The 72089-nt window shown below is 31.5% G+C and overlaps 2 protein-coding genes and 1 long non-coding RNA gene across 6 annotated transcripts; all 3 read left to right on the top strand.

Annotated features, from left to right (window-relative positions):
* The first annotated feature begins 10895 nt into the window (after positions 1-10895).
* On the top strand, positions 10896-11961 carry LOC111373666. Its single transcript, XM_022996231.1, has 2 exons — positions 10896-11652; positions 11749-11961. Exons 1-2 carry the CDS (start codon positions 11095-11097, stop codon positions 11959-11961), a joined length of 771 nt encoding a protein of 256 aa, XP_022851999.1. The 5' UTR covers positions 10896-11094.
* Positions 11962-15571: 3610 nt separating this feature from the next.
* Positions 15572-16335, top strand: LOC111373661. Its single transcript, XR_002698989.1, has 2 exons — positions 15572-15803; positions 15950-16335. It is a non-coding gene; the product is annotated as an uncharacterized LOC111373661 (long non-coding RNA).
* A 7920-nt stretch (positions 16336-24255) lies between these two features.
* LOC111373668 (zinc finger CCCH domain-containing protein 55-like) lies at positions 24256-28308 on the top strand. Of its 4 annotated transcripts, none has more exons than XM_022996233.1 (10): positions 24256-24474; positions 24702-25571; positions 25974-26156; positions 26245-26424; positions 26505-26602; positions 26682-26942; positions 27059-27194; positions 27475-27680; positions 27759-27823; positions 27898-28308. In XM_022996233.1, exons 2-8 carry the CDS (start codon positions 24721-24723, stop codon positions 27650-27652), a joined length of 1887 nt encoding a protein of 628 aa, XP_022852001.1. In that variant the 5' UTR covers positions 24256-24474; positions 24702-24720; the 3' UTR covers positions 27653-27680; positions 27759-27823; positions 27898-28308. The 4 variants fall into 4 exon arrangements, with proteins under 4 accessions (XP_022852001.1, XP_022852004.1, XP_022852002.1 ...); XM_022996236.1 differs by having other exon boundaries at positions 25112-25571; XM_022996234.1 differs by having other exon boundaries at positions 24256-25571; positions 27478-27680.
* Positions 28309-72089: the final 43781 nt, after the last annotated feature.

Here is a 72089-nt window from a genome sequence, read left to right on the forward strand (position 1 = left end):
TATTATATATTTTCTTTATTTTTAGAACACCATCTCTCTGAGTGGATATGTGAAAGTATGCTACAATGATTCTGAGAAATGCGTGGTTTCTTAACCATTGAGATGACTAAAGAATTTCGCTATAATGTAGAGGCAAGGTACGAAAAAGTTTTCTATGATCTGACTATTTTCAAGTACGTATCATTCATTGCGTTCTTATTCCTAAGTTCCTATCTATCTCTATCCATCAAAATTTCCCCTCTATGCTTCTTTTGTTTGATATAGGACCTATCCATGTATAATCCAGTTGTAAAGAAAGAAACCTCTGGAGCCTTTTTTGGGTCGAACATGAAAACGACGCCTGTGCCAATTGGGATCCCCTATCTGGCGAGTATCGTGATCATTTTAACTACATCAATTGAACAATGGTAAGTGAATGAGCTTGGCACCTATGAGGTTCATAATCTTGTTTTTAAAGTAGGAGTTCCTAATAGTATCAACTTCATAATAAAAGAATGAATGAGGCATGAATTGAGATCCAACACTGTTTCCATCAATTAAGCCAACTAAAAATCCGGTCTTTTAGAGTAGAATCTTTCAGAGATGTTGCTTCATATCTGGTCAATTGTGATCCATTTAATGTTAAAACTGTTTTATGAATAACTAGTTGCAAGCACGTGCCAGATTTGTACTTATAGCTTCAACATTAGTACAAGCATTGTTCATGTGTTTTACAGTAAAACCTGCTACTCTTAACATAAAAGAAGTTTTATTGAGGATGATATATAACTTCATTATACACCTAAAAAATTAGAGAATTTAACAATAGATGAAATGATATATACATATATTAGGAAACTATACAGAGGTATTCTTGATAATTAACATGTTATGGAACATGATTTTAGTTAAAAAAAAAAAAAAAAACAAACGAACATTGATATATATTTTAGAGAAGAATTATCGAACAACATATATATTGGAATTTTTCTTATACTCAAATGCTAACAAAAGGAACATATTAGGAGAAATTTTACTTATAATTATCATCTTTACACTAAATTAAATAATAATTTATTTAATTCGCAATAATTTATCAAGATTAAAAGCAAGACATGTCAATCATTTCGCTAATAGTGCTTCTTTGTTGTATTGTTGCAAACAAGAAATTAAAAATAAAAAAATAAAAAAAATACCAGAAATCTTGTATAATCTCAAAAAAATTAAAAATAAGATCCAGTGCCAACCATGGACTGTGTAAACTCTCATTCAAAGTACATTGATTTTTTAATATAAAGTTGAGAAAATCTTTCCGAAGATCGTGAAAATTCCCTAAAAAAAATGATTAATTCTATTAAGGCCCCGTTTGATTGCACGAAATTTTCCATGGAACTTGGAATTCGAATTCCAACTTTCACTTTTGGCCTGTTTGATTGACAAAATTTTCCAGGGAATTGATTTTCCATGAATTTCTAGGTACAACACCTGAAAGCGTGATTTTCCACCTTTTTTTTCCTAGGGGATAGGTGGTTTTTGGTTTTCCACCTTTTTTTATTTTTATTTTTTTTGCTTTTTTTATTTTTTTTTAATTGTTGGCAATGGAAACAAATTTTAGGAATAATTGTAAAAGAGGATATCCCTGAAATTGACAATTTCCACGTAAAACAAAGTCAAACGAACATCAAAAAATACTTTTACTTCAACATTTTCCACGTGAAAAATTTATACAATCAAACACAATAATTTACAATTTCCATGAAAACAATTTCTAGGTAATTCAATTCCCTGGAATTCATTTTCTTTCCACCTAAATTCCATCTTCGCAATCAAACAGACCCTTAAGTCATCTCAAAGATGTTCTATTAATATTTTTTCGAGGTTCCAGCACATTTAAGTAGGCCAGGGGAGGCCTGCATTCTTTGAATGACAGGATCCAATTACGGCCTGTTTGGTTAAGCTAGAAAAAATGATTAAAATTTAAGTCAAAATTTATAGTTAATTTTAATCACATATTTTATATTTTATAGCTTTGTTTCATTTATCTTATATCAAAATTTACAACATTTAATTTTTATCTAAACCAAACAAGGGATATATCACATGAGAAGTGGAATGTGTAGATAAAAACTAGAATGGACTACAGCAGTTACTTATGATTTCTCAAACAAAAGGAGTTGTTAACAACTTATTTTGTTAATCCTAAATATATATAGGGCCTATTTGATATAAATTTTTTAGAATATATTATGACCTTGTATGAGCCGTATTACTTTTTTTTTTAAAAGTACATTTTAAATATTAATTTGACATCATTTCGATCACACATTCTTCAATAAAATAATATTACACTTAATTTGAAAAATTTTCTTCATTTTTTAACCATATATTCCAGACTACTATTTCAAAATAATGTGGCTCAAAGAATGTGTGGTTTAAAGATAAAAAATTATAAAATCAACTGAACACTTTTTTATATGTAATTTTTAAACTTATTATATATTTTCTTTATTTTTAGAACACCATCTCTCTGAGTGGATATGTGAAAGTATGCTACAATGATTCTGAGAAATGCGTGGTTTCTTAACCATTGAGATGACTAAAGAATTTCGCTATAATGTAGAGGCAAGGTATGAAAAAGTTTTCTATGATCTGACTATTTTCAAGTACGTATCATTCATTGCGTTCTTATTCCTAAGTTCCTATCTATCTCTATCCATCAAAATTTCCCCTCTATGCTTCTTTTGTTTGATATAGGACCTATCCATGTATAATCCAGTTGTAAAGAAAGAAACCTCTGGAGCCTTTTTTGGGTCGAACATGAAAACGACGCCTGTGCCAATTGGGATCCCCTATCTGGCGAGTATCGTGATCATTTTAACTACATCAATTGAACAATGGTAAGTGAATGAGCTTGGCACCTATGAGGTTCATAATCTTGTTTTTAAAGTAGGAGTTCCTAATAGTATCAACTTCATAATAAAAGAATGAATGAGGCATGAATTGAGATCCAACACTGTTTCCATCAATTAAGCCAACTAAAAATCCGGTCTTTTAGAGTAGAATCTTTCAGAGATGTTGCTTCATATCTGGTCAATTGTGATCCATTTAATGTTAAAACTGTTTTATGAATAACTAGTTGCAAGCACGTGCCAGATTTGTACTTATAGCTTCAACATTAGTACAAGCATTGTTCATGTGTTTTACAGTAAAACCTGCTACTCTTAACATAAAAGAAGTTTTATTGAGGATGATATATAACTTCATTATACACCTAAAAAATTAGAGAATTTAACAATAGATGAAATGATATATACATATATTAGGAAACTATACAGAGGTATTCTTGATAATTAACATGTTATGGAACATGATTTTAGTTAAAAAAAAAAAAAAAACAAACGAACATTGATATATATTTTAGAGAAGAATTATCGAACAACATATATATTGGAATTTTTCTTATACTCAAATGCTAACAAAAGGAACATATTAGGAGAAATTTTACTTATAATTATCATCTTTACACTAAATTAAATAATAATTTATTTAATTCGCAATAATTTATCAAGATTAAAAGCAAGACATGTCAATCATTTCGCTAATAGTGCTTCTTTGTTGTATTGTTGCAAACAAGAAATTAAAAATAAAAAAATAAAAAAAATACCAGAAATCTTGTATAATCTCAAAAAAATTAAAAATAAGATCCAGTGCCAACCATGGACTGTGTAAACTCTCATTCAAAGTACATTGATTTTTTAATATAAAGTTGAGAAAATCTTTCCGAAGATCGTGAAAATTCCCTAAAAAAAATGATTAATTCTATTAAGGCCCCGTTTGATTGCACGAAATTTTCCATGGAACTTGGAATTCGAATTCCAACTTTCACTTTTGGCCTGTTTGATTGACAAAATTTTCCAGGGAATTGATTTTCCATGAATTTCTAGGTACAACACCTGAAAGCGTGATTTTCCACCTTTTTTTTTCTAGGGGATAGGTGGTTTTTGGTTTTCCACCTTTTTTTATTTTTATTTTTTTTGCTTTTTTTATTTTTTTTTAATTGTTGGCAATGAGAACAAATTTTAGGAATAATTGTAAAAGAGGATATCCCTGAAATTGACAATTTCCACGTAAAACAAAGTCAAACGAACATCAAAAAATACTTTTACTTCAACATTTTCCACGTGAAAAATTTATACAATCAAACACAATAATTTACAATTTCCATGAAAACAATTTCTAGGTAATTCAATTCCCTGGAATTCATTTTCTTTCCACCTAAATTCCATCTTCGCAATCAAACAGACCCTTAAGTTCGCAAGTTAAACAAACTGGCAGTTGAAGAAGATTAATATAACCTGTCAACCGATTAATTGGCTCATGTTTGGCAGAGATTTAAATCAGATTTTTTGTAAATTTTGATAAAAATTGATGAGATTGTATGATTAAAAAGTTGTGGATCACATGAAATATATAATTAAAATTAATTGTTGACTTTAATTTAATAATAATCTAAATTTTAATCTTTATTAAACAAGGACTCGGGATTTAATATGTCTTTTACGTGGTCGCAGAATAGCATCCATTTTCTTCGTGCTCGTGTTGTACACGTAGTATTTCAAGCAACAATTAATTAGAAAAATAATTGTATATTTAAAAATAAATTAACAAAAAAACTCTTTCAACTTCACTACCACCACCGACCTCCTATCCAACTCTCACCACAATCACCTCTTTGTCATAAACTCCCCATTTTTGAGAAACCATAAAGATGTGGATTTTATAAAATATTCGATTAAGAATAATCGTTGACCTTGACTTAAATTATTATCAATTTTTTGGCTAAACTAAATAGAAGCATAACTAAGAAAAAGAAACATCTTCAGTACCATGTTTGGCAAAGCTTATGATCACTTGAAAAATGATCAAACTCTATATATTATGTAGAATTCATAATTTATATTCTTTTTAACCACATATTCTTTGATATTCATTACTTATAAGCAGTTAAAATATATTTAATTGGACTTTCAAATTGTAAAAGAAAAATTATGGAAAGTTGTTGACCTTAAAAAATGGCCAACGAGTGTCGTTAGAAGATACGTGAACGTGTTTTGTAGTATATCTACTGTAAATATGTTTGTGAAAGAAGAAGCTAGAGACAAGATATTATGTTCTCCTTTCCATTCAAAGATATTTACAGTAGATATATTACAAAACACGTCCATATGTACATTATCTTCTAACGATACCTGTTGGCCATTTTCGAAGGTCAATAGATCGGCACTTTCTGTGGAAAACCATGCTATAACCACGAACATCCCGTGGAAGAAGCTTGCCATTAGAGAGTTGGGCATCCTCCTCAAAAAAGATTTGTTCTTGAAGAAAGAACAAGTGGAAGCCCCAAGAAAAAGCTTTGGAGTTTACATCGGTACATGAATTGTTGCGATTTGTTGAAAAAAAGAAATATGTTGAGATTGAAATCGATCTGTATGACACTCATGCCTTTGAAGAAAAGAATTATACGGAAAAATGAGTTCAAGCAGTGAGATAGTCCCACTTAACAGGGTTAGGAAGACCCCCGAAGAAGGGGTAATCTGGAGAACTTCCCTAGTAAGTTTTAACCAACCTCATCACTAGCATAGATGAGGTGGAATGAGAGTAACTGTCCAACTCACTTGGGAAGTGGCTAAATGGCTACTAACATGAAAAGCGTCATATAGAAAAAGGCCTTGTACAATAGTTCCAAATGCAAGGAAATAGGAATAAGACCCCTTAAAAAGTGAGGATGCCTCTAAAGAAGAGGCCACGAGTAAGAAGACCCACTAAAAAGTGGGATGTCATTGAAGAAGTGACCTTGAAAAACTAAGAATGGGAGGCCTCTAAAGAAAAGGCCACAAATAAGAAGACCCCCTAAAAAGAAGGAGGCCGTTGATGAAGTAGCCTTAAATAAGTAGACCCCTGACGAGGGTCTTAAAAAAAAGGTCATGAAGAAGAAGACCCTCTGAGAAACGAGATGCCTCGAAAGAACTGGCTTAGAATAAGTAGACTCCCTGAAAAATGGGAGGCCTCTGAAAAAGAGGCCAAGAATAAGTAAGACCCTTGAAAAAGAAAAGGCTGCTGAAGAAGTGACATTAAACAAGAAAATCCCCTAAAAGGAGAGGGTCTTTGGTGAAGAGGCTATTGGAAGACCCATTTTACAAATCGAAGGCCTCTAAATGAGGGGAACAACACAAAAGAAGAGAAAATGACTAAAAGCGTACAAAAATGTGAACTCGGGGACTAAGTGTAGATATTATGAAAGTTAAAGGACCATGAATGCAATATATCAAGGGTATGATTGAAATAAAAGGTTAAATATGAGGATCAAAACATACCAGATCAAAAGTTGAGCGACTTAGGCATGAAATTACTGAAGGAATTAAAGGTAATTTTAATATTTTGCCTATGTATAAGCACGAGCTTCCACAAGCTCACCATATAAGGCCTCATATTTTGCCTAAACTTTAGTACCTCAACATGCAAGGCCTCATCCTTACCTACACTTCAAGCTCACCATATATGGCCTCATTTTTGCCTAAGCTTCAACACTTCAGCATACATGGCCTCATTTTTGCCTAAACTTCAATACCTGATCATATAAGGCCTCATACTTGCCTATGCTTTAGGCTCACCATAGATGGCCTCATTTTTGCCTATGCTTCATCACCTTTGCTACGTAAGACCTCGTCATTCTGAGGTCATTGTATAAGACTCCAATAGTTTGAGAGCTATACGAGGAATGTTTATTTCCTGCCTCGCTAGATGCTTATTTTTGCCCTTCACTATCGTCAAGCCCCACCTATAAGATCTCGTCTATAAAGGCCTGCTTATAAGACTCTAATAGTTTGAATCGAGCCACCAGCTCGATATTCATTCCTTGCCTTGCGAGATGCCTCATCATACAAAATGTTGCATTACAACTACACTTATCTTTAGAGAACTCATTACACCTCTACTTTAGCTATATCATGGCTATGTTTATCTTCAGAAAGCTTATACTATTCCTTACATGGATTAACCTTTCCACCATACAGGAAGCCCTTGACACGAATGAGCCAATCTACCACACAAGGAGATTAAGAGAGAGAGAGAGAGAGAGAGAGAGAGAGAGAAGAGAAACATTTCATGGATGGATCAAACACCAAAGAGGATGCCTTTGCACAGAAGAGTAAACCCTTTGCAAAGAGGTAAAAGTAAAAAAAAAAAAAATAATAATAATAAAATATATACACACACACACATTTATAACCAGCCAAAGAGTTTCGAAAAATAGGGGCCTCAGCTCCATAAAATTCTAGAAAAAAAAATCGAAAAATAGCCTCGGGCAACAGGGACCTCGGTTCCCTTCCTCGAAAATTCGACAAAATATTTGAAGTTGACAGCTTCGACACATAACTTCAACTCCTTCATCAACACTTCAAGGCCAAAGACTTAGCTTACTTCAAGGCTTCAAACAACGTCCACGATAAGTGCTAGTGCAAATTTTTATTAAGTTATTTCACTTTTAAATCCCTATTATGTGAATATCTATGTCTGAATTTGGAGACTATTGTGATTACTGTTGGCTTGCATGTCCATTATGGCTAGCATGCTTCATGACCCAACACTATTTTACCAGCACTAGTATGCATATCACATGTCTATACTGTCATCAAGCATATGAGTTGTTGTGATACACATGACATACTCTCGCATATATATCTTGGAAAAATGTGATCTGTCATTATTCATTTTATAGTTATGAGTATTTGGAAGGGCAAAATGGACCCGTGCTTATTTAATACATGAGTAGTGGACATATTGTGTTGTGTTGCAAGACTAGTTTAGTCCACATTATAGAGAAGATGTTGCTGAAATTTGGACAAAATATAGACATTTTTCGAGGCAATTTCTTTGAAGGAACAAAAGAAAGTAGTCCAAAAAGCACTCCTATGAAAATTAGCCCAAGAGGCACTTTGAAAAATATATGAGCTCAAAAGACATGTCAATGATTATGAGCCCAATAGGCCTTTTAATGAAAATATTAGCCTAAAACTGAACATATGAGCTGAACTTTGAAGCGGGTCACCTCCAAAATGAAAAACACCATTCCAAAAGGGGCAACACAAACAAAGTGTAGGATCCCGATGAGGACCATTCTTAAAAAGAAAAGAAAAACACAAGCAAAACGAACGGACGATACATCCCTTGAACAACAAAAAAGAGCGGTTGAATTGCCAAAACTTCGCAAAATTATAGGTACAAAAATGTCCGACCTGCACATGAATGTACGACTTAGACTTGGGGGAGTATTTTTGCTAGTCGAATATAAAATGCCCCGTGGAGGCACCAAAATAATACACGTGGAATGCATGGATGAGATGTAAATCAGTAATTCAGTTTGAGGCTCTTAAGGGGGTCAGATGAGGTGCCTCCAAAGGTCAGCTAAGGTGCTTACAGAGCCCAAGTCGAGGCTCTCCAAAGGGTAAGCCAAAGTGCCTTTAAAGACGTCCACCAAAGCTCAAAAAGAAGTCCATTCCTCAAACCGAGGTTCAAGAGGTCCTTAAGTCAAAGCCCTGAGTAAGTGGTCGAGGCCCTAAAGCGAAACACTGTATAAGTGGTCAACAGCCGAGGTTGTTGCACTGAACTCCTAGGTCATTTTACTAAAACTCCAAAGTGGTTCTAACCTTGATCATCAGAAGTGGGTTGACGTCTTCCGACCGAACCCCTTAGCACCGAGGTCCTTGACGTCCAGAAGGTCTGACAAGCGTATCTTAGGAACTGATTGATGTGACCTATGTAATGAGCATAAATATCTTATCTTGTCAATAGGATGACTGCTATGTGTAAGAATATTAAATGCACCACAGGCTAAGAAGTAAACAATGATGGCTATTATTAGATACTTTGGTTGAAAAGATGAAGCCATGTGGCTCCTCATCCAATGAACAACATCTCATGTGTAACACTATAAATACCCCCTTCTCGTATCATTTTAGAAGATGGATCTTTGAATGGAAAGGAGAACATAATATATTGTCTATATTTTTTTCTTCTTTCACAAACATATTTACAGTAGATATAGTACAAAACACGTCCACGTATAACAACACCTATTGGCCATTTTTGAATGTCAACAAAAGTTGTATTGGAACGGGAGTATTTGGGGGTGCAATTAACTCATTAGAAAGCAAGCTTGGGCTTTCTTCTACCTAGGACGACGTACCATGTCAACACAAGTGCATTTTGAATTTATGAACCTCTATATAATATAAATATATATAGATATTATATTATATGCACAATTTGAAAATTAAGAATAAGGATGCGTAGATCCTTGCATCGCGCCGATAGTCAGAAATTTATGTGTTAAAATGCGTATAATAATATATAAATTTTATGTATGCGAAAGGTTTACAATTAAGATTATTTTAATGTTTGAAACGTTGGCACTTGATCTATGCCCTTCAAGATGCAATGTAGTGACAGTAATCGTCACTGTAACACACTGCAAATTCCGATTGTGTTGCCAATGTGTGATGGCAAAAATTGCGCTTGCCACCTGATGATGTTTCGTTATTCGGCCAAAAATATTGAAGACGGCTATGATGGCTCGAGATCAGCAATAGAGTTAGTATGGGAATCGTGTCATGTGCATGTTGTGCACTTTATGGTCCAACATGCACGACAACATACTATCTATAATTGTGACTCGTCCAATTACAAAAAGTATGGTTTCTTGTCGAGGAAATTAGTTGTCAATGTGTCATATTCAGCTACGAAAGGAGAAACAGCTTTAAATTGATAAATCTTGTACAATGGAATAAGCCTAGAAATTCGTCGTGCATCAAGGAAGTCTGAATGCAATCGTTGATTAATTGATTTGTGAAAAAAAAATTAGCAGAAAATTGACTTGCAACTTCTAATACTTTTGAATGATGATATTCGTTTATGCTAGAAATGATTACTAGGCCATGTGACAATAAAATTACTCTCTAGAAACGTGATAGTGACCTTATGATGACATTCAAATTTTAACTCATTTTTAAATATTTCTTTTCCATTCCAAGATGGTGAATACAGATGAGAAAAAGATTATATTAGAAATGAAATCAATTCAACGATAGAGGCTCTCGAGTCAAAGAAAAACTAGCAACAAAATGGAAATTTATCATATTTTGTTATTTCAATCGATCGATGAGGGAACCAAGAAGTGGTTGAACTCGTGCTTCATAATATTTGTTGTGTATAGGAGAATCATAGCTCTCATAATAACAACGTGTTAGCACGGAAACAAAAACGTGTTACACATGAAAAATTTATTAACATGCATTTAATTAGATCGAGATCGGGACGACGAATACGCTATACTTAGTAATTTACCCATATATATAGATGCAAGGCGGATATAAACTTTATTTGTACCATAACTGAACAAGCTGTCTACTTCACAATTTTTTGACCAACACTCACAAAAAATTAACTTCTCACATGGATTTCAACATCAATCCTTATTCCAATGGACCATGGCGGTAAATTGACCATTTATGGCAGTACTTTTTATAAACATGTCTTACATATTTTTTATAGATAAAATGAAGTGTAATTGCACTTTCCACTTGTGCCCTCACTGATACGTAAACTTGTGATCATCTCTAGAATAGATGAATAGCATTACTCAAATCTTTTATAGAAAAAACACTGCTGCACTAAATTAGCGGTCATACATGTGGTCCTTCTGTATGGTAATTATTAATTAAGCTCCAATTTCGTTTGGAATAAATTTAATTTTTTTAGCAGATTTTGATAATAGTTAGTGAAATGTGCTGTTGAAACTGAAAATGAATTTTAAGAAAAGAGGACCAAATAGGAAAGTGTATTATTAAATGAATTTTTCAAGAGTTGAGCTAGTGGAGTCATGGATCAAGCTAAGGCATGAAATTCACGAATTGCCTAAATTTTCTCGCAAGCCATCTAGGTTACCCTCATGTAAAATTTGTATAAGAAATTTCTCGGGTTCGTCTCTGAGATCCATTGAAGAAGGTAGGTCGGCCGGGATCAAAAATCACGCTGGTTTTCCTTAACATAGTATCCAAAATGAGTTCAATCAGAGAAAGACTTGGATCTGATAACTTTGCTGTGGGTAGCCTGTGCAAAACTCTTCTGATTGTGGGTCTTCTTTATTTGATTGTAATCTTCCTCTCCAATGAAAATCACAACAGTCCATCAAATCCTAGCTTGTTTTCTCCATTGCTGAAAAGGCCCCCCATTTCCACTACTTCTAGTACCAATCAAACGTCCGAGGTTACTCCAACAAATCTCAACCACCTTGTTTTTGGACTTCTTGGCTCTGAAGAAGCTTGGCATGACAGAATTGCATACATCGAATCATGGTGGCAGCCAAAGGTGACGAAGGGCTATCTATATCTAGACAAACCTCCAACAGGAAAGCTCATCCCGTGGTCGAAGGCGTCACCTCCGTATCGTGTCTCGGACGACCTTACCAAGTTTCTTCAAGAAACCCAAGCTCAAGCCCCGGTCATGATCCGAATGGTTCATGGAATAATGGAAGTCTTTCGAGAGGTGAAGGACGATGAAAGCATCAGATGGATAGTCATGGGAGACGATGATTCAATATTTTTCGTTGAAAATATGGTTGATGTTCTTGCAAAATACGATCATACTAAGTATTATTACTTAGGTGGGCAATCTGAATTTATTATGTCAAATTTTTGGTACTCATTCAACCAGGGATTTGGTGGGGCTGGATTCATGTTGAGTTACCCATTGGCCAAAGCTTTGGCTAAAGATATGGAAGGATGTCTTAGGAGATATGCACATTTCAGTTCTGCTGATACCATTACCTTTGCTTGTATAGCTGACATTGGAGTCAATCTGTCTCCCCAGAAAGGAATCCACCAGGTAATTAATATAGCTACTTATAATTCATTAATGAGTCTATAATCTTAATTTTTGAAGTATATTCCAAATTAATTTTCAACATCTATTCTGTACTTAGCTCCATTTGCATAATATGTTTCTAAAATATTTATTTTTCTCTATAATTAAATATTAACAGTGGAAACTGGATCTTGAAAGTTGACTTCTGACTAAATCAAAATTCAATTATCAATTTAATGAGCCGCCACGTTATACTTTTCGTAATTAAGATGAACTCAATCACGTCTCCTTTTTCTCCTCATTCACGAAATGTAAAATAAAATATTATAAAACTGAAAATGAAAATAGATTGATTCCAGCATGGTGAAAATTATTCCTTGTCCACATAGAAGTACATATCTTAGATTTTTAAGTTATGTTTTCTTCAATATTATCCGACAAAACAGGCCACAGAGAACTTTTTTATTATTATTTTATATTCTCCTACATATACTTCATCAATTCTTGCAAATTTCCATTTATAATGGATCTCCATTTTTCTTAATATAGATGGTGATAATTTTTGAGTTAAATGTTTTATTGGTCTCTCAAGTTATATTTACGTCATGTTTTACTTATTGAAATTTAAAATGCCTCCGAGTCGTCATTGAAATTTAACACAGTGTACTCTATGACTCACTCAATAGTAAAATGCTTTCGAGTGGTAAATGAACTTCATAATGTTTTAGAGTAAAGTTGAATTCCTGTGCAATTCTACCTAGATTAAAAAATAAGATAAATTCAACTAGATGTGAGACTCTCTATCTAAAATGAAAATATTGATATTGATGAAGAAGATATAATTTCTCTATGTTCAAGGGGAAGAAGAATGTTAGTTTCAAATTGATATAAATCCTAATTTAAATCATAATCTTCCTTTACATCGAGGAAATAAAATAGAGATATTATTTTTTATTTCAATTGAAATTGTAGACTTATGAAGAAAATAAAAAATTATATCTCAAATAGTCTAAGAAATTTTCGATTTAGAATAAATAATATTAATCAACACTAACAAAATATAATTTTTAGAGTCATCACAAAGTAATTCAAGAGAAAAGAAGGGTGTTGTTTTCATGTTTGGTATTTTATACTTCAAAAATTTCAATTTTTGAACAGTCGAATTCAACAAGTAAAGTTCATTGACCATTTAAAAGTATTTTAAAGTTCAATAAGTAAAACGTGACGAAAGTATAAGTTCAATGAGTAAAGCATGAATGAGTTAGAAATTCCATAACTAATGAAACGTGGGAAATGAGTGGTGAAATGTAACATATTAAAATTCATTTGCCCCCCTAGTAAATCGTAATAGGAGTGTAAGTTACTAATGAAAAATTTAACTCATAATTAATAGATCATGTTCTTTACCCTAGACGTGTTGAGTGTGTTGGGAATCTACTTATACATGCACAGCGGAAAATTAAATTATTTCGATTCCCATCCAATAGATCTCATTGTGTTTGGTTAGGAATTGTGATAAGATTGTACCTTTTCCATATCTGCAATCCTATTGCTTTTCTTTTCGTTCCACAACTTTGATTCGCCACCACAGCTGTCCAATTGTCCAGCCTCCAACGGTGATCCACACAGAGAATATGATTGCAGTCTCTAGGGTTTTCTCTTGTGCCAGCAAGAATAATGAAAACCTTAATGGACCTCAAACCCTAGTTATGTATTTATATAAACCCAAACAGGCTCGGCCCGGTCCGGTCCAATAATTAATTAATCCAATTAATTAAACCCGGTCCGTGAATTAATTAATCCAATTAATTAATTCGAAAATATAAATAACAAATCCAATTAATTAATTTATCCAACGATTGTTAAATTAACCAATTTTGCATAATCAAGGTAGTCAATAAAATTGGATTACAGACCTTACATCGTGTTTCCAACTTGAAACACATACCATACCTGTTTCATGTACTCATTGGGGCTAAGGTCAAAAACACCCAAGTAAAAGCAAATATTTAACAGTAAACAATTAAGAGCAAATACACGTGCGATGACAATATACTATAGGATAACATACAGATCTTTTCAAAAAACACGTTCACATAGAACAATAGATTAATATCAAATCAATCAAAACACGGTCAACCACATATGCGACACATGCATAAATGACCCTAAGAAAAGATCTCACCACACTTATCCTATCCCATTCCGTGTTGCTCACATATCGAGAACACACATCTTCTCTCATCGCCCACTAAGCTCACTAGACAGATCACTCAACTTATATCTAACTGGCAAGTCACAATAGATCCTAAGTCAACGGGATAATCCTCTATCTCTACATCACTTCTCCCAACCTACGTGGATAATGGGTCTCTACCCAATAGAAGTGATAGAAGTGCCTCTCTCACACTCCACCTGATCAGGATCTCTTTCTAGATAAAGAATTTTAGACATTTGATCACATCTCCACTCGTGATCCAAATGTCACACTCCACATCCCCTGGTACAAATCACCATTTACCCCTAGGCATCTATACTATACCTTACCAAAAGATATTCAACTCACTGCTAATGCATCACAAACTCACTACGGCAAAACAACACCTTTCGGTGACCACAAAAGTTACTCCAATCATCAAAGCTCTCAAAAATCCACAAAGAAAATGGTGAAGGTGGCACTCTCAAAGAGAATCGAAGATAGAGTCGGTTACTTCACTACACTCACAAAAGAGACTCACAAAAATAAAGAAGGTAACCCTAACATGGCTGCCTCACATAATCTTACAAACCACCCAGGCTCACAAAGATGAAGGAGAGAAACGATTGCCCAACTTTCTTCTCACTACCACACTCTCACACCACTCACAGAACAAATAGAGTACGCCACAAAACTTAACCCACTATGCATGTAAACATATTACACAAAGTAATAAGTTACTCTAATTCATGCAATTATACACATCAAACATATTGAAAATGTAAAATTAACATTGCAATAGAATTAAGTGACCACATACATGTAGAAAGGATTACACACGTCACAAAGATGAAGGAGAGAAACGATTGCCCAACTTTCTTCTCACTACCACACTCTCACACCACTCACAGAACAAATAGAGTACGCCACAAAACTTAACCCACTATGCATGTAAACATATTACACAAAGTAATAAGTTACTCTAATTCATGCAATTATACACATCAAACATATTGAAAATGTAAAATTAACATTGCAATAGAATTAAGTGACCACATACATGTAGAAAGGATTACACACGGATGCAATGTAAGAACCAGGTTTATTCTCTCAATAAACCTCACTAGGATCACTACTCGACCCTAAAGTCACATACGCCTTGTCTCTATCCTCATCTTACCTTTTATTATCATTCTAGGACAATCTCTTTCAACTATACCCAAATTTTACCACAATTAAAATATATTTTATTTTTCGCATTTGTCTTAGACCTACATTTGCCACCAATGCCAAATAATGGCCACAAGTAAAGTATGAACATAATTCACATAGAATAGTCCAGTAAACTTTCCTAAGGCCACATGCAATTTTAATGATGTAGAAAAATTAACAACAAATTTACAAAGAATTTAAGGCAAATAATTCCTAGGTCTAGCAACAGGCAATGGTTACCCCTTCATGATAACCCCAAGGACAGTCAAACGCGCCAAATTACATGTTTAATACACGCGCACCCTCCAATGATTCTTGTGAGGCTCCTCATGTTTTCTTCTTTGAATCCATAAACAAGACCTCGAAGAATGAAATTGTTACAAGATATTCTCGTGCATCACCACGAGGATTGTCGAGTTGTTCATCAAGTGAAAATCGTACTGCAGATAATATTTTTAGAATTCAAGTCATCTCACCAGCAACAAAACGATATGAGGTAATAGAACCATTGTCCACAGTTTATTTCATGGTAATTTTTTTTCTAAACATTATGATTTAATCAAGGTTATGAATAATATTTTTATGAATTAATAAAAGTTAATATTTTACTAAATTTTGCATTATCTTCCTTCTCTCTCTCAGATGGATAGATGTGAATGTTGTGACATTGTCGGAATAGTTGGGAACAAAGTTGAGATCAAATTTAGAGACTGCAAGACTGATGAAATCATCGCTTGATTGAGTTGGGCCGCCAAATTTCTTTATTCTTTTACTAAACATATTCATTTGTTAGCAATTGTGAGAATTGATTTTTTGATCGTTAGGGAAAAAGTAGACGCTACCTGTAAGATAAGAAGTCAAATTTTACGATTGAAATAATAAAATAATGGTCAAAAAATCAATTTTTTGATATGAAACACTCCCAAACACCCCCTGCAAGGTTGTCAAGTTGTACCATAATTTAACTTGTAACAAATATTTAAAACCAATAATTTGCAAATATTTATAAATTGATTATTGTTTTCTTAGTGCATTTTGCAGTGAAAAGAAAAGATTATTATTTAAACACCATGTTGTATATTATTAATCTCGAATTTCCTCTCTATTTTATGTTATCTCCTTCGTGCAGATAACACTTTGTAAAACTAAACGAAGAAGAGATAAATATAAATGAAGAAATAGCTTTAGAATCTTTATGAGAAAAAATATCTCTGCAAGTGTGATCAAGTTCGACTCTGGATCAAAGCTATCTAAACAATAGTTTAGAGCCTCAAAATTTGAGGAACCTAATACAAAAAGAAAAAAAAATACATATTCTGTCTGAAAAAGTGAGTTCCCCTTTTAGCTGCCCATTGGATTTCCTCCTTTGATAAGTCACAAACAAGTAGTTGAAGAGCATGTTTGGAGAGTGAATTATCCAAATGGTCATTTAACTTTGTAAACAGTTTTCACAGGGTTACTGAACTTTAAAAATCACCCAACCCTTAGAAAACTTTTTGTAAAGTTCAGTGATAAATTATGTAATTTTTAAAGTTCAGTGACCCCATGAAAACCTTTTAGAAAGTTCAGTGACCATTTGAGTAATTCACTCCATGTTTGGACACCATCGACGTTAAGATTTTCAATTGGCTTGGCTTTGAACAGACCTCTTAACTATATCAGTCGATGATGAAGATGAGCATAATGTTGAGATTGAAAAGCCTCTTAATCTCCTTCACCTAAATAATAATATCGATGATGCTACCTCTAGAATTACTGGAACACTAATTCCCCACCATGGTGTCCCCACTAGCCTCCCCATTTCTTATTGCCAATTTATCAGAGTAGATAGGCCGTAGGAGAAAATAGTAATGATTGTTGAACATGATTAAAAACAGGGAAGTGTGGACAGATTGAGTTGGTAGCATTTTGTTGGAATTTTTATTTTTTTTATTAAATTTTCAAATTGTTCATTCATGCTTTGACACATATCCTCCCTATTTTTAACCCTGTTTTTTTTTTCTTTTTTTCTTTTTTTAATCCCTTTTTGTAGCATTTCTCTTTAAACGTCAGTTTGAAGAAAGAGAACGGATAACGATAAAATCTACAGTAGTTCTGCCATCCAAGGTGGAGTGGGCCGATTTCCGTTTTCAGCCCACTCCACCCTCTGGTGCTTCATAGTAGGCTGTATAAAAAAGTGAGACGGACAAAGTTTTCGCGATTAAATATTAATAATATTATGAAATTTAAAAATTGTTACACTTGTAAAGAAATTATATGTAAAAACTTCACAATAATTAATTGCTTAGAAGTTCAAAATTTTCAAGGTTGAACTTGGATATGATAATAAAAATCGAAAGCTAAGATAAGTATAAATTCTTGATTTTTTAAAAAGCCTATGTTTGGCTACCATTATTTTAGGAAAACAAAGTTTTGAATGATGATATGATTTTTAGGAAATTGTGTAGTTAAAAAATAGAAAAATATTTTGGTTTACGTACAGAGTATTTGATTGTGTGAATGTGTGGTTGAAAATAACTACGTAGAAAAAAATGTTTGAAATAATGGTTGCCAAACAGGAGCTTAGTGGCAGTGCAAAAATCATAGATTTAAATTGTGCTCACATGATATATTTCTAACCCATGCTTGGACTCCATTTTTTTAAAAATGCAATTTTTCAAATTTATTTTCAACAACACATTCACCCATAAAATAATGTTTTACATAAACTCAATTTTCTTCCTTATTTTAAGCACACATCTTCAATATTTTAAAAGTGTGGATTGAAGAGAAACTTTTGAATACCAATTATACCATTACACATTTACCTATATGTCCAATATACCCTCATTTGGTTTACAAAAAGAAAATTAAAAAAAAAAAAACGAGAGGTTGCATTAATATGCTATATTTATTATTTACCCTTAATTAAAATTTGTTCCAAATGATTCAACTTATTTCCTCTAAATAAGATAATCAATAATTATTATTGCTTTTGAAAATTAAGTCAATTAATTTCCGTTAAACACAATTATTATTACACAATTAATAAAAATATTATTTCATACAATTGAAAGAAATAATAATACTACATATATAATTAACTAAAAAATACCAAATGATTCAATTTATTTCCTCTAAATAAGATAATTAATAATTATTATTGCTTTCGAAAATTAAGTCAATTAATTTCCACTAAACACAATTATTAATAATTATTTAATAAAATTATTATCACATACAATTAAAAGAAATTATATAAATATATTTTTTTTCAAAAAACAATAGTATGTAATAATATTTTTTAATCATTATTGAACATGTGTTCTTGTCTTGATTTACCTTCATTGTAATAAGAAAAAACTTAAAATACTTGCAATGAAACCACAAGGGGAAATCGAGGTCAACAATTTTTAAAGAAATCAAATAATCAAAAAAATAAAATCACATTCATTACCCTTAAAGAAATTGATAGTGGTATTTTTTTTTGTTCATCAAAATTGAATAGTAAGTAACTAATTATTTGAATAATAACCGTTGGAATTCTAAATCCTCAACATAAATATGATTAGGACCATTATTGTTTACATTATTTACATTCATTTGTAAAAATTCTAACATTTATGAACATGATATAAAATAGAAATGCTTCAACTGTTAACATTATATATTTAGTATTAAAACGATAATGTCAATAATTGAAACTTTGGTATGGAAAACTTTTAATTTCCATTTCCGACCTTCTATATTTTATTTTTGACAATCACGCTTTTAACTTTAAATGTATAATAATCGCTACTAATTATCAATTATATTATAAGTCCAAAATTTAATATAACTCTACTCCATTTTATCTTCTTTAAAATTTAAATTTCATTACTTTACATTAGAGTACTTTATATAAATCAATTTAAGTTTAATTACTTAGAATTGAAGCTAAATATATATAATACATATTCATAAAAAATTATCACAATATATAAAGGGCTACATTAATATAATAGTAGATTAATTGTGTTTGTATTTCAATAATTTATATATGTATGGATATTTTTATATGATTTACATATTTGTGTTTATGTGAACTACAGATAAAAGTATGGAGAGTCGTGAGACATTGATAAAAAAAATATTGTATTCGAAGAAGTGTTATTGTAATTAAAAGATTATATTTCATTTTATTCCGTATTTTGGCATTATATACACATTTCAGTAAAAAGTTTTATTCATATATGATATATAAATTATATTTAATAATTATACTTTTTTCTTTAATAATATCAATTATCTCAACAACTTTCAAAAAATTGTACGTATATAATTCACCCGATACATAAGACGTGCAAAGCATGTACTTACTGCTAGTTTCCAAAAAGTCACTATTTTAAAACATATTTTCTCCAAAAATCTCATTTTAAAGAGATGTGAATTGAATTAATTGTGAAAAATTTAATTTTTAGAGTTCATGATACAATTGAAAACGATGTAAAAATGTCAACTCTTGACTGAGGCATTGAATAATTGAAGAGAAAATTATGGCAGTCGGCCCTTAATTTTTTATTCTTTTGCATTTTTATCTCAATTTTATGTATTCACATTGTTATCTTTATTGTAATACTATGAGAAAATTATTAATATCTATTTAGTCTTATTAAATACTTAAATAATGTCTACTCTATAAGGGTATATTTTATTTAGATTGTAACTTCTATGTTGAACTCTATAAATATGATTCCATCGTCATAATAAAATGATACACTTAAGTTTTGACTTTTTCTATTTCTACAGTTATATTTATCTCTTCTTCCTTTAGTTTTACAACACGTTATCTGCATGAAGGAGATAACCCAAAATAGAGAGGAAATTTGAGATTAACAATGGACAAATTCACAGAATTTGGACAGCCACATAGTTGCGATCAAAACGTTGACATTTTAGCGTTTCGTGATCCGACCATGGTAAAATTTGGACAAAATGTTCAAAACACATTGTCCGTCAGATTCTACGAATAAGAACAAGTCAAGCGGTTCATTTATGAGAAATAGCTATGTAAATAGGTATTGCAAAAAATTTTAAATTTACGTATTTGAATAATATGAGTTTTGTCGACTATTTAAGGTTCTCTAAAAATTTTAAATACAAGGAGATCTATTCTTAAAAGTTTCTTATCTATTGTATATCATATTTGTGAAATTTTAGATTGGTTAAATATTTTGATTTATGCTTATGAAAAAACATATGTTTATATTATGATACAATATGATATTATTGCTTTTGAAGAGTACAACTTTATAATTTTTAATATTCTCGAATAATATATAATATTGTTAATTTTCTTGAATAAAACACAAATATTCAATTATGTTTATGCTTCTGAAGAACTTAAATAAAAAATTATATTTATTTTAAACGAATATGATATTGATATTCTTGAAAAAACAAAGTCCACATTATTTAATTACTTCGGGAAAATATTATGTTTTAATTGCAGGTGGATGACATATGGAAGAATATAGGATATGGAGAAGAAGATGGGAGTGGGAGAGAGGGATATGGTTAGGATAGGATAGAGAAGAAGAAGAAGATGGGGGGTTTTTTTTTTTTAATTATTTATATGGGATAATATAAAATTACCACTACACCCTTTTAAAAGTTGTCAAAATTTGATCAAGCGTTGATTTTTAGTCAACTGATGGTCAAATGAATGGATTCTGTTAATATATTCTCAAGATGCAATCGAGACGAAAGATTTGAGACTCCATTTGCAAAAATAAAATATTTGGATATAGTCTGCAATAATTTAAAAAGGTTTAGAATCCCAACTGTAATTTTCCCCTACCATAATGACTTTCGTTTATACTCGAATATCTATAGAGAAATGTTGTGTCTAAAATTTCAGGGTGTATTAAAAACGCAAGAATGGTTACCAATTTCGTTGATGAAATTTAGGCTTGATTATATAACAATGCTATAGGATAATCCATGCACTAAAAGATGAGCATTAGACCGTATCCTAGAAGGAGTTTCAGACCAGGGGTGGAACTAGGATTATTATTGAGTGCGGACAAAATTTGCTTGACGTGTTCGTATCCTTTACATGCTCAAACAATCATTTCTAGATTATTGTCTTTATGACAAACATAGCTGTGCTTGCTTTTATCTACTTTTACATAGCCGTGATTTTGTCTAGAGGTATCGTGTCACTTATGTCAACTGCTTCTTGTAGGTCTTGTCCTTGAAGATAAAATTCTATGTAAAATTGTCATGTGGTATAATTTTTGGTTATTGAGCTTTTTCATTACGTTTATGACTTTTAGGTTTTCTATCGAGATTTAATTTACCTCTTTGTAATCAAACAAACTTTATAGAAGTATGATTGCTACCTATAATATCAAATTGTTAAATCTAAATATTAAAGAAACAATTTAATTAATGAAAATTTATGTAATATTTTGTTACAAAAATACACTCTCTCAACACACACAAATACAGCCCCCCTATATCTACAACACTCATCTACTTTGTGTGCATATATATATATATATATATATAACCAGCACCTTCAAGATTCTTCAATGTTGATGATTTATTCACTTCTATGAGTTTTTGCCTTCCAATTTGCAGGCACCCAGTGTCGGCATATGCACCCTTCATAGCTCCGTCCCTGTTTCGAACATAAACCTTTCAATACTCAAGTCTGAGTTGGATCAAGATAATTGATATGAATAGCTATTGGAATGTTTTTGTTACATTTGCCCTATGATCTTTCTGCCTCATAAGTAGAGATGGCAATTTGAACCGTTAAAATCGAAAATCGCAGTTAACCAAACCTAATGGGGGCGAAAAAATCTAACCGATGGTGCAATGAGGCGGATATGGTATTTGATTTTAATGAACCGGTTCGTGGTGGTGCGGGTATGGTATTTATGCATTCGAACCGAAATCGAACCGATTACCCGCTTAAAAAAAATTATTCTTTTATTAAGGATGACAAGGTTTAGTGAGGAAGAAATTAACGAAGAGATACATTTTTTTATTTAAATCTTAGTTAAAATCATTTTGGATTAGGTAGTATCGTTGTATTCTCTACTTACATTTCTTATTTACTATGTAGGAATCAATTTTGAGTGCTGACCTATATTAGAAAGAGTTGTGGAGAATAATGAAAATTGAATATGAGTTAAGGTTGAAACTTTTGAATTATTGAGCATGAATCAAGTAATTACAATGCACGAGAATCAAGAATGAAGTAAAAGTTTAGTATTGTTATATTTATAATATTGTTTGTTAAATTTGTATTTTCCAATTGAAATTTGGGATAATGTTTGCATTTTCTTTTGGAATATTGTGTTTTTGTTTTCATTGACTCTCTTTTCATAAATTGGTTTATATCAATTTGACGGATGGACCTATAAAAAATAACTTATTTTTGTGGTTATTAACCGAATCGGATCGAGATACGAACTGAACTGAATCGATTTACGATGTTATGGTGCGGTTATGGTATGACAAAAAATTTGACGGTTCGGTGATGGCTTTGGTCGAACCGTACCGAAACCGAACCGTTGCCATTCCTACTTATAAGGTGATCCTGGGTTGATATTTTCGTTATTAAACATTATTTCCTCAATAGTTGATTCGGCTATTATAATTACTATATTACTTGTCAATCTCGATCCCAATTGCGGGCCATATAATCGAAGCTTCCTTTCATAGTCCAAGAGTTAGTTGATCGTTGCAGATCAATTGTCCAAATAAGTTCCTTAATTGGAGTAACAGTTCGGCAAGGATTTCTCACACATTGAATTAGCAATGCTTTCCGCGTGAGGCTTGACTAGCTATTGTGCCTATTTTTGAAATGGGCTTTTCATGGGCTTGTATGAAGCCCAGCCAACGCAAACATATTCTGATGAGAGCATGTTATCTTGTGCACACCTCTTAGGTCAGTTCAAAATTGTCCCGATTTTTATCTCGTACACATTTTAAGAGGGTAGGGCAATGTTCTCTCGAGTTACCAAATTATGTTTCTTTCATCTTCCGATCGTTATGGGGTCTCTTAAAGGGTGTGGTATGGAAATTGGTTATTGTACAAAGATGCAATAACGATTAAGTGTGACCGTACGAGTTGTAGCCCCCTTAATGAACAAGATAGAGAGACTTGAGAACCCCATAATAGATTAGGAACCCATTTTGATCCTAAAACTTTAGTTTGTGTCCCAATTCTCTCACTAAATTCAAAATTCCATCTCATCAAATTGTGCTTCATCCAACAAATTTGAGGTTGGAAAAGACGAGATATGATATTTTAGATGACCCTATAGTTCAATGGGCACAATTCACCTTACCAAATAAGTTGTTACATTAATAATAAGTATCGAATTTGGATGGAAGGATGGAGGAGAACCTAATTTAAAGTCATCAATTATTTTGAGTTTAGGGATGTACTTAGGACACGGTCTAAAGTTGAGGGACCACCGGTATATATATGAGAGAAACCCACATTACATATCATCAAATCGTCACCTCTTAGAATTAGGAGATAGGATTTGATTCAATGTAACATACAAACAAATAATGCTTTTCGTAGTGAGAACTAGTGGTGGTTTTCTTATGTGATAATTTATTATTTGATACATTAATGTAATAATTTTTTATTATCTCATATATATAGTAACAAACTGTTACATGTAAGTTACGTTGAGCTACTATAAGTAGTTATTTTATACAGACATCTCGTACAAGCCACATGCAATTCATTTTTCCAAATAAAGCCATTTTTTAATAAAGCAAGAAATGTAGATGATTGATTTGGAATAACTTTGAATTTAGAGATGGAATTGGAAAACAAGGAAAAGTTCAAGGACCAAATTGATTTTTATTCCCCCACCAATGGTCAAATCCACAACAGATAGATATAGAGAGAGAGCCCCACAGATACGCGATATATATGTTTGTGTATATCGGTAGAGGGCTTTTACACTCCCCAATGCTGCAGGTTGAACTGCCACCAAAAGTTGTGGGTTCGTCACCAAAGCAAAATTGCCTTTTACCATTCAACTGCCTTTCTTACCAACCCACCACCGTTTCGTCCGCCCTTGACTGCCACCTCCAAGCCCTGAAAACGAAATCATGAGCCTGTAAAGTTGCCCAAAGATATGCATGAAATGAAATGAAAGCTAGAAGATAAGGTAATGCCTACAAACACTCTCTTTCTATGGATACACTCCTGTATTCCCCTTGTATTTCGTATGATATGATTATCCAACTATACACATTTTCATCATTACCTTTTACAAGAAGATTGAATCTTGGCAACTGCTTCACAATAATCTCACCGTCCTGTAATCTCTCTATGCATATCTAAGATTTTGACTCATAACTAGTACGTAAAACCCTTTTCTCTCAATATATTCAGAGGGGAAGATCCTAGAACCATGGATATACACGAGGCAACAAAAATAGTGATGTCAAGAATCAAAAGTTTCGATCCAGAAAATTCTTCAAAAATCATGGGTTATATACTCTTACAGGAACAAGGGGAGGAGGAGTTGATAAGATTAGCCTTTGGCCCTGAATCCCATTTGATATCCTACATGAACCAAGCAAAGTACTTTTTAGGACTCTCTTCGTCTAAACCTTCAACTCCTTTGTCAAATCTCACAAAGCCAAACAACCCATTTTGTCAACATTCACCAAAAATCTTAATTTCAAATAGTGATCTCCACTTAAACAACAACACTTCTTTTCCCAGTGCCGAATTTTTGATTAGTCCCAAGCCTGGTTCTTATGGCTCTATTACTAATTTTAATAGCAACAATGGTTTAGGTTCATCAAGATCCCCACTTTCTTCACGTTTCCGTGGAAATGATTTTGGTGATGAATTTATTAGTGGTGGTGGTGTTGGAGGGCTAAATCAAGTAGTTCAAGATCAGTTGTCATTTTTTGACGACCCTACTATGGATCCGCTAATGAGTGCAAGTGGCGGAAGTTGTTCAGTGAATAATGATACCTTTCTTGACCATGTAGAGGATGAAAATGATTGTATAGGTTTCAGGTGGAGGCCTTGCTTGTTCTATGCCAGAGGGTTTTGCAAGAATGGTAGCAGTTGCAAGTTCTTGCATGGTAGAGGAATTGATGTGGGGTCTCCAAGCAAAATTCATTCAGAATTTGATAAATTGTTGAAAATAAGGGCCATTCAACAGCAGAAGTTGGCATTAATGGCTTTAGGAGGTCACGATCCTTTTGCTTACAACAAGTGCATGAACTTTTTGAATGAGAATCAGAGGTACTTTTAAAAAAATCAACTATATTTTTACTTTATATATATGAAATTTTTGCTTTGTGTTGCTTTATTATTTATGCATACCATGATAATTGAGTTATATACTATTTTTTTTTGTCTTGTTAAATAGTTGTTTTTGACTTCGGCATTGGTAATTTTAGTTTAATGGTGTTTTATTTATTCCTAAAGCATTTTTCAACTAATTTCTATATGGATTTCATTATTTTCTGATCACCACAGAAACAGGAATTTTCAAACAGGTGGGACATTTAGTTTTAGATAGTTGAGAATGGTATATCAATTAGCCAATACTTTGGTTGTTGACCTGTTACAGCGTCTTTATGTGGGACTTTGTGTTTCAACTAGTTCTCTGTGATGTCTTATTGGCAACATGCTGCATTATAGATCAGCCATTGCTGCATTGACAATGGGTGAAGAATTCCACAAATTTGGATGTGGCCGACCTGACAAGAATGATTATTCAGCAATGGGATTGATCAGAAGTGCGAATTCAAGCTCACGGCAAATTTATTTGACATTTCCGTCTGATAGCACATTTAAGGAAGAAGATGTTTCTAATTACTTCAGGTTAGTGATTTGTGGCTGCTGAAAACATACATTCTTGAAATTGCAAGTAAACAGTGTACTCATTATCCTTGTGAAGTTCTGGTTGCAGTATGTATGGACAAGTGCAAGATGTTAGAATTCCATATCAGCAGAAGAGAATGTTTGGATTTGTTACTTTCGCCTTCCCTGAAACTGTCAAGCTCATCTTGGCAAAAGGAAACCCACATTTTGTGGGCGATTCTCGTGTGCTTGTTAAACCCTACAAAGAAAAGGGAAAAGTCGTGGACAGGTACCATTTTCTATCTACATCTTCACTTATTTAAAAACTTGTTTATTATTTCGTTCTATCATTAGTCGAACGATTCCTAGGAAACATCAATGTCAACAACATATAGAGAGAGAAGAGCATATGGCTTGTTTAAGCCTATCGGAGCTTGCTTCAAGAGAGGAATATGATCTCCCTTTGGGTAAGCAAACGAGCTTGGCTATTGATAGACTTCTAATATATGAATCCATTATCTGATTTTCGTTTTATCTTTCAATTAGGGTCTAAATTATTTTGCAATGCACAAGATATGATGCAGAGAAGAAAATTCGAACAGGAGGCTGAATTGCTGCATAGTATCAAACTCGAAGAGCAAGGAATGATGAATTTTCAACTCAGAGACGTCAAAAATCAGCAATATAATCAACAATTAATACCAAGCCTCTCAGTAGCTGCCCTTAATTCCTCACTGCAGTCTCAACCTCAGATAACTAAAAGTCTCGATCTTCCATTTGATGCCATAAATCAAGAAATACCAGAAGGTCAGCTCAGTTGAATTCTTATATTCAATTTATATTTATCTTTAGAGTTACTTGTTCGAAAAAAATATCTATGTTCCAATTAATAACAAGTGGCCCTTTATATTTCTGTGTCACAGAGATTAATGGTATCCAAGAAGCAGTTGGATCTGATGAGAAGCTGCCTATCAAAATGACTGAAGTTTCGGATAACAATAATACTGAAAGTGAAAACAAGGAGATTTCAGATTCTGAAGACTCTGATCGCCCAGAGAGGTATTAAAAATCAAGTTTAGACGAAATATAAGGTTATTAAGTTGAACATCTTTTATTTGAATGTATACAAAGATAAATAGAGAAGAGGGGAAAAAAATGAAAAAAGAGCATCCAGTACGAATCAAATATCTATGCACTTTTTCTAGATGTTGAACCACATCATAGAATAGCTTAGTTCTTAGAGAGGGACACTTGTTTATTTGAATTTAATTTTCGACTACAGAGGTTCTGTTCCATATGACCGTTTACTGAATTTCCCGTTTTCTATCTTTTGTGGAAGCAGCTTTGAGCACACCCTTCCCAACAACTTGTTTACTTCTCCTGCAAAATTTGCTGCTGAACACAAATCCGTCTTCTTCCAGAATTCATCTGAAGCTGATAGCATTCTTGTGTTAACTACAACGCCTAACAATATCCCTAATACTTCCCAGCACTTGGGCCGTCAGCATGGTTTCTAGTAAACCTTAGTTACTTGCAAATGCCAAGGTATTTCACTGCTTTGTCAGTTCTCTTTTACTTCTTAATTTACAATTCTTATTAACTGTCAGTTTTCTTTTGGTCAAGAAACCATTGAAATGTAGCCGTTGGAGCCAAGCATGACTAGAAAGAAGGGTTTATAAAATAGATAGGTACGATAATACTTATATTATGCAACCCTGTATTTATTTTTGAATTAAATTCTTCTCCATTGCTCTTCATGCAGAAAATTTGAGTAGCATATACAAGGAAGGAAGTGGAAAGTCCTCTATAGCTGTATAGCCCAGATCATAATCAACAGAAGAAAATATCTGCGAGGAGGATACTTATTGCATAGATAAATGACAGATGAACTAATTCCTTCGTTCTTGTTTAGTTTTATACCCTTTCTGTTGTGTGCTGCACCAAACTGAATATAACCAAAAAAAAAAAAAAAAAAAAAAGGCTAGTAGCAACTTTTTTATATGACAATAATTTTACTGTCTTTTTTCTTTCTGTCACCTTGTCTTGTCCTATTATCAGTGTGTTTGCATGTATCTTGTAAAAAATTAAGGAATGTTAAAACAAGGCAAAAAGACAGATCTATGATTGGTGAAGAATTGATGGATTCAAGTGGAAGGTATAACTTCTTTTCCTATCCATTTTTAAGTTATAATTACTCCTGACGGGGAACAACCTTTTATCATCCCCTAGATTATCACACCTATAAAACAGAAAAAATTGTAACTCTATAAGAAATATCAGAAAAAAGCAACAACAAACTAAGTCCTGTTTCCGATAATTAATTCAGGGTTGGCTTTGTAAATCCTTCTCTCTTTCTGCTCGGTTGATTGCTATATCTGTTGGAAGACTTAAAAAGAAACTAGTTCTTAGCTATTGAAACATGCCATTTTTTTTCCTGTCTAGGCCTTCTTCTCGATACACAAGGAAAAATGGGAATAACAAAAGGAGAATGAAAGTAAAGGGGGTGTTCTTTTATGCTTTAATGCTTTTCAAGGCTACTTCAGGACACTCTTGTCTCATTTTGTGAGTTCTTTAATATGGACATGGGTGTAGGTCCACAAGCTCACATGGGTGCTGACACCTTTTGTATGGTATGAGGGTGAACCAAAAACACTCCTTTCACTTTCTGGCCCTAGAACTTAGATTTAATGCATATTTTTGGCCTTTTGTTTTTGAGTTCTGCTGCCCTTTCTGGGTGTCTCTCTTTTTAAAATTAGTTTGACTGTGTTCATGTGCTCCTGTTTGCATCTTGACCTAAATCCAATATTAAATCTTGTCTTCTTAAGTTTTCTTAAAAGATAAGTGTATATGCTTTATACAGTTATCTTAAAAAATTTGTTGTAGACAGAGTTAAGATAAAGGATTAATGATATTTGTTTCGTTGGAATTAGCGTAGTATTTGATCCTTTTGTTTCTGTTTCTCTATCTCTCGATGCTGTAGGGTAATAATATCTAGATTAGGTGTCTATCCGAGCAGAGCCGAGCCGAAACTCGGCAGCCGGCGACCCTAGCCAGGTTCATTGTCATGATCTAAACTAAAATTTTGCATATTGTTATTGTATTTTCAAATGGTCTATCCTATGTACTGATCTATTTCAAAATTTTATAATGTCAGTAACATGTTTCATGTTGTGGTTCACATGTCTGCAATTACATTTTGATTAATGTGTTGCAGCTATTCAGTATTAAATTTACTTGAAAGTGGATCCATTTCCCAAAAAGTAGAGAGGGAACGTAAATTATTGTTTAATTAGGATAATAACACGTTATTTATTGATTAGGATAAATGCAAATTTTCATGGACCATAAGCCACGCTGAAAAAAGATTGCTTGCACATGTTGAAAGCTTTAAAGCTTCATAAAATAATGGTATGGTTTATTGGGGGAGATGACATATTTATATTAACGCTTCGTTTTTATAGACAAGAAGTTATCTAAAATGGATAGGGGTTAACGCCAATCGAGTATAAATTAAATGAAAGAAAGACTTAAGTTATATTTATATGCCGAAATGGCAAATTTGTTTTTTCATAATAATGACACGATTTTGGTAGGGTAATTTATGTCTTGTAGTTATGACTCTTTGAAAAATTAAAAATTATTTCTAAAATTGAGAAGTTACTTTTTGAACACGTTAAATAATTTTTTAAATGTTTTGCCGGGTTGAAAGAATTTTTTTTTTTATAAAATTGATCTAATAAAACTATTTCAAAAAGTTAGGAAGCAAAAATAAAAATCTTGTCGAAGGAGCTTTTGAAAGGATAGTCATGTTCCAAATATAAGGATTTAGTTTTAGCCCTTGTTTGTTGGGATTAAAATCATATTTTTAGTAAATTTTGATAAAAGTTGATGAAATGTGTGGTTAAAAAGTTGTGAGTTTTATAAAATGTGTGGTTAAAATTAGTTGTTGATTTTAATTAAAATTAAAATTAAAATTAAAATTTTTACCAAACAGGGCTTAGATTGAGAGTTATGGATCAAGCATTAATCATGCCTCGTCAAGTGCGACGGGAGTTTTGCTAAATTTTTAACCTCTTAATTAATTATGTCGACATGGAAAAATGAGAAACTTTGACTACACATAATTACATATAGAAAGAGAGGGATGGCAACCTAGTAAATTTGTGAATAATTTTGCTTTGATTAGTGTAGTTTGTGCATTTGATACGATCGTTTTAGTTAAATAGGCAGGGGTGGCAGTGGTCTAATCGGCAAAGACACGGACATTGAGTAGTAGTAATTATTATTAATTTTTTCTCTCTTCTAATGGCTTTGTGTCTCGACTCCCGAGCAAGAATCTCTAGAAATGATATAAATTTTCAGTTTGCATACTCCTGTCATGTCTAAACTAAACTCCCGTTTGTTTTTCATTATTTGTCCATTAAAATGAAAAATATGATCGTTATCCATTACATCAAGCCACCATATTTGATTTTCTATCTCTTGTGTGAGACCCATAACAGCTATATTTTTCATTCTCATTTTTACATTAATGTTTATCAAATTGGGAAATAAAATAGATCTATATTTTACTTCTTATTAGACACGTTCAAGCAAGAAATTTATTAAAACAACATGCATCGAAATTTTTTGTGCCCTAAAGTGTCAAAGTCAATAATGAAACTACGTACTTTCTCCATCCCAATAATATAGGCGGAGTTTCATTTTCCTCTTGTCCCAAATATATAAGCATGTTTCCTAATTTAAAATATTTTGTTTTATTCATTTACTAATATACATTTGTTCAATTTTCCCCACGTAATATCCCAAGTTTTTGAAATCATCCAAATACACACATTTCTTACTTCCGTTTCGTCTTCTTCTAATTAAATCATTCAAATTTTTTACAAATTTCAATAATAATTTATTACTACATAATGAAAATTAAATAAGGATAAATTACGAAAGATCTTGACAAAAATTAATTTTCAATGACATTATAGAAGATTAAGAAATTCGTGTGAAAAACGAAATAAGCCTATATAATTGGGATGGATGAAATATTTGATTAGTGAAGATGGAGTATAGAATAGCGTGAGAGCAATGAAAATCAGAGAAAAAAAAATACTAAAAGTTCTATTTCTTGAATATACAAAAGGGATAATTACTATCATTTAAAGGTAAAGTACAATCTTTTACAAATTATAATAGAATTTTATCTTTGACATAACTTAATTTTCTTCTGAGGTTTAAGCATTTCTAATTTTTTAAAAGATTCGAGGACCCATGAAATTCCAATACATATTCGACGGTTTAACACCTGTAAATTCAGATGGGAAAAAAAAATCACATTTCAGGTGTTATGTTTACTCCAATTCAAATATCAGGTAAATAATTTGAAAATTCAAAAATCATGTATATATTTAATTAATTAAAAATATTTTTTAAATAAAGATAATAAAGTCACAGTTACATGATTAATGGTTACAGATTCATAATTATAGATTACAGATTATTTCTTGGTCACAAATCAAAAATTTTGTAGGTGATATATTATTTCGAGGCCACAGATCATTCAAATTACAAGTCGCATTTTATTATTGAGTCACATAAGTCACACAGTTTATTGGTCAAAAATAAATTTTTAGTCACAAACACTTAATTTTTAATCACAAATCAGTCGAATAGTTGGCCACAGACGCCTAAATATTTGGTCAAATTTGATTGAAAACACGCCAATGAACTAAACTCAAGTGAAATTTTAGTCAAATTTGATTAGACACATGGCAATGAACAAATTTTCGGTGAAATTTTAGTCAAATTGATTGGAAACGCGCAACGAATCAAATTCAAGTGAAATTTTAGTCAAATTCGATTGGAAACATGCCAATGAATAAAACACAGGTGAAATTTTAGTCAAATTTGATTGAAAACGTGCCAATGAACTAAACCCATGTGAACTTTTAGTCAAATTTGATTGGAAACGCAACAATGAACAAAATTCAAAAGAAATTTTAATTAAATTTGATTGGAAACGCGTCAACGAACCATACTCAAGTGAAATTTTAGTTAAATTTGATTGGAAACGAGCCACACAACAAAATTCAGGTAAAATTTTAGTCAAATTTCACTGGAAATGTGTCAATGAACTAAACTCAAGTGAAATTTTAGTGAAATTTGATTGGAAGAGCACCAATGATCAAAATTCAGATGAAATTTTACTCAAATTTAATTGAAAATGTGCCATTTAACAAAACTTAGATGAAATTGTAGCCATATTTGATTTGAAGCGCGACAATGAACAAAATCTATACGAAATTTTTGTAACGCCCCAATCCCTAGTGGACCGGAACGCTACTTACTTTATTTAGCTTAACCGGTGGTTTAGTAACAAGTGTGTACATTTTAGCGGAAGCTTACATCTTCGGATAATAATTTAAATAACAATACTTCAAATACTTTAAACAAAAACACTGAATCATTTTTCAAAACAACAAAATGTAATTTATTTGAAGAAAACATAACTTGTTCTCGCATTCTGGATTATTCAAAACTTTAAAGAAATAACATTGGAAAACATTTCATAAAAATAAATCCAAATCACTTATTCACTGGATTTCCATGAGCTCGTTGCATCACTCTCCATCTATGCCCGAGGTAGAATTCCTTCAATCTGTAGAGATGAGATTAAACCCGTGAGTTGAAAAATTCAATAGGTGTCATAGGTGCATTCGTGATCAAGCTATACATTTCAAAATATTAACTTTATAACTTTTCATACATGCCGTATCCGGAGGCACCATTTGACATGAAGGGGTATGCCGTACCCGAGTGCACCATTTGACATACGAACATTTCTTCAACATAGAGGGGTATGCCGTACCGGAGTACCATTTGACATACAACCATTAACATAGAGGTATATGCCGTACCGGAGAACCATTTGACATACAAACATTAACATGAATCGAAACTTATAACTTAACACGATTAAACACATTGCACCTCTATCTACCTTGATTGATGCTTTTGAAACTTTGAAAACTTGGATTGAAAAATTCGATGAAACTTGGACGTTGAAATAAATGCACTCCTTGGATGTTTGAAAACCGTTGAGAATTGATACTTGAAGACACTCCTTGATAGCACCCAAAACTTCTATGAAAAATACTTGAAAACACTTCTTAAACTTTTAGGAAAAATAGTTTTCCTCCCTCTCTTTTTCTCTCTTGAAAACTCTTTCTTTAGTATGTAAAAGCTCTTATTTTTTGTGTGAGAAAAATAAGTGAAATGAGGTCTCTATTTATAGGTAAATATCCCATAACTTAAAGCAAATGAAGGGTCAAATTTCATTTAAGAGAGAAAACATGGGTGTCATTTAAGTTTAAGGTTAAATGCTTCAATTTAGTGGGGTTTTTATTGCCAAAAACGTGGGTGGCCCTTTGCAAAATAATTGATGAAAATAAATATTTAAATTCTAGAGAAAAATGAGAATTTTCATTTCAGGCAGTTTCGGTCGACCGATTGTAGTCCGGTTGACACTGCACAGCTTTCAGTGTTTCTATCATAACTTCTTCTCCCAATATCCGATTAAGGTAATTCAAAGTGCGTTGGAAAGCTAACTCAAAGAGCTACAACTTTTATTTAGACGTCATTTTCCAAATCGAATGTCTCCTATGTCGAAAATGGGTCTCAAATGAGACTAAAAATCTGAAGTATACTTTAGTGATGCAATATTCATGTCTTAGTGTCACCAAGGTGTCTAGAATTATTTGGTGTTCTACAATTTTAGTCAAACTTGATTTGAAATGCGCCAATGAACGAAACTCAAGTGAAATTTTAGTCAAATTTGATTGGAAATTCGCCAATAAACGAAACCCAGGTGAAATTTTTGTCAAATTTGATTAGAAACGCGCAGATGAACTAAACCCATGTGAAATTTTAGTCAAATTTGATTGGAAACGCGCTAATGAACAAAATTCAGATGAAATTTTACTTAAATTTGATTGGAAACGCGTCAATGAACCATACTCAAGTGAAATTTTTGTCAAATTTGTCTGGAAACGCGCCAATGAATTAAACCCAAATGAAATTTTAATCATTTTTGATTGGAAGAGCACCGATGATCAAAATTCAGATGAAATTTTACTCAAATTTGATTAAAAATGCGCTATTTAACAAAAAAAACTCAAATGAAATTGTAGTCATATTTGATTTGAACCGAGACAATGAACAAAATTCAGACAAAATTTTGGTCAAATTTGATTGGAGACACGTCAATGAACTAAATTCAGGTGAAATTTTAGTCAAATTTGATTGAAAACGCGACAATGAACTAAATCCATGTGAAATTTTAGTTAAATTTGATTGGAAGCGCACCAATGATCAAAATTCAGAAGAAATTTTACACCAATTTGATTAAAAACGCGCCATTTAAAAAAATTCAGATGAAATTGTAGTCATATTTGATTTGAAGCGCGACAATGAACAAAATTTAGACGAAATTTTAGTCAAATTTGATTGGAAACGCGCTAATGAACCAAACTCAAGTGATATTTTAGTCAAATTTAATTGGAAACACGCCAATGAACAAAATCCAGGTGAAATTTTAGTCAAATTTGATTGAAAACGTGCCAATGAATCAAGTTCAAGTGAAATTTTAGTCAAATTTGATTGGAAGCACACCAATGAAGAAAATTCAGACGAAATTTTAGTCAAATTTGATTGAAAACGCGCCAATAAATCAAACTCAAGTGAAATTTTAGTCAAATTTGATTGGAAACGCGCCAATGAACCAAACTCAAGTGAAATTTTAGTCAAATTTGATTGGAAACATGCCAATGAACAAGGCACGGGTGAAATTTTAGTCAAATTTGATTGGAAACGCGCCAATGAACCAAACTCAAGTGAAATTTTAGTCAAATTTGATTGGAAACATGCCAATGAACAAGGCACGGGTGAAATTTTAGTCAAATTTGATTGGAAATGCGCCAATGAATCAAATTCAAGTGAAATTTTAGTTAAATTTGATTGGAAACGCGCCAATGAACTACACCCATGTGAAATTTTAGTCAAATTTGATTAAAAACGAGTCAATGAACCATAGTCAAGTGAAATTTTAGTCAAATTTGATTGGAAACGCACTAAACTACAAAACTCAGGTGAAATTTTAGTCATATCTAACTGAAAATGCGCTAATGAAATAAATCCAAGCGAAATTTTAGTCAAATTTGATTGGATGAGCACCAATGATCAAAATTCACATGAAATTTTACTCAAATTTGATTGAAAACACGACATTTAACAAAACTCAGATGAAATTGTTGTCATATTTGATTTGAAGTGCGAAAATGAACAAAATTCAGACGGAATTTTAGTCAAATTTGATTGGAAACATGCCAATAAATGAAACACAGGGGAGATTGTAGGGAAATTTGATTGAAAACTTGACAATGAACTAAACCCATGTAAAATTTTAGTTAAATTTGATTAGAAGTGCACCAATGATCAAAATTCAGAAGAAATTTTACTCCAATTTGATTGAAAATGCGCCAATGAATCAAACTCAAGTGAAATTTTAGTCAAATTTGAATGGAAGCGCACAATTTAACAAAATTCAGATGAAATTTTAGTTAAATTTGATTGAAAATGCACCAATGAACCAAACTCAAGTGAAATTTTAGTCAAATTTGATTGGAAACGTGCCATGAACAAAACCTAAGTGAAATTTTAGTCAAATTTGATTGGAAACGCTCCAATGAGCAAAATCCAGAAATTTTTGTACTCAAATTTGATTGAAACAGCGCTATTTAACCAAACTCAGATGAAATTGTGGTCACATTTGATTTGAAGCGCGACAATGACAAAATTCAGACGAAATTTTAGTCAAATTTGATTGGAAACGCGCCAATGAACCAAACTCAAGTGAAATTTTAGTTAAATTTGATTGGGAAAACGCCAATGAACAAAACCCAGGTGAAATTTTAGTCAAATTTGATTGGAAACGCTCCAACGAATCAAACTCAAGTGAAAATTTTGTCAAATTTGATTGAAAGCGCACCAACGAACCAAACTCAAGTGAAATTTTATTCATATTTGATTGGAAACACACCCTGAACAAATCGGAGGTGAAATTTTAGTTGAACTTGATTGGAAACGTGTCAATGAATCAAACTCAAGTGAAATTTTAGTCAAATTTGATTGGAAACGTGCCAATGAACTAAACTCGTGTGAAATTTTAGTCAAATTTGATTGAAAATGCAACAATGAACAAAATTCAGGAGAAATTTTAGTCAAAGTTGATTGGAAATGCGGCAAACTACAAAACTCAGGTGAAACTTTAGTCAAATTTGATTGAAAACGCGCCAATGAACTAAATCCAAGTGAAATTTAAGTCAAATTTGATTGGAAGAGCACCAATGATCAAAATTCAGATGAAATTTTACTCAAATTTTAATGAAAATGTGCCATTTAACAAAACTCAGATGAAATCGTAGTCATATTTGATTTGAAGCGTGACAATGAACAAAATATAGACGAAATTTTAGTTAAATTTGATCGGAAACGCGCCAATGATCCAAACTCAAGTGAAATTTGATTGGAAACACGCTAATGAACAAACTAAGGTGAAATTTTACTCAAATTTGATTGAAAACGCACCATTTAACAAAATTCAGATGAAATTGTAGTTATATTTGATTTGAAGCACGGTAATGAACAAAATTCAAAAGAAATTTTAGTCAAATTTGATTGGAAACGCGTCAATAAACCACACTCAATTGAAATTTTAGTCTAATTTGATTGGAAACACGCCAATGAACAAAATCCAGGTTAAATTTTAGTCAAATTTGATTGGAAACGAGCCAATGAATCAAACTCAAGTGAAATTTTAGTCAAATTTGATTGGAAGCGCACCAATGAACAAAATTCAGACGAAATTTTAGTCAAATTTAATTGGAAACGCGCTAATGAATCAAACTCAAGTGAAATATTAGTCAAATTTGATTCGAAACACGCCAATGAACAAAATTCAAGTGAAATTTTACTCAAATTTGATTGAAAACACGTCATTTAACAAGGCTCAGATGAAATTGTAGTTATATTTGATTTTAAGCGCGCTAATGAACAAAATTCAGAATAAATTTTAGTCAAATTTGATTGGAAACGCGTCAACAAACCATACTCAATTGAAATTTTAATCAAATTTGATTGGAAATGCGCCAAACAACAAAATTCATGTGAAGTTTTAGTCAAATATGACTGGAAACGCGCCAATGAACTAAACTCAAGTGAAATTTTACTCAAATTTGTTTGAAAACGTGCATTTAACAAAACTTAGATGAACTTGTAGTCATATTTGATTTGAAGCGCGACAATGGACAAAATTCGACGAAATTTTAGTCAAATTTGATTGGAAACGCACGAATGAACTAAACTCAAGTGAAATTTTAGTCAAATTTGATTGGAAACGCGACAATATACTAAACCCTTGTGAAATTTCAGTTAAATTTGATTGGAAGCACACCAGTGATCAAAATCCAGAGGAAATTTTATTCCAATTTGATTGAAAACGTGCTATTTGAAAAAACTCAAATGAAATTATAGTTATATTTGATTTGAAGCACAACAATGAACAAAATTCAAACAAAATTTTAGTTAAATTTGATTGGGAACGCGAGCCAATGAACTAAACTCAAGTGAATTTTAGGCAAATATGATTGGGAACACCCCAATAAACAAAATTCAGGTAAATTTTTAGTCAAATTTGATTGGAAACGTGCCAATGAATCAAACTCAAGTGAAATTTTAGTTAAATTTGATTGGAAGAGCACCAATGAACCAAAATCAAGCGAAATTTTCGTCAAATTTAATTTGAAACACACCAATGAACAAACCCGATGTGAAATTTTAGTTAAATTTGATTGGAAACGTGCCAATGAACTAAACTCATGTGAAATTTTAGTCAAATTTGATTGGAAATGCACCGATAAACAAAACTCAGGTGAAATTTTAGTCAAATTTAATTGGAAACTCGAGTGAAATTTTAGTCAAATTCTATTGGAAACCCGTCGATGAACAAAACTCAGATGAAAATTTTATCAAATTTGATTGGAAACGCGTCAATGAACCAAACTCAGTTGAAATTTTAGTCAAATTTGATTAGAAACACGCTAAAAACAAAATTCAGGTGAAATTTTAGTCAAATTTGATTGGAAACGCGCCAATGAACTAAACTCATATGAAATTATTGTCAAATTAGATTGGAAGTGCACCATTGGAAACGCGCCAATGAACTAAACTCATGTGATATTATTGTCAAATTAGATTGGAAGTGCACCAATGAACAAAATTCAGATGAAATTTTATTCAAATTTGATTGAAAACGCACCATTTAACAAAACTCAGATGAAATTACAGTCATATTTGATTTGAAGCGCGCCAATGAATAAAATTCAGAAGAAATTTCAGTCAAATTTGATTGGAAACGCGACAACAAACATAATTCAGGTGAAATTTTAGTCAAATTTGACTGGAAACGCTCCAATGAACTGAACCTAAGTGAAATTTTAGTCAAATTCGATTGAAAACGCGCCATTAAAAAAAACTTAGATGAAATTGTAGTTATATTTGATTTGAAGTGCGACAACAAACAAAATCCAAGCCAAATTTTTTGTCTAATTTGATTGGAAACGTGCCAATGAACCAAACTCAAGTAAATTTTAGTTAAATTTGATTGGAAACACGCTAATGAACAAAACTCAGGTAAAATTCTAGATAAATTTGATTGGAAACGCGCCAATGAAATAAACCCATGTGAAATTATAGTCAAATTTGATTGGAAGTGCACCATGAACAAAATTTAAAAGAAATTTTTATTCAAATTTGATTTGAAACGCGTCAATGAACCATACTCAAGTGAAATTTAAGTCAAATTTGATTGAAAACGTGCCAAACAACACAATTTAGGTGAAATTTTAGTCAAATTTGACAAGAAACGCTCCAATGAACTAAACCCAAGTGAAATTTTAGTCAAATTTGATTGGAAGCGCACTGATGAACAAAATTCAGATGAAATTTTACTCAAATTTGATTGAAAATGCCCCATTTTACAAAATTCAAATGAAGTTACAGTCATATTTGATTTGAAGCGCGCCAATGAACAAAATCTAGAAGAAATTTTAGTCAAATTTGATTGAAAACGCGCCACTGACTAAAACTCAAGTCCAAATTTAGTCAAATTTGATTGAAAGAGCACTAATGATCAAAATTCAGATGAAATTTTACTCAAATTTGATTGAAAAATGCCAATTAACAAAACTCGGATATAATTGTAGTTATATTTGATTTGAAGCGTGACAATGAACTAAATTCAGACGAAATTTTAGTCAAATTTGATTGGAAATGCGCCAATGAACCAAACTCAAGTGAAATTTTAGTCAAATTTGATCAGAAACACGCCACTGAACAAAACCCAGGTGAAATTTTAGACAAATTTAATTGGAAGAGTACCAATGATCAAAATCCTGATGAAATTTTACTCAAATTTGATTGAAAACGTGCCACTTAATAAAACTCAAATGAAATTGTAGTCATATTTGATTTGAAGCGCGACAATTATCAAAATTCAGACGAAATTTTAGTCAAATTTGATTCGAAACGCGCCAATGAACCAAATTCAAGTGAAATATTAGTCAAATTTGATTGGAAACATGCCAATGAACAAAATCCAGGTGCACTTTTAGTCAAATTAGATTGGAAACACGCCAATGAACTAAACTGATGTGAAATTTTAGTCAAATTTGATTGGAAGCGCACCAATAAACAAAATTAAGACGAAATTTTAGTCAAATTTGATTGGAAACGCTCCATTGAATGAAGCTCAAGTGAATTTTTAGTCAAATTTGATTGAAAACGCACCAATGAACAAAATTCAGGTGAAATTTGATTGGAAGCGCGCCAATGAACAAAATTTTGGTGAAATTTTAGTCGAATTTGATTGAAAAAGCGTCAATGAATGAAACGAAGGTGAAATTGTAGTCAAATTTGATTGGAAATGGGCCAATGAACCAAACTCAAGTAAAATTTTAGTCAAATTTGATTGGAAACACACCACCGAACAAAACTCAGGTGAAATTTTAGTCGAATTTGATTGGATGAGCACCAATGATCAAAATCCAGATGAAATTTTACATAAATTTGACTGAGAACACGCCATTTAACAAAACTTAGTTGAAATTGTAGTCATATCTGATTTGAAGCACGACAGTGAACAAAATCAAGACAAATTTTTTGTCAAATTTGATTGGCGTGTTTCCAAACACACCAATGAAAAAAATCATGGTGAAATTTTAGTCAAATATGATTGGAAACACGTCAATGAACTAAACCAATGTGAAATTTTAGTCAAATTTGATTGGAAGCGCACCAATGAACAAAATTCAAAATAAATTTTAGTCAAATTTGATTGGAAACGTGTCAATGAACTAAATTCAAGTGAAATTTTAGTCAAATTTGATTGGAAACGCGTCAATGAACAAAACTCAGATGAAATTTAAGTTAAATTTGAATGGAAACGCGTCAATGACCTAAACCCAGGTGAAATTTTAGTCAAATTTGAATGGAAACTCGCCAATGAACAAAACTCAAGTGAAATTTTAGTTAAATTTGTTTAGAAGCAGGCCAATGAACAAAATTCATGTGAAATTTTAGTCAAATTTGATTGGAAATGCAAATTTTAGTCAAATTTGATTGAAAACGCACCAATGAATCAAACTCAAGTGAAATTTTAGTCAAATTAGATTGGAATTAAATTAGATTGGAAACGCACCGATGAACTAAATTCAGAAGAAATTTTAGTCAAATTTGATTGAAAACACGCCAATGAACAAAATTCGTGCGAAATTTTAGCCAAATTTGATTGAAAACACACCAATGAATCAAACTCAAGTGAAATTTTAGTCAAATTTGATTGGAAACGCACCAATGAACTAAATTTAGAAGAAATTTTAGTCAAATTTGATTGGAAAACACCAATGAACAAAACCCTGGAGCAATTTGTGTCAAATTTGATTGGAAACGCGCCAACGAACTAAACTCAAGTGAAAATTTAGTAAAATTTGATTGGAAGTGCACAAATGATCAAAATCCAAGTGAAATTTTAGTCAAATTTTATTGAAAACGCAACAATGAACTTAACCAATGTGAAATTTTAATCAAATTTGATTGGAAGCGCACCAATGAGCAAAATCCAGACGAAATTTTAGTCAAATTCGATTAGAAAGGGGCCAATATACCAAACTCAAGTAAAATTTTAGTCAAATTTGATCGGAAATGCCCCAACGACCAAGACACAGCTGAAATTTTAGTCTAATCTGATTGGAAACACGCCAATGAATCAAACTTAAGTGAAATATTTTTCAAATTTGATTGGAAACATGCCAATGAACGAAACCCAGGTGAAATTTTAGTCAAATTTGATTGGAAACGCGCCAATGAACCAAACTCAAGTGAAACTTTTGTCAAATTTGATTGAAAACACACCACTGAACAAAATTCAGGTGAAATTTTAGTCAAATTTGATTGGAAGAGCACCAATGATCAAAATTAGGATGAAATTTTACCCAAATTTGATTGAAAATGAGCCATTTAACGAAACTCAGATGAAATTGGAGTCATATTTGATATGAAGTGCGACAATGAACAAAATCCAGATAAAATTTTAGTCAAATTTGAATGAAAATGTGCTATTGAACAAAACCCAGTGAAATTTTAGTCAAATTTGATTGGAAGAGCACCAATGACAATGGTTCAGGAAAATTTTACTCAAATTTGATTGAAAATGCGCCATTTAACAAAACCCAGGTATAATTGTAGTCATATTTGATTTGAAGCTAGACAGTGAACAAAATTCGAATGAAATTTTAGTCAAATTTGATTGGAAAGGCACCAATGGACCAAACTCAAGTGAAATTTTAGTCAAATTTGATTGGAAACACGCCACTGAACAAAATTCAGGTGAAATTTTAGTCAAGTTTGATTGGAAGAGTACCAATGATCAAAATTCAGATGAAATACTCAAATTCGATTGAAAACGCGCCATTTAACAAAACTCAGATGAAGTTGTCGTCATATTTGATTTGAAGTGTGATAATGAACAAAATTTAGATGAAATTTTAGAAAAATTTGATTCGAAACGCGCCAATGAACTAAATTCAAGTGAAATTTTGGTCAAATTTGATTGGAAACGCGCCAATGAACTAAACCAATGTGAAATTTTAGTCAAATTTGATTGGAAGCACCCCAATGAATAAAATCTAGATGAAATTTTAGTTAAATTTCATTGGAAACGCACCAATGAACCGAACTCAAGTGAAATTTTAGTAAAATTTGATTGAAATGCGCCAATGAACAAAACTCAGATGAAATTTTAGTCAAATTTGAATGGCTACGCGTCAATGAACCAAACCCTGGTGAAATTTTAGTCAAATTTGATTGGAAACCCACCGATGAACGAAACGCAGATGATATTTTAGTCAAATATGATTGAAAACGAACCAATGAACTAAATCAAAGTGGAATTTTAGTCAAATTTGACTGGAAACTCGCTAATGAACAAAATCATATCTAAATTTGTAATTTTATTGGACACACGCCAATAAACTAAACCAATCAGAAATTTTAGTTAAATTTGGTTGGAAACCCAATAATGAACAAAACCCGAAAGAAATTTTTATCAAATTTGACTTCAAACGTGCCAATGAACCAAATTCAGTAAAATTTTGGTCAAATTTGATTAGAAACACGTCAAACAACAAAATTCAGGTGAAATTTTAATCAAATTTGATTGGAAACACTCCAATGAATGAAATCCATGTGAAATTTTAGTCAAATTTGATCAGAAACGCACCAATGAACAAAATCCAGATGAAATTTTACTCATTTTGATTGAAAATGCACCGTTTAACGAAACTCAGATGAAAATGTTGTCATATTTGATTTAAAGCACGATAATGAACAAAATCCAGATGAAATTTTTGTCGATTTTGATTTGAAGTGCATCACTGAGCAAAACCCAAGTGAAAATTTAGTCAAATTTGATTGGAAGAGCACCAATGATCAAAATTCAGATGAAATTTTACACAAATTTGACTGAAAACGAGCCATTTAGAAAAAACTCGGATGTAATTGTAGTCATATTTGATTTGAAGTGCGACAATGAACAAAATCTGGACGAGATTTTAGTCAAATTTGAATGGAAATGCGCCAATGAACCAAACTCAAGTGAAATTTTAGTCAAATTTGATTGGAAACACGCCACTGAACAAAACCCAGGTGAAATTTTAGCCAAATTTGATTAGAAGAGCACCTCAAAATCCTATTGAAATTTTACTCATATTTGATTGAAAACGTGCCACTTAATAAAACTCAAATGAAATTGTAGTCATATTTGATTTGAAGCGCGATAATGAACAAAATTTAGACGAAATTTTAGTCAAATTTGATTCTAAACACGTCAATGAACCAAATTCAAGTGAAATTTTAGTCAAATTTGATTGGAAACACGCCAATGAATAAAATTCAGGTGAAATTTTAGTCAAATTAGAATGGAAACAAGCCACTGAACTAAACCGATGTGAAATTTTAGTCAAATTTGATTGGAAGCGCACTAATAAACAAAATCAAGATGAAATTTTAGTCAAATTTGATTGAAAACATGCCAATGAACAAAACTCAGGTGAAATTTTGGTCAAATTTGATTGGAAACGCGCCAATGAACCAAACTTTGGTGAAATTTTAGTCAAGTTTGATTGGAAACGCGCTAATGAATCAAACTCAAGTGAAATTTTTGCCTAATTTGATTGGAAACGCACCAATGAATGAAACGCAGGTGAAATTTTATTCAAATTTGATTGGAAATGCGCCAATGAACCAAACTCAAGGTAAATTTTAGTCAAATTCGATTGAAAACACACCACTGAACAAAATCCAGCTGAAATTTTATTCAAATTTGATTGGAAGAGCACCAATGATCAAAATCCGGATGAAATTTTACACAAATTTGACTGAAAACATGCCATTTAACAAAATACAGATGAAATATTAGTCATATTTGATTTGAATCACGACGATGAACAAAATCCAAGCAAATTTTTCGTCAAATTTGATTGGAAATGTGCCAATGAATAAAATTCAAGTGAAATTTTAGTCAAATTTAATTGGAAACACACCAATGAACAAAAATCTGGTGAAATTTTAGTCAAATTTGAGTGGAAACACGGCAACGAACTAAACCAATGTCAAATTTTTTTCAAATTTGATTGAAAGCGCACCAATGAACAAAATTCAGAATAAATTTTATTCAAATTTGATTGGAAACGTGTCAATGAACCAAACTCAAGTGAAATTTTAGTCAAATTTGATTGGAAATGCACAATGAACTAAACTCAGGTGAAATTTTAGTCAAATTTGAATGGAAACGCGTCAATGACCTAAACCCAGGTGAAATTTTGGTCAAATTTGAATGGAAACATGCCAATGAACCAAATTCAAGTGAAATTTTAGTCAAATTTTGATTGGAAACACGCCAATGAACCAAACTCAAGTGAAATTTTAGTTAATTTTGATTTGAAACTCACTAATGAACAAAATTCAGGTGAAATTTTAGTCAAACTTGATTAGAAACATGCCAATGAATCTAATTCAAGTGAAATTTTAGCCATTTTTGATTGGAATCGTGCGAATGAACAAAATTCAAATGAAATCATACTCAAATTTGATTGAAAATATGCCATTTAACCAAACTCAGATGAAATTGTAGTCATATTTGACTTGAAGCACGACAATAAACGAAATTCAGATGAAATTTTAGTCAAATTTGATTGGAAATGCGTCAATGAACCAAACTCAAGTGAAATTTTAGTCAAATTTGATGTGAAACGCGCCAATGAACTAAACTCAAGTGAAGTTTTAGTCAAATTTGATTTGACACACCCCAATAAACAAAATTTCGGTGAAATTTTAGTCAAATTTTATTGGAAGCAGACCAATGAGCAAAATTCAGACGAAATTTTAGTCAAATTTGATTGGAAACGCTCCAATGAATCAAACTCAAGTGAAATTTTAGTCAAATTTGATTGGAAACACGCCGATGAACAAAACTCAGGAAATTTTTTTGTCAAATTTGATTGGAAACGTGCCAATGAAGTTAACCCATGTGAAATTTTAGTTAAATTTGATTGGAAATGTACCGATAAACTAAACCCGAGTGAAATTTTAGTAAAATTTGATTGAAAACCCGTCGATGAACAAAATCCAGATGAAATTTTCATCAAATTTGATTGGAAATGCATCAATTAACCAAACTGAGGTGAAATTTTAGTCAAATTTGATTAAAAACACGCCAAACAACAAAATTTTGGTGAAATTTTGATAGGAAACGTGCCAATGAACTAAACCCTTGTGAAATTATAGTCAAATTTGATTGGAAGCGCACCAATGAGCAAAATTCAGATGAAATTTTATTTAAATTTGATTGAAAACACACCATTTAACAGAACTCAGATGAAATTACAGTCATATTTAATTTGAAGCGCGCCAATGAATAAAATTCAGAAGAAATTTTAGTAAAATTTGATTGGAAATGCGTCAATGAACCATAATCAAGAGAATGAGAAATTTTAGTCAAATTTGATTGAAAATGCGCCAAACAACAACTTTGGTGAAATTTTAGTCAAATTTGACTGGAAACGCTCCAATGAACTAACCAAAGTGAAATTTTAGTCAAATTTGATTGAAAGCGTGCCATTAAAAAATTCAGATAAAATTGCAGTCAAATTGGATTTGAAGTGTGGCAACAACGAACAAAATCCAAACAAATTTTTTGTCAAATTTGATTGGAAACGTGCCAATGAACCAAACTCAAGTGAAATTTTAGTCAAATTTGATTGGAAACACGCCAATGAGAAAAAGTTCAGGGGAAATTTTAGTCAAATTTGATTGGAAATGCGCCAGTGAACTAAACCCATGTGAAGTTATATTCAAATTTGATTGGAAGCGCACCATGAACAAAATCCAGAAGAAATTTTTATTCAAATTTTATTAGAAACGCGTCAATGAACCATACTCTTGTAAAATTTTAGTCAAATTTGATTGGAAATACGCCAAACAACACAATTCATGTGAAATTTTAGTCAAATTTAACTAGAAATGCTCAAATGAACTAAACTCAAGTGAAATTTTAGTCAAATTTGATTGGAAGCGCACCAATGAACAAAATTCAGATGAAATTTAACTCAAATTTGATCGAAAATGCCCCATTTTACAAAACTCAGATGAAATTACAGTCATATTTGATTTGAAGTGCGCCAATGAACAAAATCTAGAAGAAATTTTAGTCAAATTTGACTGGAAACGAGCCAATGAACTAAACCCAAGTGAAATTTTAGTCAAATTTGATTGGACGAGCACCATGATCAAAATCTAGATGAAATTTTACTCAAATTTGATTGAAAACAAACCATTTAACAAAATTTAGATGAAATTGTAGTCATATTTGATTTGAAATGAGACAATGAACAAAATTCAGACAAAATTTTAGTCAAATTTCATTGGAAACGCGCCAATGAACCAAATTTAAGTGAAATTTTAGTCAAATTTGATTGGAAACATGCCAATAAACAAAACCCAGGTGAAATATTAATCAAATTTTATGGAAACGCCCCAATGAATTAAACCCATGTGAAATTATAGCCAAATTGGATTGGAAGCGCACCAATGATCAAAATTCAAATGAAATTTTACTCAAATTTGATTGAAAACTCCCCATTCTACAAAACTCGATGAAATTAAAATCATATTTGATTTGAAGGGCGCCAATGAACAAAATTCAGATGAAATCTTAGTCAAATTTAACAGCAAATGCAGTGAACTAAACCCAAGTGAAATTTTAGTCAAATTTGTTTGGAAGCCCAACAATGAACAAAATTCAGATGAAATTTTACTCAAATATGATTGAAAACGCACAATTTAAAAAAACTCAAATGAAATTGTAGTCATATTTGAATTGAAGCGCGACAATGAACAAAATTTTGACGAAATTTTAGTCAAATTTGATTGAAAACGCGCCAATGAACCAAACTCAAGTGAAATTTTAGTAAAATTTGATTGGAAACACGCCAATGAACAAAACCTAGGTTAAATTTTAGTCAAATTTTATTGAAAACGCGCCAATGAATTAAACCCATGTCAAATTATAGTCAAATTTGATTGGAAGTGCACCAAAAATTCAGATGAAATTTTACTCAAATTTGATTGAGAACTCCACATTTTACAAAACTCGATGAAATTATAGCCATATTTGATTTGAAGAGCGCCGATGAACAAAATCTAGAAGAGATCTTAGTCAAATTTGACAGGAAACATGCCAATGAACTAAACCCAAATGAAATTTTAGTCAAATTTAATTGGAAGCGCACCAATGAACAAAATTCAAATTAAATTTTGCTCAAATTTGATTGAAAACGAACCATTTAACAAAACTTAGATGAAATTGTAGTCATATTTGATTTGAAGCACAACAATGAACAAAATTCATATGAAATTTTAGTCAAATTTGATTGGAAACGCGCCAATGAATCAAACTCTAGTGAAATTTTAGTAAAATTTGATTGGAAGCACGCTAATGGATAAAATCCAGGTGAAATTTTAGTCAAATTTGATTGGAAACGTGCTATTGAACTAAATTCATGTGAAATTCTAGTCAAATTTGATTGAAAATGCACCAATAAACAAATTTTAGATGAAAATTTACTCAAATTTGATTGAAAATGCGTCATTGAACCAAACTCAGATGAAATTGTAATCATATTTAATTTGAAGTGCGATAATGAACAAAATCCAGACGAAATTTAATCAAATTTGATTGGAAACGCGCTACTGAACAAAATTCAGGTGAAATTTTAGTCAAATTTGATTGGAAGAGCACCAATGATCAAAATTCAGATGAAATTTTACTCAAATTTGATTGAAAATGTGCCATTTAACAAAACTCAGATGTGATTGTAGTCATATTTTATTTGACGCTTGATAATGAACAAAATCCAAACGAAATTTTAGTCAAATTTGGTTGGAAACGCTCCAATGAATCAAACTCAAGTGAAATTTTTGTCAAATTTGATTGGAAACACGCCACTGAACAAAACATAGGTGAAATTTTAGCCAAATTTGATTGGAAGAGCACCAATGATCAAAATCCAAATCAAATTTTAATCAAATTTGATTGAAAACGCACCATTTAACAAAACATCGATGAAATTGTAGTCATATTTGATTTGAAGCACGACAATGAGCAAAATTTCGACTAAATTTTTGATAAATTTGATTCGAAACGTGCCAATGAACCAAATTCAAGTGATAATTTATTAAAATTCAATTGGAAACACCCGAATGAACAAAATTCGGGTGAAATTTTAGTTAAATTTGATTGGAAACGCGCCAATGAAATAACCTCATGTGAAATTAAAGTCAAATTTCATTGGAAACACACCAATGAATTAAGTTCAAATAAAATTTTAGTCAAATTTAATTGAAAACGCCCCATTTTACAAAACTTAGATTAAATTACAATCATATTTGATTTGAAGCGCGCCAATGAACAAAATCCAGAAGAAATTTTAGTATAATTTGACTGGAAAGGCTCCAATGAACTAAGCGCAAGTGAAATTTTAGTCAAATTTGATTGGAAGAGCACCAATGATCAAAATTCAGATGAAATTTTACTCAAATTTGATTGAAAACGCCCCATTTTACAAAATTAAGATGAAAATACAATCATTTTTGATTTGAAGAGCGTCATTGAATAAAATTCAGAGAAAATTTTAGTCAAATTTGACTGAAAATATGCCAATGAATGAAATTCAAGTGAAATTTTAGTTAAATTTGATTGAAAGAGCACCAATGATCGAAATCCAGATGAAATTTTACTCAAATTTGATTGAAAATGCCCCATTTTACAAAACTCGATGAAATTACAGTCATATTTGATTTGAAGCACGCCAATAAACAAAATTCAGAAGACATTTTAGTCAAATTTGGTAGGAAACGCTCCAATGAACTAAACTTACGTGAAATTTTAGTCAAATTTGATTGGAAAAGCACCAATGATCAAAATTCAGATGAAATTTGAATGAAAACACGCCATTTAACAAAACTCAGATGAAATTGTGGTCAAATTTGTTTTGAAGCGTGACAATGAACAAAATCTAGATGGAATTTTAGTCAAATTTGATTGAAAACGCGCCAATGAACCAAACTCAAGTAAAATTTTAGTCAAATTTGATTGGAAACATGCCAATTAACAAAACCCATTTGAAATTTTACTCAAATTTGATTAAAACGCGTCATTTAACAAAACTCAGATGAAATTGCAGTCACATTTGATTTGAAGCGCGCTAATGAACAAAATACAGAATAAATTTTAGTCAAATTTGATTGGAAACGCGTCAATGAACCATACTCAAGTGAAATTTTAGTCAAATTTGATTGGAAAGGCACTAAACAACAAAATTCACTTGAAATTTTAGTTAAATTTGACTGGAAACGTGCTAATGAATTAAACCTAAGTGATATTTTAGTAAAACTTGATTGGAAGAGCACCAATGATCAAAATCCAGATGAGATTTTACTCAAATTTGATTGAAAACAAGCCATTTAACAAAACTCAGATGAAATTGTATTCATATTTGATTTGAAGCGCGATAATGAACAAATCTGGACGAAATTTTATTCAAATTTGATTGGAAACGCACGAATGAACTAAACTCAAGTGAAATTTTTGTCAAGTTTGATTGGAAACACGTCAATGAACAAAATTCAGATGAAATTTTAGTCAAATTTGATTGGAAACGCGCTAATGAATCAAACTCAAATGAGATTTTAGTCAAATTTGATTGGAAACACACCAATGAACAAAATCCAGATGAAATTTTACCCAAGTTTGATTGGAAACGATCATTTAACCAAACTCCGATGAGGTTGCAGTCATATTTTATTTTAAGCACGACAATGAACAAAATTCAGATGAAATTTTAGTCAAATTTGATTGGAAATGTGCCAATGAACCAAATTCAAGTGAAATTTTAGTCAAACTTGATTGAAAACTCAGCAATGAACAAATTCCAGCTGAAATTTTAGTCACATTTGATTGGAAATGATCCAATGAATCAAAGTCAAGCGAAATTTTAGCCAAATTAGATTGGAAGCGCACCAATGAACAAAATCCTGAAGAATTTTAGTCGAATTTGATTGGAAACGAGCAAATGAACCAAACTCAAGTGAAATTTTAGTCAAATTTGATTGGAAACGCACCAATGAATAAAATTCAGAAGAAATTTTAGTCAAATTTGATTGGAAACACGCCAATGAACCAAACTCAAGTGAAATTCTAGCCATATTTGATTGGAAACACGTCACTTGATAAAATCCAGGAGAAATTTTAGTCAAATTTGATTGGAAGAGCACCAATGATCAAAATCCAAATGAAATTTTACTCAAATTTGATTGAAAACGGGCTATTTAACAAAACTCATATGTAATTGTAGTCATATTTGATTTGCAGCACGACAATGAACAAAATTCAGACGAAATTTTAGTCAAATTTTATTGGAAACGTGCCAATTAACCAAACTCAAGTGAAATTTTAGTAAAATTTGATTAGAAGCACACAAATGGACAAAACTCAGGTGAAATTTTAGTCAAATTTGATTGGAAACGTACCAATGAACTAAAGCCATGTGAAACTTTAGTCAAATTTGATTGAAAACGTGCCAATGAACTAAACCCATGGGAAACTTTAGTCAAATTTGATTGGAAACGCACCATTTAACCAAACTCAGATGAAATTGTAGTTATATTTGATTTGAAGCGTGACAATGAACAAAATTCAGAAGAAATTTTAGTCAAATTTGATTGGAAACGCGCTACTGAACAAAACTCTGGTGAAATTTTAGTCAAATTTGATTGGAAGAGCACCAATGATTAAAATTCAGATGAAATTTTACTCAAATTTGATTGAATATGCGCCATTTAACAAAACTCAGATGTAATTGTAGTCACATTTTATTTGAAACTCGACAATGAACAAAATTCAGACTAAATTTTAGTCAAATTTGATTGGAAACGCGCAAATGAACCAAAATCAAGTGAAATTTCAGTCAAATTTTATTGGAAACACGCTAGTGAACAAGACCCGGGTGAAATTTTAGCCAAATTTGATTGGAAGAGCACTAGTGATCAAAATCCAAATGAAATTTTACTCAAATTTGATTAAAACGTGTCATTTAACAAAACTCAGATGAAATTGTATTCCAATTTGTTTAGAAGTGCGACAATGAACAAATCAGGACGAAATTTTATTCAAATTTGATTGGAAACGCGCGAATGAACTAAGCGCAAGTGAAATTTTTGTCAAATTTGATTGGAAACACATCAATGAGCAAAATTCAGATGAAATTTTAGTCAAATTTGATTGGAAACGCACCAATGAATCAAACTCAAATGAAATTTTAGTCAAATTTGATCGGAAACACACCAATGAACAAAATCTACATGAAATTTTACCCAAGTTTGATTGAAAACGAATCATTTAACCAAACTCAGACGAAATTGTAGTCATATTTTATTTTAAGCACGATAATGAACAAAATTTAGATGAAATTTTAGTCAAATTTGATTGAAAACCCACCAATGAACCAAACTCAAGTGAAATTTTAGTCAAATTTGGTTGAAAACATTGATGAAATTGTAGTCATATTTGATTTGAAGCGCGACAATGAACAAAATTCAGACGAAATTTTATACAAATTTGATTCGAAACATGCCAATGAACAAAATTCAAGTAAAATTTTAATCAAATTTGATTGGAAACACCCCAATAAACAAAACTCAGGAGAAATTTTAGTCAAATTTGATTAGAAACGCACTGATGAACTAAGCCAATGTGAAATTTTAGTCAAATTTGATTGGAAGCGCACTCATGAAGAAAATTCAGAAGAAATTTTAGTCAAATTTGATTGGAAACGCGCCAATGAACCAAACTCAAGTGAAGTTTTAGTCAAATTTGATTGGAAATGCGTCAATGAACAAAACTCAGGTGAAATTTTAGTCAAATTTGATTGAAAATGCGTCAATCAATCAAAACCTGGTGAAATTTTAGTCAAATTTGATTGGAAACCCGTTGATGGACAAAACACAGATGATATTTTAGCCAAATATGATTGAAAATGCGCCAATGAATTAAATTAAAGTGGAATTTTTGTCAAATTTGCCAGGAAACTCGCTAATGAACAAAATCAAGTCTAAATTTGTGTCAAATTTTATTGGAAACGTGCCAATAAACTAAACCAATCAGAAATTTTAGTTAAATTTGATTGGAAATCTACCAATAAACAAAACCCAGAAGAAATTTTATCAAATTTTATTGGAAACGCACCAATGAACCAAACTCAAGTATAATTTTAGTCAAATTTGATTAGAAACATGCCAAACGACAAAATTCAGGTGAAATTTTAGTCAAATTTGATTGGTAACACGCCAATGAACTAAACCATGTGAAATTTTAGTCAAATTTGATTGGAAATGCACCAATGGAAAAAATTCAGATGAAATTTTATTCAAATTTGATTGAAAACGCGCCATTTAACCAAACTCAGATGAAATTGTTGCCATATTTGATTTGAAGCACGACAATGAATAAAATTCAGACGAAATTTTAGTCAAATTTGATAGGAAATGCGCCAATGAGCAAAATCCAGGTTAAAATTTAGTCAAATTTGATTGGCAGAGCACTAATGATCAAAATTCAGATGAAATTTTACTCAAATTTGATTGAAAACGCGCCACTGAGCAAAACCCAGGTAAAATTGTAGTCATATTTGATTTGGAGCTCGACAATGAAAAAAATTTAGACAAAATTTTAGCCAAATCTGCTTGAAAACGCGCCAATGAACCAAATTCAAGTAAAATTTTAGTCAAATTTGATTGGAAACACGCCAATGAACAAAATTCAGGAGAAATTTTAGTCAGATTAGATTGGAAACAACCAATGAACTAAACCAATGTGAAATTTTAGTCAAATTTGATTGGAAGTGCACGAATAAACGAAATTCAGATGAAATTTTAGTCAAATTTGATTGGAAACGCGACAATGAACCAAAGTCAAGTAAAATTTTAGTCAAATTTGATTGAAAACGCGCCAATGAACAACATTTCAGGTTAAATTTTGATCAAATTTGATTGGAAATGCGCCAATGAACAAAAGTCTGGTGACATTTTAGTCAAATTTGATTGGAAACGCGTCAATGAATCAAACTCAAGTAAAATTTCGGTCAAACTCGGTTGGAAACGCGCCAATGACTGAAACACAGGTGAAATTTTAGTCAAATTTGATTGGAAACATGCCAATGAACCAAACTCAAGTGAAAATTTAGTCAAATTTGATTGGAAGCACGCCACTGAACAAAACTCAGGTAAAATTTTGGCCAAATTTGATTGGAAGAGCACCAATGATCAAAATTCAGATGAAATTTTACTCAAATTTGATTGAAAATGGGCCATTTAACAAAATTCAGATGAAATTGTAGTTATATTTGCTTTGAAGTGCGACAATGAACAAAATTCAGACGAAATTTTAGACAAATTTAATTTGAAACGCGCCAATGAACCAAATTCAAGTGAAATGTTAGTCAAATTTGATTGGAATCACGCCAATGAACAAAACACAGGTGAAATTTTAGTCAAATTTGATTGAAAACGCGCCAATGAACTAAATCAATGTGAAATTTTAGTTATATTTGATTGGAAGCGCACCAATGAACAAAATCTAGACGAAATTTTAGTCAAATTTTATTGGAAACGAGCCAATTAACCAAACTCAAGTTAAATTTTAGTCAAATTTGATTGGAAATGCGCCAATGAACAAAATTTAAGTAAAATTTTAGTCAAATTTGAATGAAAACGCGTTAATGAACCAAACCCAGGTGAAATTTTAGTCAAATTTGATTGAAAACCCATCGATGAATGAAGCGCATATGATGTTTTAGTCAAATATGATTGAATGAACTAAATCAAAGCTGAATTTTAGTCAAACCTGGAAACTCGCTAATGAACAACATCAAGTCTAAATTTGTGTCAAATTTTATTGGAAACGTGCCAATAAACTAAACCAATCAGAAATTTTAGTTAAATTTGATTGGAAATCCACCAATGAACAAAACCCATAAGAAATTTTTATCAAATTTGATTGGAAACTCGCCAATGAACCAAACTCACGTATAATTTTTGTCAAATTTGATTAGAAACACGCCAAACGACGAAATTCAGGTGAAATTTTAGTCAAATTTGATTGGAAACGCGCCAATGAACTAAACCCATGTGAAAGTTTAGTCAAATTTGATTGGAAACGTACCAATGAACAAAATCCAGATGAAATTTTACTCAAATTTGATTGAAAAAGCTCCATTTAACCAAACTTAGATGAAATTGTTATCATATTTGATTTGAAGCACGACAATGAACAAAATCCAGATGAAATTTTAATCAAATTTGATTGGAAACGCACCACTGAGCAAAACCCAGGTGAAAATTTAGTCAAATTTGATTGGACGAGCACCAATGATCAAAATTCAGATGATATTTTACTCAAATTTGATTGAAAACGCGCCATTTAACAAAACTCAGATGAAATTGTAGTCATATTTGATTTGGAGCTCGACAATGAACAAAATTTAGACAAAATTTTAGCCAAATTTGATTCAAAATGCGCCAATGAACCAAATTCAAGTAAAATTTTAGTCAAATTTGATTGGAAACACGCCAATGAACAAAATTCAGGAGAAATTCTAGTCAAATTAGATTGGAAACAACCAATGAACTAAACCACTGTGAAATTTTAGTCAAATTTGATTGGAAGTGTACCAATAAATGAAATTCAGATGAAATTTTAGTCAAATTTGATTGAAAACGCGGCAATGAACCAAAGTCAAGTGAAATTTTAGTCAAATTTGATTGAAAACGTGCCAGTGAACAACATTTCAGGTTAAATTTTGATCAAATTTTATTGGAAATGCGCCAATGAACAAAAGTTTGGTGAAATTTTAGTCAAATTTGATTGGAAACGTGCCAATGAATCAAACTTAAGTAAAATTTCGGTCAAATTCGATTGGAAACGCGCCAATGAATGACACACAGGTGATATTTTAGTCAAATTTGATTGGAAACATGCCAATGAACCAAACTCAAGTGAAAATTTAGTCAAATTTGATTGGAAGCACGCCACTGAACAAAACTCAGGTGAAATTTTGGCCAAATTTGATTGGAAGAGCACCAATGATCAAAATTCAGATGAAATTTTACACAAATTTGATTGAAAACGAGCCATTTAACAAAATTCAGATGAAATTGTAGTTATATTTGCTTTGAAGTGCGACAATGAACAAAATTCAGACGAAATTTTAGACAAATTTAATTCGAAACGTGCTAATGAACCAAATTCAAGTGAAATGTTAGTCAAATTTGATTGGAATCACGCCAATGAACAAAACACAGGTGAAATTTTAGTCAAATTTGATTGAAAACACGCAAATGAACTAAATCAATGTGAAATTTTTGTTAAATTTGATTGAAAGCGCACCAATGAACAAAATTTAGACGAAATTTTAGTCAAATCTTATTGGAAACGAGCCAATTAACCAAACTCAAGTTAAATTTTAGTCAAATTTGATTGGAAATGCGCCAATGAACAAAATTTAAGTAAAATTTTAGTCAAATTTGAATAAAAACGCGTCAATGAACCAAACCCAGGTGAAATTTTAGTCATATTTGATTTAAAACCCATCGATGAATGAAGCGCAAATGATGTTTTAGTCAAATACGATTGAATGAACTAAATCAAAGCTGAATTTTAGTCAAACCTGGAAACTCGCTAATGAACAACATCAAGTCTAAATTTGTGTCAAATTTTATTGGAAACGTGCCAATAAACTGAACCAATCAGAAATTTTAGTTAAATTTGATTGGAAATCCACCAATGAACAAAACCCATAAGAAATTTTTATCAAATTTGATTGGAAACGCGCCAATGAACCAAACTCAGGTATAATTTTTGTCAAATTTGATTAGAAACACGCCAAACGACGAAATTCAGGTGAAATTTTAGTCAAATTTGATTGGAAACGCGCCAATGAACTAAACCCATATGAAAGTTTAGTCAAATTTGATTGGAAACGCACCAATGAAATGCAGATGAAATTTTACTCAAATTTGATTGAAAAAGCTCCATTTAACCAAACTCAAATGAAATTGTTGTCATATTTGATTTGAAGCACGACAATGAACAAAATCCAGATGAAATTTTAATCAAATTTGATTGGAAACGCGCCACTGAGCAAAACCCAGGTGAAAATTTAGTCAAATTTGATTGGAAGAGCACCAATGATCAAAATTCAGATGAAATTTTACTCAAATTTGATTGAAAACATGCCATTTAACAAAACTCAGATGAAATTGTAGTCATATTTGATTTGGAGCTCGACAATGAACAAAATTTAGACAAAATTTTAGCCAAATTTGATTCAAAACGCGCCAATGAACCAAATTCAAGTAAAATTTTAGTCAAATTTGATTGGAAACACGCCAATGAACAAAATTCAGGAGAAATTTTTGTCAAGCTTGATTGGAAGAGCACCAATGATCAAAATCCTGATGAAATTTTACTCAAATTTGATTGAAAACGTCCTACTTAATACAACTCAGATCAAATTGTAGTCATATTTGATTTGAAGCGCGACAATGCACAAAATTCAGACGAAATTTTAGTAAAACTTGTTTCAAAACGCGCCAATGAACAAAATTGAAGTAAAATTTTAGTCAAATTTGATTAGAAACATGCCAATGAACAAAACATAGGTGAAACTTGAGTCAAATTAGATTGGAAACACGTCAATGAACTAAACCAATGTGAAATTTTAGTCAAATTTGATTGGAAGCGCACCAATAAACAAAATTTAGATGAATTTTTAGTGAAATTTGATTGAAAACGCACCAATGAACCAAATTCAGGTGAAATTTTGGTAAAATTTGATTGGAAACTCGCCAATGAACAAAACTCTGGTGAAATTTTAGTCAAATTTGATTGGAAACGCGCCAATGAATCGAACTCAAGTGAAATTTTTGTCAAATTCGATTGGAAACATGCCAATGAACGAAATGCAGGTGAAATTTTACTCAAATTTAATTGAAAACACGCCAATGGACCAAATTCAAGTGAAATTTTAGAAAAATTTAATTGGAAACATGCCATTGAACAAAATCCAGGAGAATTTTTAGCCAAATTTGATTGGAAGAGCACCAATGATCAAAATTCAGGTGAAATTTTACACAAATTTGACTGAAAACATGCCATTTAACAAAACTTAGATGAAATTGTAGTCATATTTGATTTGAAGCACGATAATGAATAAAATTCACACAAAATTTTAGTCAAATTTTATTGGAAATGCGCCAATGAACGAAATTCATGTGAAATTTTAGTCAAATTTGATTGGAAACACGTCAATGAACAAAATCCAGGTGAAATTTTAGTCAAATTTGATTAGAAACGCGGCAATGAGCTATTCCAATATGAAATTTTAGTCAAATTTAATTGAAAGTGTATTAATGAACAAAATTTAGAATAAATTTTAGTCAAATTTGATTGGAAACGTGCTAACGAACCAAACTTATGTGAAATTTTAGTCAAATTTGATTGGAAACGCGCCAATGAAAAAAACTCCAGTGAAATTTTAGTCAAATTTGAATGGAAACAGGTCAATAACCTAAACTCAGGTGAAATTTTAATCAAATTTAAATGAAACACTCCAATGAACAAAACTCAAGTGAAATTTTAGTCAAATTTGATTGGAAACACGCCAATGAACAAAGCCTAGGTGAAATTTTAGTTAAATTTATTTGGAAACACGCCAATGAACAAAATTCAGGTGAAATTTTTGTAAAATTTGATTGGAAACGCACCAATGAATCAAACTCAAGTAAAATTTTAGTCAAATTTGATTGAAAACGCACCAATGAACTTAATCTAGAGGAAATTTTAGTCAAATTTGATTGAAAACACACCAATGAACAAAATTCGGGAGAAATTTTAATCAAATTGGAAACGCACCAATGAATCAAACTCAAGTGAAATTTTAGTTAAATTTGATTGGAAACGCACCAATGAACTAAATCCAGAAGAAATTTTAGTCAAATTTGATTGGAAACATGCCAATGAATAAAATCCTGGTGCAATTTGTGTCAAATTTGCTTGGAAACGTGCCAATGAACTAAACCCAAGTGAAATTTTAGTAAAATTTGATTGGAAGAGAACCAATGATCAAAATCTAGATGAAATTTTACTCAAATTTGATTGAAAACGTGTCATTTAACATAACTCAGATAAAATTGTATTTATATTACAAAATCCAGACGAAATTTTAGTCAAATTTGATTCGTAACGCGCCAATGAACCAAACTCATGTGAAATTTTAATCAAATTTGATTGAAAACATGCCAACGAACAAAATCCAAGTGAAATTTTAGTTAAATTTGATTGGAAACGCGACAATGAACTTAACCAATGTAAAATTTTAGTCAAATTTGACTAAAAGTGCTCCAATGAGCAAAATCTAGACGAAGTTTTAGTCAAATTTGATTGGAAACACGCTAATGAACCAAACTCAAGTGAAATTTTAGTCAAATTCGATTGTATACGTCCTAATGAACAAGACCCAGGTGATATTTTGGTCAAATTTGATTGAAAACACACCAATGAATCAAATTCAAGCGAAATTTTAGTCAAATTTAATTGGAAACACGCTAATGAACAAAACCCAGGTGAAATTTTAGGAACCAAACACAAGTGAAATTTTTGTCAAATTTGATTGGAAACACACCACTGAACAAAACCAAGGTGAAATTTTAGTCAAATTTGATTGGAAGAGCACCAATGGTCAAAATCGAGATGAAATTTTACCCAAAGTTGATTGAAAATGAGCCATTTAACGAAAGTCAGATGAAATTGCAGTCATATTTGATATGAAGTGCGACAATGAACAAAATTCAGACGAAATTTTAGTCAATTTTGATTGGAAATGCGCCAATGAACCAAATTCAAGTGAAATTTTAGTCAAATTTGATTGAAAGCACGCTAATGAACAAAACTTAGGTGAAATTTTAGTCAGATTTGATTGGAAACGCGCCATTGAACTAAACCAATACGAAATTTTAGCCAAATTTGATTGAAAACGTGCCAATAAACAAAACTTAGGTGAAATTTTAGTCGAATTTGAATGGAAATACGTCAATGAACTAAACTCAAGAGAAATTTTAGTCAAATTTGATTGGAAACCTATCGATGAGCAAAATGTAGATGATATTTTAGTAAAATATGATTGAGAACACGCCAATGAATTAAATATAAGCGAAATTTTAGTTAAATTTGACTGGAAACCCGCTAATGAACAAAATCAATTCTAAATTTGAGTCAAATTTTATTGGAAACACGCCAATAAACTAAACAAATGAGAAATTTTAATTGACATTGATTGGAAACCCACTGGTGAACAAATCCTAGATGAAATTTTTATGAAATTTGATTGGAAACGCGTCAATGAACCAAACTCAGTTGAAATTTTAGTCAAATTTGATTAGAAACACGCCAAACAACAAGATTCAGGTGGAATTTTGGTCAATTTTTATCGAAAACGCGCCAATGAACTAAACCCATGTGAAATTATAGATAAATTTGATTGGAAGCGCACCAATGAACAAAATTCAGATGAAATTTTATTTAAATTTGATTGAAAACGCAACATTTAACAAAACTCAAATGAAATTACAGTCATATTTGATTTGAAGCGCGCCAATGAATAAAATCCAGAAGAAATTTTAGTCAAATTTGATTGAAAATGCGTCAATGAACCACAATCAAGAGAACAAGAAATTTTAGTCAAATTTGATTGAAAATGCACCAAACAACATAATTCAGGTGAAATTTTAGTCAAATTTGACTGAAAACGCTCCAATGAACTGAACCCTAATAAAATTTAAGTCAAATTTGATTGGAGGAGCACCAATGATCAAAATTCAGATGAAATTTTACTCAAATTTAATTGAAAACGCCCCATTAAACCAAACTCAGATGAAATTGTAGTCATATTTGATTTGAAGCGTGACAATGAACACAATTCAGACGAAATTTTAATCAAATTTGATTGGAAAAGCGCCAATGATCCAAACTCAAGTGAAATTTTAGTTAAATTTGATTGGAAACGCACCAATGAACAAAACTAAGGTAAAATTTTAGTCAGATTTGATTGGAAACGCGCTAATGAACTAAAACCATTTGAAATTATAGTCAAATTTGATCGGAAGCGCACCAATGAACAAAATTCAGATGAAAGTTTACTCAAATTTGATTGAAAACGCCATATTTTACAAAACTCAGATGTAATTATAGTCATATTTGATTTGAAGGAAGATAATGAACAAAATCCAGACAAAATTTTAGTCAAATTTGATTTGAAGTGAGACAATGAACAAATTTCAGACAAAATTTTAGTCGAATTTGATTGAAAACAAGCCAATGAACCAATCTCAAGTGAAATTTTTGTCAAATTTGATTGAAAATGCGTCAATGAACAAAATTCAGGTAAAATTTTAGTCAGATTTGATTGGAAACGCGCCAATGAACTAAAGCTATGTGAAATTATAGTCAAATTTGATTGGAAGTGCACCAATGAACAAAATTCAGATGAAATTTTACACAAATTTGATTGAAAATGCCCCGTTTCATAAAACTCGGATGAAATTACAGTTATATTTGATTTGAAGAGCGCCAATAAACAAAATCCCAAAGAAATTTTAGTCAAATTTGACTAAAAACGCTTCAACGAACTAAACCGAAGTGAAATTTTTGTCAAATTTGATTTGAAGAGCACCAATGATCAAAATTCAGATGAAATTTTACTCAAATTTGATTGAAAACACGCCATTTAACAAAACTCAAATGAAATCGTAGTCATATTTGATTTGAAATGCGACAGTGAACAAAATCTAGACGAAATTTTAGTCGAATTTGATTGGAAATGCGCCAATGAAACAAACTCAAGTGAAATTTTAGTCAAATTTGATTGGAAACAGGCCAATGAACAAAATCCAGGTGAAATTTTACTCAAATTTGATTGAAAATGGCCCATTTAATAAGACTCAGGTGAAATTGGAATCAGATTTGATTTGAAGTACGCCAATGAAATACGGAAGAAATTTTAGTCGAATTTGATTGGAAGCGCGTCAATGAACCATACTCAATTGAAATTTTAGTCAAATTTGATTGGAAATGTGCCAACGAACTAAACCTAAGTGATATTTTAGTCAAATTTGGTTGGAAGAGCTCCAATGATCATAATTCGATGAAATTTTACTTAAATTCGATTGAAAACGCGTCATTTAACAAAACTCTGATGAAATTGCATTCATATTTGATTTGAAGCGCGACAATGAAAAAAATTCAGATGAAATTTTAGTCAAATTTGATTGGAAACGTGCGAATGAACTAAACTCAAGTTAAATTTTAGTCAAATTTGACTAGAAACACGTCAATGAACAAAATCCAGGTGAAATGTTAGTCAAATTTGATTGGGAATGCGCCAATGAATCAAACTCATGTGAAAATTTAATCAAATTTGATTGGAAACACACCAATGAACAAAATCCAAATGAAATTTTACCCAAATTTGATTGAAAACGTGCCATTTAACCAAACTCAAATGAAATTGTAATCATATTTTATTTGAAGCACGACAATGAACAAAATTCAGACGAAATTTTTGTCAAATTTGATTGAAAACGTGCCAATGAACCAAACTCAAGTGAACTTTTAGTCAAATTTGATTGGAAACACGCCAATGAATAAAATTCAGGTGAAATTTTAGTGATATTTGATTGGAAACGTGCCAATGAATCAAACTCAAGTGAAATTTTAGTCAAATTTGATTGGAAGCTCACCAATGAACAAAATCTAGACGAAATTTTAGTCAAATTTGATCGAAAACGCTCCAATGAACCAAAGTGAAGTGAAATTTTAGTCAAATTTGATTGGAAACGCACCAATGAACAAAATTCAGAAGAAATTTTAGTCAAATTTGATTGGAAACATGCCAATGAACCAAACTGAAGTGAAATTTGAGCCAAATTTGATTGGAAACACGCCACTTAAAAAAACACAGGTAAAATTTCAGTCAAATTTGATTGGAAGAGCACAAATGATCAAAATTCAAATGAAATTTTACTCAAATTTGATTGAAAATGCCCCATTTAACAAAATCAAATGTAATTGTAGCATATTTGATTTGAAGCACGACAATGAACAAAATCCTGACGAAATTTTAGTCAAATTTGATTGGAAATACACCAATGAACAAAATCCAGTAGAAATTCTAGTCAAATTTCATTGGAAACGCGCCAATGAATTAAACTCAAGTGAAATTTTAGTCGAATTTGATTGGAAATGCACCAATGAACAAAATTCAGACAAAATTTTAGTCAAATTTGATTGGAAACTTGCAAATAAACCAGACTGCAGTGAAATTTTAGTCAAATTTGATTGGAAACATGCTAATGAACAAAATTGAGATGAAATTTTAGTCAAATTTGATTGGAAGCGCACCAATGAACAAAAATCAGATGAAATTTTACACAAATTTGATTGAAAATGCCCCATTTTATAAAACTCAGATGAAGTTACAGTCATATTTGATTTGAAGCGCACCAATGAACAAAATCTCGAAGAAATTTTAGTCAAATTTGACTGAAAACGCTTCAATGAACTAAACCCAAGTGAATTTTTTTTTTCAAATTTGATTGGAAGAGCACCAATGATAAAAATCCAGATGAAATTTTACTCAAATTTGATTGAAAACGCGCCATTTAACAAAACTCAAATGAAATTGTAGTCATATTTGATTTGAAGTGCGACAGTGAACAAAATCTAGACGAAATTTTAGTCAAATTTGATTGGAAATGGGCCAATGAACCAAACTCAAGTGAAATTTTAGTCAAATTTGATTGGAAACAGGCCAATGAACAAAATTCAGATGAAATTTTACTCAAATTTGATTGAAAACGTGCCATTTAATAAAACTCGGGTGAAATTGGAATGACATTTGATTTGAAGCGTGCCAATGAACAAAATGCAGAAGAAATTTTAGTCAAATTTGATTGAAAATGCGCCAACGAACTAAACCCAAGTGATATTTTAGTCAAAATTGATTGGAACAGTACCAATGATCATAATCCGATGAAATTTTACTCAAATTTGATTGAAAACGCATCATTTAACAAAATTTTGATGAAATTGCAATCATATTTGATTTGAAGCCAACGATGAACAATATTCAGATGAAATTTTAGTCAAATTTGATTGGAAACGTACGAATGAACTAAACTCTAGTTAAATTTTAGTCAAATTTGATTAGAAACACGTCAATGAACAAAATCCAAGTGAAATGTTAGTCAAATTTGATTGGAAACGCGCCTATGTATCAAACTCAAGTGAAAATTTAGTCAAAGTTGATTGGAAACACACCAATGCACAAAATCCAGTTGAAATTTTACCCAAGTTTGATTGAAAACGCGCCATTTAACCAAACTCAGATGAAATTGTAGTCATATTTTATTTGAAGCGCTACAACGAACGAAATCCAGACCAAATTTTTGTCAAATTTGATTGAAAACGTGGCAATGAACCAAACTCAAGTGAACTTTTAGTCAAATTTGATTGGAAACACGCCAATGAATAAAATCCAGGTGAAATTTTAGTCACATTTGATTGGAAACGTGCCAATGAATCAAACTCAAGCAAAATTTTAGTCAAATTTGGTTAGAAGTGCACGAATGAACAAAATCCAGATGAAATTTTAGTCAAATTTAATTGGAAACGCTCCAATATACCAAACTCAAGTGAAATTTTAGTCAAATTTGATTGGAAACGCACCAATGAACAAAATTCAGAAGAAATTTTAGTCAAATTTGATTGGAGACACGCAAATGAACCAAACTCAAGCGAAATTTGAGCCAAATCTGATTGGAAACATGCCACTGAACAAAACCCAGGTGAAATTTTAGTCAAATTTGATTGGAAGAGCACAAATGATCAAAATTCAGATGAAATTTTACTCAAATTTGATTGAAAATGCGCCATTGAACAAAACTCAAATGTAATTGTAGCATATTTGGTTTAAAGCATGACAATGAACAAAATCCTGACGAAATTTTAGTCAAATTTGATTGGAAACACGCTAATGAACAAAATCCAGTTGAAATTTTAGTCAAATTTCGTTGGAAACGCACTAATGAATCAAAACCAAGTGAAATTTTAGTCAAATTTGATTGAAAATGCACCAATGAACAAAATCTCGACAAAATTTTAGTCAAATTAGATTGGAAACGTGCCAATGAACTAAACTGAAATGAAATTTTAGTCAAATTTGATTGGAAACATGCTAATGAACAAAATTCAGGTGAGATTTTAGTCAAATTTAATTGGAAACACTCCAAACCCAGGTGAAATTTTAGTCAAATTTGATTGAAAACGCGCCAAAGAACTAAACCCATGTGAAATTATAGTCAAATTTGATTGGAAGCGCAACGATGAACAAAATTTAGATGAAATTTTATACAAATTTGATTGAAAATGCCCTATTTTACAAAATTCAGATGAAATTACAGTCATATTAGATTTGAAGCGCGCCAATGAACAAAGACCCGAAGAAATTTTAGTCAAATTTGACTGAAAATGCTTCAATGAACTAAACCCAAGTGAAATTTTTGTCAAATTTGATTGGAAGAGCACCAGTGATCAAAATTTAGATGAAATTTTACTCAAATTTGATTGAAAACGCGCCATTTAACAAAACTCAAATGAAATCGTAGTCATATTTGTTTTGAAGTGCGACAGTGAACAAAATCTAGATGAAATTTTAGTCAAATTTGATTGAAAATGGGCCAATGAACCAAACTCAAGTGAAATTTTAGTCAAATTTGATTGGAAACCGGCCAATGAACAAAGCCCAAGTAAAATTTTACACAAATTTGATTGAAAACACGCCATTTAATCAAACTCATGTGAAATTGGAATCACATTTGATTTGAAGTGCGCCAATGAGAAAAATGCAGAAGAAATTTTAGTCAAATTTGATTGGAAATGCATTATGAACCGACTTAAGTGAAATTCTAGTCAAATTTGATTGGAAACGCGCCAACGAACTAAACTCAAGTGATATTTTAGACAAATTTGATTCGAAGAGTACCAATGATCATAATCCGATGACATTTTACTCAAATTTGATTGAAAACGTGTCATTTAACAAAACTCTGATGAAATTACATTCATATTTGATTTGAAGCGCGACAATAAACACAATTTAGACGAAATTTTAGTCAAATTTGATTGGAAACGTGTGAATGAACTAAACTCAAGTGAAATTTTAGTCAAATTTGATTAGAAACACGCCAATGAACAAAATCCAGGTGAAATGTTGGTCAAATTTGATTGGAAACGCGCTATTGAACTAAAACCATGTGAAATTATAGTCAAATTTGATCGGAAGCGCACCAATGAACAAAATTCAGATGAAAGTTTACTCAAATTTGATTGAAAACACCCCATTTTACAAAACTCAGATGCAATTATAGTCATATTTGATTTGAAGTAAGATAATGAGCAAAATCCCAAAGAAATTTTAGTCAAATTTGACTAAAAACGCTTCAATGAACTAAACCCAAGTGAAATTTTTTTTCAAATTTGATTTGAAGAGCACCAGTGATCAAAATTTAGATGAAATTTTACTCAAATTTGATTGAAAACACGCCATTTAACAAAACTCAAATGAAATCATAGTCATATTTGATTTGAAATGCGGCAGTGAACAAAATCTAGACGAAATTTTTGTCAAATTTGATTGGAAATGCGCCAATGAAACAAACCCAAGTGAAATTTTAGTCAAATTCGATTGGAAACAGGCCAATGAACAAAATCCAGGTGAAATTTTACTCAAATTTGATTGGAAAATGCCCCATTTAATAAGACTCAGGTGAAATTGGAATCACATTTGATTTGAAGTGCGCCAATGACCAAAATACGGAAGAAATTTTAGTCAAATTTGATTGGAAACGCTTCAATGAACTAAACCCAAGTGAAATTTTTGTCAAATTTGATTGGAAGAGCACCAGTGATCAAAATTCAGATGAAATTTTACTCAAATTTGATTGAAAACGAGCCATTTAACAAAACTCAAATGAAATCGTAGTCATATTTGATTTGAAGTGCGACAGTGAACAAAATCTAGACGAAATTTTAGTCAAATTTGATTGAAAATGGGCCAATGAACCAAACTCAAGTGAAATTTTAGTCAAATTTGATTGGAAACAGGCCAATGAACAAAACCCAAGTAAAATTTTACACAAATTTGACTGAAAACGCGCCATTTAATCAAACTCAAGTGAAATTGGAATCACATTTGATTTGAAGCGCACCAATGAGAAAAATGCAGAAGAAATTTTAGTCAAATTTGATTGGAAACACGTTATGAACCGTACTCAAGTGAAATTTTAGTCAAATTTGATTGGAAACGCGCCAACGAACTAAACTCAAGTGATATTTTAGTCAAATTTGATTCGAAGAGTACCAATGATCATAATCCGATGAAATTTTACTCAAATTTGATTGAAAACACGTCATTTAACAAAACTCTGATGAAATTACATTCATATTTGATTTGAAACGCGACAATGAACAAAATTCAGACGAAATTTTAGTCAAATTTGATTGAAAACGTGATAATGAACTAAACTCAAGTGAAATTTTAGTCAAATTTGATTAGACACATCAATGAACAAAATCCAGGTGAAATGTTGATCAAATTTGATTGGAAACGCGCCAATGAATCAAACTCAAGTGAAATTTTAGTCAAATTTGATTGGAAGCACACCAATGAACAAAATCCAGATGAAATTTTACCCAAGTTTGATTAAAAACGCACCATTTAACCAAACTCGAATGAAATTGTAGTCATATTTTTATTGGAGCGGGACAATGAACAAAATTCAGACGAAATTTTTGTCAAATTTGATTGGAAACGTGCTAATGAACCAAACTCAAGTGAACTTTTAGTCAAATTTGATTGGAAATATGCAAATGAATAAAATCCAGTGAAATTTTAGTCACAATTGATTGGAAACATGCCAATGAATCAAACTCAAGCGAAATTTTATTCAAATTTGATTGGAAGCGCACCAATGAACAAAATTCAGGCAAAATTTTAGTCAAATTTGATTGAAAACGCACCAATGAACCAAACTTAAGTGAAAATTTAGTCAAATTTGATTGGAAACGCTCCAATAAGCAAAATTCAAAAGAAATTTTAGTCAAATTTAATTGAAAAAATGCCAATGAACCAAACTTAAGTGAAAATTTGAGCCAAATCTGATTGGAAACACGCCACTGAACAAAACCCAGGTGAAATTTTAGTCAAATTTTATTGGAAGAGCCCAAATGATCAAAGTTCAGATGAAATTTTTCTCAAATTTGATTGAAAACATGCCATTTAACAAAACTCAAATGTAATTGTAGCATATTTGAGTTGAAGCACGACAATGAACAAAATCCAAACAAAATTTTAGTCAAATTTGATTGGAAACGCGCCAATGAACCAAACTCAAGTGAAATTTTAGTCAAATTAGATTGGAAACACGCCAATGAACAAAATCCATTAGAAATTTTAGTCAAATTTCATTGGAAATGCGCCAGTGAATCAAACTCAAGTGAAATTTTAGTCAATTTTGATTCGAAATGCACCAATGAACAAAATCTAGACAAAATTTTAGTCAAATTTGATTGGAAACGTGCCAATGAACTAAAATGAAGTGATATTTTAGTCAAATTTGATTGGAAACATGCCAATGAACAAAATTCAGGTGAAATTTTAGTCGAATTTGAGATGAACGACTCCAAACCCAGGTAAAATTTTAGTCAAATTTGATTGAAAACACGCCAATGAACAAAATTCTGGTGAAATTTTAGTCAAATTTGAATGGAAACACGCCAACGAATCAAACTCAAGTGAAATTTTAGCCAAATTTGATTGGAAATGTGCCAGTGAACTAAACACCAGTGAAATTTTAGTCAAATTTGATTGGAAACGCACCAATGAACAAAATCCAGACGAAATTTTTTTCATTGAAATCGAGCCGTTTAACCAAACTCAGATGAAATTGTAGTCATATTTGATTCGAAGCGCGACAATGAACAAAATCTAGATGAAATTTTAGTCAAATTTGATTGGAAACACTCCAATGACCAAACTCATGTGAAATTTTAGTCAAATTTCATTGGAAACACACCAATGAACAAAATTAAGGTGAAATTTTAGTCATATTTGATTGGAAACGCGCCAATGAACCAAACTCAAGTTAACTTTAGTTGAATTTGATTGGAAACGTGTCAATGAACAAAATTCAGGTGAAATTTTAGTCAAATTTGATTGAAAACGTGCCAATGAATCAAATTCAAGTGAAATTTTCGTCAAATTTGACTGGAAACACGCCAATGAATGAAACCTAGATGATATTTTTGTCAAATTTGAATGTAAACGCGCCAATGAACCAAAATCAAGTGAAATTTTAGTCAATTTTGATTGGAAACACGCTACTGAACAAAACTCAGGTGAATTATAAGTTAAATTTGATTGGTAGAGCACCAATGATCAAAATCCAAATGAAATTTTACTTAAATTTCATTGAAACGCGTAATTTAACAAAACTCCAATGAAATTATAGTCATATTTGATTTGAAGCGCGAAAATGTACAATATCCGGGCGATATTTTAGTCAAATTTGATTGGAAACGAGCGAATGAACTAAACTCAAGTGAAATTTTAGTTAAATGTGATTGAAAACACGTCAATGAACAAAACCCAGGTGAAATCTTAGTCAAATTTGGTTGGAAATGCACCAATGAACTAAACCAATGTGAAATTTTAGTCAAATTCGATTGGAAGCGCACCAATAAACAAAATCCTAACGAAATTTTAGTCAAATTTGATTGGAAATGCACCAACGAACCAAACTCAAGTTAAGTTTTAGTAAATTTGATTGGAAACATGCCAATGAGAAAAACTAAGGTGAAATTTTAGTCAAATTTGAATGAAAACGCATCAATGAACTAAGCCTAGGTGAAATTTTAGTCAAATTTGATTGGAAACCCGCCGATGAACGAAACGCAGATGATATTTTAGTCAAATTTGACTGGAAACCCCATAATGAACAAAATCAAGTCTAAATTTGAGTAAAATTTTATTGGAAACGCGCCAATAAACTAAACCAATGTGTAGTTATCTTTGATTGGAAACCCGTCGATGAACAGAGCCCAGATGAAATGTTTAACAAATTTTATTGGAAACGTGCCAATGAACCAAACTCAGGTAAAATTTTAGTCAAATTTGAAAGATACACGCCGAATACCAAAATTCAGGTGAAATTTTAGTCAAATTTAATTGGAAATACGCCAGTGAACTAAACCCATGTGAAATTAAAGTCAAATTTGATTGCAAGGGCACCAATCAACAAAATTCAGATGAAAGTTTACTCAAATTTGAAAGAAAAAGCGCCATTTAACAAAACTCAGATAAAATTGTAGTCGTATTTGATTTTGAAGTAGTCAAACTTGATTGGAAGCGCGCCAATGAACCGAACCCAAGTGAAATTTTAGTCAAATTTGAATGGAAACACGCTAATGAACAAAATGCAGTTGAGATTTTGATCAAATTTGATTGGGAACGCTCCAATGAGCCAAACTCTAGTGAAATTTTAGTCAAATTTGATTGGAAACACGCCAATGAAGAAAGTCAGGTGAAATTTTAGTCAAATTTGACTGTAAACGCGCCAATGAACTAAAACATTGTGAAATTTTAGTCAAATTTGATTGGAGGAGCACCAATGATCAAAATCCATATGAAATTTTACTCAAATTTGATTGAAAACGCGCCATTTAACAAAATTCATATGAAATTGTCGTCATATTTGATTTGAAGCGCGATAATGAACAAAATCCAGACCAAATTTAAGTCAAATTTGATTGGACACGAGCCAATGAATAAAATCGAGGTGAAATTTTAGTCAAATTTGATTGGAAACGTGCCAATGAACAAAATCAAGGTGAAACTTTAGTCAAATTTGATTTGAACGCGCCAATGAATAAAACTCAAGTGAAATTTTAATCATATTTATTGGAAACACGCCAATGAACAAAATTCAGGTGAAATTTTAGTCAAATCTGATTGGAAACGCGCCATTGAACCAAACTCAAGCGAAATTTTGGTCAAATTTGATTGGAAATACGCCACTGAGCAAAACCCGGTGAAATTATAGTCAAATTTAATTGGAAACGCACCAATGAACAAAATTCAGATAATTTTTTTTCCAAATTTGATCGAAAATGTGCCACTTAACCAAACTCAGATGAGATTGTAGTCATATTTTATTCGAAGCACGGCAATGAACAAAATCCAGACGAAATTTTAGTCATATATGATTGGAAACGTGCCAATGAACCATACTCAAGTGAAATTTTAGTCAAATTTGATTGGAAACATGCCAACGAACAAAATCAAGGTGATATTTTAGTCAAATTTGATTGGAAACACGCCAATGAACAAAATTCAGGTGAAATTTTTGTCCAATTTGATTAGAGACGCGCTAATGAATCAAACTAAAGTAAAATTTTAGTCAAATTTGATTGGTAATGGGCCATTGAACAAAATCCAGAAGAAATTTTAGTCAAATTTGATTGGAAACGTGTTAACGAACAATACTCAAGTGAAGTTTTAGTCAAATTTGATTGGAAACGTGCCAAACAATAAATTTAAGCGAAATTTTAGTCAAATTTGACTAGAAACGGCCCATTGAACTAAACCCAAGCAAAATTTTAGTGAAATTTGATTGGAAGAGCACCAATGATCAAAATCTAGATAAAAATTTACTCAATTTTGATTGAAAACGTGCCATTTAACAAAACTCAGATGAAATTATTGTCATATTTGATTTGAAGTGAGATAATGAACAAAATCAAGACAAAATTTTAGTCAAATTTGATTGGAAATGTGCCAACGAACCAAGCTCAAGTGAAATTTTAGTCAAATTTGATTGGATGCGCTCCAATGAACAAAATCCAGGTGAAATTTTAGTCAAATTTGATAGGAAACGCGCCAGTGAGACAAACTCAAGTGAAATTTCAGCCAAATTTGATAGGAAACGCGCCAATGAACCAAATTCAAGTGAAATTTTTGTCAAATTTGATTGGAAACACCCTAATGAACAAAATCCAGGCAAAATTTTAGTCAAATTTGATTGGTAACGTGCAATTGAACTAAACCAATGTGAAATTTTAGTCAAATTTGATTGGAAGTGCACCAATGAGCAAAATCCAAAACGAAATTTTAGTTAAATTTGATTGTAAACGCGCTAATGAACCAAACTCAAGTGAAATTTTAGTCAAATTCGATTGGAAACGCGTTAATGAATCCAATTCAAGTGAAATTTTAGTCAAATTCGATTTGAAACATGCCAATGAACAAAACCCAGGTGAAATTTTAGTCAAATTTATTTGGAAACGCGCCAATGAACTAAACCATGTGAAATTTTTGTCAAATTTGATTGGAAACGCGCCAATGAAGAAAACTTAGGTGAAATTTTGGTCAAATTTGAATGAAATTGTGTCAATGAACTAAAATCGGGTGAAATTTTAGTCATATTTGATTTGAAGTGAGACAATGAACAAAATCCAGAAGAAATTTTGGTCAATTTTGATTGGAAATGCGCCAACGAACGAAACTTAAG

The sequence above is a fragment of the Olea europaea genome, unplaced genomic scaffold, assembly GCF_002742605.1.
Source record: "Olea europaea var. sylvestris unplaced genomic scaffold, O_europaea_v1 scaffold115, whole genome shotgun sequence".
Lineage (NCBI taxonomy): Eukaryota > Viridiplantae > Streptophyta > Magnoliopsida > Lamiales > Oleaceae > Olea > Olea europaea.

What these genes read in the sequence shown, in the direction of transcription:
- LOC111373666 (XM_022996231.1), top strand. Translation starts at nt 11,095, where the DNA reads ATGAGTTCAATCAGAGAAAGACTTGGATCTGATAACTTTGCTGTGGGT. An exon ending in TATTTTTCGTTGAAAATATG is followed by an intron (nt 11,653 to 11,748) that starts GTTGATGTTCTT and finishes TCATTCAACCAG; the next exon opens with GGATTTGGTGGGGCTGGATT.
- LOC111373668 (XM_022996233.1), top strand. Translation starts at nt 24,721, where the DNA reads ATGGATATACACGAGGCAACAAAAATAGTGATGTCAAGAATCAAAAGT. An exon ending in AAATCAAGAAATACCAGAAG is followed by an intron (nt 26,943 to 27,058) that starts GTCAGCTCAGTT and finishes TCTGTGTCACAG; the next exon opens with AGATTAATGGTATCCAAGAA. An exon ending in GACTCTGATCGCCCAGAGAG is followed by an intron (nt 27,195 to 27,474) that starts GTATTAAAAATC and finishes CTTTTGTGGAAG; the next exon opens with CAGCTTTGAGCACACCCTTC.